This window comes from Choloepus didactylus, chromosome 18 (assembly GCF_015220235.1).
Source record: "Choloepus didactylus isolate mChoDid1 chromosome 18, mChoDid1.pri, whole genome shotgun sequence".
NCBI classification, from domain to species: Eukaryota; Metazoa; Chordata; class Mammalia; order Pilosa; family Megalonychidae; genus Choloepus; species Choloepus didactylus.
The window spans coordinates 3,792,639-3,861,702 of NC_051324.1; the positions used below are offsets into that span (position 1 = coordinate 3,792,639).

Consider the following 69,064-nt stretch of genomic DNA (forward strand, 5'->3'; position numbering starts at 1 on the left):
AAAGAAGCTCAGAGTCGAATGTTTCTTAGATCAGATGTAGAAAAAGCCAGTGGGGAGTTTCTGGTAAGGAACACAGGAAAACAAAAGGATGGGTTGGCAGTGACCCCTTTCACCTCCGGACTCAGCAGTTCTCTCCCGGGGGCCGCGGTTACTAAGCGCGAGAGCGTCCCTAGCAACAGCCGCCTTCCGGGCCCGGCAGCGCCCACCGCCCGCCTCTCCTCGGGCTGGCCAATCGGCTTACGGGGAGCCGGCCTGGGCGGCCGTTGAGTGGTTCGCGGGCCTTGACGTCACAGAGGGGAAGGCGGGGCGAGGGCGGGGTCGGCCTGGGTCCGAGCCTCCGCCGGCAGCAGGTGGGGCTGCGACCCTCCCTCTCTCCTCGTCATCCGACCCCTCCCCTTCCCCTCGCCCCGCAGCCTCTGACAGGTGAGTGGTCCCCTTGGCTCCTGCCTGCCCGCGGGGACGACCCCCTGCAGAGCCCCCCTTCCACAATCGGAAAAGGGGGGTCTCCAACGTCTGGCTTCAGAATCTGGGGTGAGGTCGCCCACCCCCTGGAATTCCTCTCACCGTCTTCACGTCTCTACCCTTACCCCACTACCCCCCAAAATAAAACCACAGAAACCCCAGCCCCTTGTGCTCCTGTCATGTACGTTTCTGATACTTTTCGGTGATGGAGAGGTCATTTCTAAATGCGGGACCAGGAGAGGGGCGTCCCAACGCCCACCCCCACCCCAGCTGCCTTGTACAGTTTCTTCCACCAGTTAGCAGTGCTGTGCCTTCCCAGCCTGCTGCTTATCCTTCCACTCTCTGCTCCAATTGTGCTCCCCGTTTCAGAGGAGGGGAATACACTTACCTGGTGATTCAAAGACGGCAGCGTTCCTTGAAATTCAGATAAGGGCAGGGGATGGCTCACCGCCCAAGGCCTTTTCTCTTTAGCTCCGGCTGTGAAGCTGTCACTTCTATTTTGATGGGTTGTCCCAGCCTGTTTCTATTTTCTCCCTGGAGACTTAGGGTATTGCAGATAAACTTACTCATCTGGTCCTTGTGAAAAAAAGCAAGCAAATAGTTTTACTAATAAAGGGTTTTGAGGTATCTGGTAAAATATTCTTCTCTTTAAAAATAAAATATTTCACAGAATAAGAGTGAATACGATTCCATATACTCACTCCTAACTAAAAAAAAAAAAAGATTAAAGGGACAATTGAAGTTTCCTACATACCTCTCAGGAATCCCATTCTCCTCTCTTCTTCCACATGGTTACCCATTTACCAGAATTTAGTCTACATATTTTTATATTTTTCTATGTATTTATCCAAAACCACTACATAGAGTTATTTTTTTAAGTTTATATAATGGTATCATGCTATACATAATCTAAGTCATTCTTCTTAATTGCTGTGTAGTATTTTTTAATGAATTTACCAGAAATTATTAATGCATTCTCCTGTCAGTGGATTATGAGGTTGCTCCCTTTTTAAAAATAATAGAAACATTGCTGTATTGAATATTCTCACACATTCTCATTGTATGCTTATTTACGTTTCTCTAGATATATGTTTCAAGGAGTTGAAATGCTAGGTCACAAGGAATGTGCTTTTCAGCTTTACTAGATATTGCTACACAGCCCTCTAATGTGTTGTAATTTGTACTTCCACCATCAAAGAATTGATTTCCTTTCCAAACATTTTTTTTTGGGGGAAGAGATTCTTCAACTTTTCCTGCATTCTTATTTAATATATGCATAAGAAGAAATAAACATTAAAACCTCATGTCATTTCTTCTAATTTGGGTATTTATTAATGTATCGGGCAGCATGTTATTTTGGCTCTGATTTGAAATTGTGGTTAATTAAGTGGATGTGACAAAAAGAACTAAGGGTTTCCATGCAAGCATTTCAAGTCTCTGCTTGCCACTGATATGAGGCAAGGTGCAGAACAAGTAATGTAACGTTTCTGTACTTATGTCTTCTGCAGAATAAAGATCTATAGGTTTATATACCTTAAAATATTTATGATCATGAAGCCTGCTGAATTTTCTAATAAAACGTGTTTATCCAAGTTGTGACCTCTTTTGGACTGGATCCCTTTAAAAATGGATCTTTCCAACACCTAAAATCTCTGTGAGATTCATTATGTTTTTAGCATGTTGATATTTACACAGGTCTCTTACAACATTTTTTTTCTGGTTTGTGAATAACTATTGACTGCACATTAAATGGACATAGCCAAATATTGTATTTGATGCTGTGACATGTTTTCTCATTTCTTAAAATGCCTTTTGGTCATGACTGAAAGTACAATAAAAAGCAACTGCATGCCTTAAGGGATGGATATTTCCATAGTTATTTTTAGTCATTTTCCCAAAGAATTTGTTCAGTTTACTTGTAAAAATGAGATATTCATAGCATCAGTTAATGATCTCAGTATGTGTTCCATGTGGCTAGTAAGGAAGTCAATGAGTTAGAATATAGAGAATAACTCAAACACTGTAAGAGGCAGATCACCAAGGCAAGCCACAGGCTTTTAAAACCCAAGGTATTTATTCCTCGAAAGTCTGCTAGAATTAACCAGTGAACCCATCTGGGTCTGAAGATTTCTCTGAGGGAAGGTTTTAAATTATAGATTAAATTTCTTTAATTTCTATAGGACTTTTATGTTACCTGTTTTTTCTTGAGTCAGTTTTGATCATCTGTATATTTCAAGGGTTTTGTCCATGTCATCTATGTTGCCAAATTTCTTGACGTAAACTTGTTAATATTGCTTTATTATCTTTCTAATGTTTGCAGTGACTTTAGTAATATCTCCTCTTTCAGTCTTAATATTAGAAACTGTCTTCTCTTTTTGTTGATAAGTTTGGCAAGAAGTTTGTCAGTTTCATTGCTAAGGTTTCATTGATATTTTTCTATTGTTTGTCCATTTTATACTTCATTCATTTCCTCTCTTATCTTTGCCATTTCCTTCCTTCTACTTACTTTGGGTTTACATTGCTGTTTTTCTAGCCTCTTATGGTGAGAGCTTAAATCACTGATTCTTAGCTCATTTTTTTTTGTTTTGTTTTCTAATATGAGCATTTAAAGCTAAGACTTCTCTCTAAACGCTATTTTAACAGCATTTCACAAAGTTTGATAGGTTGGGTTTTCATTCTCATTCAGTTAAAAATATTTTCTAATTTCCCATGTGATTTCTTCTTTGACCCATGGGTTATTTAGAAGTTTGTTGTTTAATTTCCTAATATTGGGAGATTTTCCAGATATCTTTTTAATTTAATTCTGATATGATCAGAGAACATACTCTGTATGATTTTATTATTTTAAACTTACTGAGACTGTTTTATGGTTCAGAATATGGTCCACTTTGTCAAATGTTCTTTGTGCAATTGAAAATAGTGTGCAATTTGCTGTTTTGGATGGATTCCTCCATAAATATAAATTAGGTCCAGTTGGTTGTAGTATTGTGCAAAATATTCTATGTATGAACTGCTTTTCTTTCTATTCTATGAATTACTGACAGTGCTGAAATATCCAACTATAACTGTGGGTTTGTCTATTTCTCATTTTAGTTCTGTCAATTTTTGCTTCATATGTTTAAGATTCTGTTAATGGGTAACTAGACTTTCTTGATTATTTGATCCCTTTATCCTTATATCTCTGTATCCCTGATAACCTTTCTTGTTCTGAAGTCTAATTGATCTGATACTAATATAGTTGCTTCAGTTTTCTTTTGGTCAATGTCTTTACGGCATATCTTTTTCCATTCTTTTATTTATTTTATTTATTTATTTATATTTTTTATTAAATTCAGTTTTATTGAAATATATTCACACACCATACAATCATCCATGATATACAATCCACTGTCCACAGTATGATAACATAGTTATGTGTTCATCACCGCAATCTATCTCTGAACATCTTCCTTACATCAGAAAGAACCAGAACCAGAATAAAAAATAAAAGTGAAAAAAGAACACCCAAATCATCCCCCCATCCCACCCCATTTATCCTTTAGTTTTTATCCCCATTCCTCCACTCATCCATACACTAGATAAAGGGGGTGTGATCCACAAGGTCTTCACAGTCACACTGTCACCCCTTGTAATCTACATTATTATATAATTGTCTTCAGGAGTCCAGACTGCTGGGTTGGAGTTTGGTAGTTTCAGGTATTTACTTCTAGCTATTCCAATACATTAAAGCCTAAGAGGTGTTATCTATATAGTGCATAAGAATGTCCACCAGAGTGACCTCTCGACTCCATTTGGAATCTCTCAGCCACTGAAACTATTTTGTCTCATTTTGCATCCCCCTTTTGGTCAAGAAGATACTCTCAGTCCCACGATGCCGAGTCCACATTCATCCCTGGGAGTCATACTCTGCGTTGCCAGAGAGATTTACACCCCTGGGAGTTGGGTCCCACGTAGAGGGGAGGGCAGTGAGTTCACCTGTCAAGATGGCTCAGTTAGAGAGAGAGAGGGCCACATTTGAGCAACAAAGAGGTACTCAGGGGAAGACTCTTAGGCACCATTACATACAAGTTTAGACTCTCCTTTGTGGTAATGAAGCTCATTAATCTTAATCTTTACTTCTGCAGTGTCTAATCTTCTATTAATTCACTGTAGTGATATTTTAAAAGTATATATTGTATGCTTCATCCCTAGAGTTCTATATGGTTCTTTTTTTAAAAAATAATCATCCTTTCCTCTCATTTTTCCTTTTTTCCCTTTTTTCCCTTTAAATGCACAGTCAGAATTTGCTGGTTCCATCATCTCTGTCATTTATAGGCTTGTTTCTACTGACTGATTTTCCTCCTAATTATGGGTCACCTATTCCTGCTTCTTGGCTTATCTGGTAATTTTTGGTTGGTTGTTGGACATTGTGATGTTACATATTTAAGTGCCTGGATGTTGTCAGGCAGTTAAGTTGCTTGTGGATTAGTTTGGTCCATTTGAGGCTTGTTTCTGAGCTTTGCTAGAGTGACTCTTCAGCATCTTCTCTCCAGGGATAGTTCAGGCCAGGCTCTAGGGTGTTGACCCCTCTGGGGTCTCCACCGAATGCTCGAGGTGATCACTGGTGACTCCCCACGCTGGCTGGCTTGAGTTCATCATGTCCTCCACCCTCTGTGAACTCTAGAAATTCTTTTGCTAATCACATCTTTCTTTGGGGAGTGTCCCTTGATGCATTTTTCAGCCCAGTACTCAGCAAAGATGCAGGTGGACCCCTATGCAGGTTTCAGGAGCTCTTTTTCTATGCAGCTCTCTTTATTCCAGAATCTTGCTTCACAACTTCCAATTGTCTCAGCCTCCCTGGATTTCAGTCTCTTCCTCAACAGGCTGCCGGGCTCTGTTGGGTTTTCATCTCTTTGCCCATGGTTTGGTAATTTCCTCTAGGCAGAATGCTGGCATTAGCAGAGAGCTCACCCAACTTGTTTCTCTTCTCTCAGGGATCAGAGTCCTGTGCTACCTATTGTACGATGTCAGAAAACAGTTGTTTCATATGTTTTGTTCAGTTTTTTAGATGTTTACATTAAGAGGCTAAATCCAGTTCTTATTACTCTATCATGGTTAGGAGAAGAAATAGTAATTTTGAGTTTTTAAGACTTCTTAGGCCATAGCACTTTCGGTTTCCTTGATCTGTAATGACCAAGAATACTCAATGGTGGAGTACTTTGGTGAAACATTGTCACGTTACTGTCTTTATTCAGTCTACATGAATGATTTATCCAATGGTTAACCGGAGCTAGAACTTCAGTTGTGTCTGTAGAACATTTTCTCTCCATATAAAATCTACTGCCATACACGAGTAGTTCTACTTTTGTGAGCTTTAAACAACTGAGCTTTATGCTTCAAACTCCGGATTCTAAAACACATCCCACCCCTAATTTAGAAGAGTCACTAGGGTGCTTGTGTAAACTACACTGATTTTAATTAGTGTACATTTCTCATCTGGGTTATGAACATTTTCACATATGGTCATCCATTGGGGTAGATGATTCATGTTACAATATTTGACAAACATGGGTTCAAGATGCCGATTTAACAGGTGTTGGGAAAGAGCATGGGATAATTCTATACTTGGAATTCCAGGGTTGAAGGACCAATTGAGTCATTAGTTTTCAGATTCTTTATTGTCAATTATTAAGCAAAGGCTAGTAGGAGTGGCCCAACCCCACTTGAAACATTTTGCTGGAAGAAAACCAACTGGATTATTTCTAGATTTGACATGGGGAAATTGTTAGAATTAAAGGCAGCCAGAAGGACCTTATGGCTTCAAATTACTTTGCACTTCCTTTTTCAAGAGCAGTGTTTAAGTTTCACATGGCAAGTGGTGATTAAGGCATTTTATTTTCCACCCTTGTTCTCTAAGCTTGGCCAGTGTAAGGGGTTTGGGGTATATGGGAAGGAAGAATTTGAGAAAAATCAGGGAGCTGTGGTGGTGTGGGCTGCCACCACTGGCAGTGGATCACTATTTCATCACACATGGTCTGAGTGGCTTTTGACTTGACCACAATTCTACAAATAGATTATTTTGTGGTTTGAGTACCCAAGGCCTCAAGATACAGCTATTTATACAATGATTGAAGGATTTTTTTCCTGAGCAGACTATATAATTGGACCTGATTTTTTTTTCTGTTTTGTAAACAGTTCCATAGGCATTAACCCCAAAGCAGAATGATATTTAGATGCTGAAATATATGTCATAGTGTGTGGCATTCTTGAATTTCTGGACAAATAATGACTTAAAGTTCCAGACAATGGAATATTTTGCAGCTAGTAAAAAGGATGAAGTGGAGCTATATTTTCTATCAGGGGGATAGGTCCAAAATATATATTTAAGTAAAAAAAAAAAACCGAAAACATGTTGGCATATGAATAGAAAAAAACCTGGAAAGAATAACTATTAATGGCCTCTTCAGGGTCTACTTCTGAGGCGTTCCCTTTTGGTAGGGGATAAAATATATTTATCTTATACTATGTGCCCGGGACGGTGCTAAGCATTCCAAGTACTTAGCATCGTTGTATTCAGTCCTTATACCCTCCCTGGCTGCCCTAGAATTTCTGTATTGGAGGTGGTTAGAGGTGTCAAGCTGCCAAGAAAAGGGGGCCTAGGTGCTTGTCTTAGCTGTGTTCACCTACCAGGGACACTGACTGCTGTTCCCAAGATTGTTTATTTGGGATGGTTTGGTGAGGGGTGTGGGGTGCTGAAGGAGATGGGAGGGGGTGATTACTCCTCCAAGCAGCCCCTTACTGCTGATACTGCTCACAGTAATCCAAAGCAGTAAGTATTATTGTTATCACCAAGTTATAGGTGGGGAAACTGAGGCACAGGGAGGTTAAGTGATGTGTCAAGTGTCATACAGTTATTAAAACATAGACCCAAGATTTCAATCCCTATCTGTTAAAATGCCAAGTTTGGGCTTTTACTTTGCATTTGTTTCAAGGAGACAATTTTACTCTCATAATTAAAAAAAAGAAAATTCTAAAATTCCAATGGCCTGTCTAAAAAATGTGAGGAGCAGAGATGAAAAGAATATACATATGCAGGGATGTTTTAGCACTGGGAAAGCTGGGGGTCAAAGTAGAACAAATATCTAATGTGTTAGGGGACAATGCTACCGATACCCAGTCCGATGTGGCCTTTTATTTGTAGGTTTTCCATCAGAGATGAATTCATGTGCCTATCTGTTTTTACTTTTTTTTTTTTCTCTTAACAGGAGAGATTTGCAAACAGTATTTGAGCATCATGGAGCTTTTAGGTTCTACTTTAACGGCAACTTATGCCCACCCTCAACCAATGCCGACCAGCTGTCTACCCGCCATCAGCACTGTGACATCAAGCTACAGGGACCGCTTCCCCCACTACAACTTGACCCATAGCTTGAGCCTTCCCTGGAGACTGAACACGTACTACAGAGTGGCCTCCAACCTGCCGGGCTTGGCCCCGTACTGCACCAGAGCCCAGAGGGAGTCCAACAGCACCATGCTTCCTTTCGTGTCCAACAGAACCACCCTCTTCACCAGGTACACTCCCGACGATTGGTACCGATCCAATCTAACCAACTACCAAGAGTCCACCACGTCCCGACACAACGCAGAGAGGCTGAGGGTAGATACATCTCGTCTGATTCAAGACAAGTACCAACAAACAAGGAAAACCCAGGCAGACTGCACCCAAAACTTGGGAGAACGAGTCAATGACATCGGGTTTTGGAAATCTGAAATCATTCATGAGTTGGACGAAATGATTGGAGAGACAAATGCCCTCACTGATATTAAGAAAAGGCTGGAGAGGGCTTTGGTGGAGACAGAAGCCTCACTTCAGGTAGATACGAGCACTTATGATAAAAGACACTGCATTTTCGTGATTGCAATCCACTGGCTGAATCTCTGAGGCTATTTATACGTTGAGTCGTTTCACATCACCTGCAGGAGCCAACCCCTGATCAATAAATCTGTAGCTGGTTTCAGCAATGGTAAAGCCATTGCCATTTTACATGTTATATAGAGCAACCACCTAATTAGAATTCTGATTGCAAAACAAAGAAGGCTCATTAAAGAGATATGATTAAGATGCATGAAATTGTATGGTGAAAATCGCATCTTCTCATCTCTTAAATGGGCTGCTAGATCACTCTTGTCCCTGGGTTAATGGAAACATTACTTGAGGTTTATTTTTTTACTATCCTTTTCTATTGTTATTTTGTTCTTTTTGTTCTTCTAGTCTGTGCCATGAAATACCTCCTGTGCATACTTTGTGGTTCTGTTTCAGGGCACAGTGAAAATACCAAATGAGACCATTCCAGGAGGTGGGATGAGTTTGATTAAGTGGGGAAATGGGACAGAGGGTAGGTCGGTGACCTTGGTAATGGGGTGGGGGCAAGCTGGTTGCCTCTGACCCAGCTTCTGAGTGGGCTCAAATCCCCTCTAACCCTCTGAGCACATCACGGGCTCTTCAACCCCATGGTGCCCACCACCACCAAAAGAAGACATTCTGTTTTTGAACAGGTATAGATGAGAAATTATTTTGGAAGTTGTAAATATTTTGATGTGGAAAGCTAGCCATGTTTCGTGGTGGATGATGATGCTTGTCTGACTTGTTTGCCATGTGAGAAGCATCTGCGAAGGTCTATGCCATGGCAAAGGGTAGCTGGAAGCTAGTGGTGTGAAGGGTTTGTTGGTCAAACCCACACACTTTTTACTGCACCCCCTTCCCATTTACAAACACACACAAATACACACACTTCCAGAAATCTTGAGATATCTTTTTAAATGAACTCGTCATGATGTTTAGGTTCAAAAGCCCTTGATGTCCTTCCCCAATCCCAATCCCACCTCATTTTGAGGATTGCTAGTCCATTCTACACCCCATCCTGCCCCCCACTGAATCTTCCTTTAAATGATAGCCACTTAACCTTTATGTAATGTCTAGGAGAGATTCTGTTTCTTCCCTTAGCACTTCTTTCAGTGATGACTGCTCCCCTGATTGGGGTGGGTCTCATTGAAATTTTTTCCTGCTGTATTTGTCCAGATGTCCTTCTGTGTTTGCACGTTTACTATCACCCCAGTATTAGGAGGTCTTGATAAAAATTGGAAAGAGTTAAACACATAAAAGGATGAATGTCAAAAGGGCAAATACAGATGATCAACTAATATAAGGAAAAATGTTAAACTTAATATTGAAAATGCAAATTAAATCAATGAAGTAGCCATCTTTGGCTTATCGAATTTATAAAAATGACAATCACATCTAGAGTTGGCAAAAGTGCAAGAAAAGGGCACTTTGTGTATTGCTGGTGGGATTGGCAATTGGTAGCAACTTCCTGGAAAGCAATTTAGTTATGTGTATATATATATATAATAATAACACACTATATTATTCAAAATATATTTATAATAATCAGAATTCCCCTCAACTCAGTAATCCCTCATTTAGTAAATATAAAGTATATTATAAAAAAACTAGAGGTTTGTTCAAAGATTTTGTTCAGTGATATTATAACCAGAGTATAGTGAATATACTATTATATTTTAAGTTATTAAAAAATTAACACTATACAGTTTTCCCATGTCATGAATACTCTTTGAAAAAGCATTTTAACAGCTGCATAATGTCCTTTCATACATAATTTATTGTTAGCAATCTAAGCTGTTTTCCATTGGAGTCCTTAACATATTTTGTCTCAAAGAATATTTCTTGGCTTGGACCTACTCTTTAATGCTAATCCTAAAAAGCATAATATAAAATTGTAAGGACATTATAACCTAAATTTTGTTAAAAAAACCAACAAATGAAACAGTGATGGGATCATGGCTAAGTCATATTTTCATTTTTCTTTTCTATATATTTTCTCTTCAGTGGGTAAGGATATTGTTTTATGATTAGGAAAACAATAAATAGTACTTTAAAAATAATCACCTGGTAATGGAGAATCTATTGATTTGTTTCAGAAACGAGTCGTTACAACTGCTGTCGCTGATGGTAGTGTGTGTTATGTGCGTTTCTCTAGGTGGCCCGAGAATGTCTGTTTCATCGAGAGAAGAGAATGGGCATCGACCTGGTTCATGACGAAGTGGAAACACAACTACTGATGGTAAATACGGAGGCAAAACTCCAATAGCAAGCAGCCTAGCTGCAAGATTGTGCTTCGTATGTAGAGAAAAAAATGATGCTACCTAAAGCCACTTAGAAGTAAGGAGTTATCATATCAGACATCCGTAACTTTTAGAAAGATACATTTTTCTTGGTTGTAAAGATAATATATGTTTACTGAAAGAATTTGAAAAAATACAGAAAGGGATAAAGAAAGATCAAAATCACCTGAACTGCTATTAGACAGAAAATCCCTGTTAAATTTGGAGTGTTTCAGTCTCTTTTAAAATCATGCTTAGATAGATACCACCCAACTCGCATGAATACACACAGACATGTCTTTAAGATTAGAATCATACTTCATATGCAACAGAGTGTCCTGCTTTATTTGTTGAATATTATGTTGGGGTAATTTTCCCATATCATTATTCTTTTAAGACATTTTTGAATGGCTGCATAGTGTTTCACAATGTTCAATCTTTTTCTAAAAAAAACATCATCCTTTCTTGTTGAATAGTTACGTGGTTTCCCTGTCTCCCTCTTTTACTTAATTATATCTATTTTAATAAAAACGCAGTATATAAAATGTTATTATTGATAACTGTATGATTATTTTCTTAGAATACATTTCAGGAAATGGAATTGATGGGTCAAAGGGTAAATGCATTTGGAAAATCTTTGATCTATCACCATCCAGAAGTTTGTGATCACAAACGCTCTGCTCGGCTGATTCTCCTTCTAGGCTCTCCTCGCCTTCCACCAAGTAAATATGATTTAGTTCTGAGTTTTCTGTCTTTTGCTTCCTAAACTTGCTCCCGCCAGATGTCCTGCATTCCTGAGGTTTCAGCCACCATGTGCCGGGGCCTTCCCAATCTCAGGACACATCAGTTCTGCATCTCTAACAGCCTGGCAAACATTTTTACTTTGGTCACACATCTGTTGGGCATCGTCGTGAAGTGACCATCATCTCCTCCACTACCTATGATCCATTTCCAGCTCTCATAAATTATTCCTCTGATTGCTTCTTGCCCCTTTCTCTTCCCTTCCATCCCATGATTGTTCTAATTCTTTTCCTGCTTCATTGCTGGTTAATGTGAAATCCATAAACATTTTCCCTTCCCCCAGCTTCACTTGGATCTATCCTATACATCATCCCCACTTTCTCCCTTGTGACCTTATGTTTAAAACCGTTCTTCAACTCCCTGGTTCCTTCAGGAGCAAATCCACCGAGGCCCTCCATTGGTAGCTCCCCACTAACTTCTCGGCACAATCGTCTTCCGCCCCAAATCCATCTTTATCCTGAACCAGCTTGGTAGGGCCCTGCCTCTTTGTCTTTGTTTGATTGTTAAGACCCAGTGAGTCCTTGGTGAGAAATTAAATAAGATGAGCTGGCAACCTGGACATCGGAGTTCTTTATTCCCACAATGGTCCCTTTTAACATTGCATTAAATTTTTTCAGTGGCCCATCACATCGAGGGTGAGAAGCAGAAGTATTTTCTTTGCTCTTTCCACTCTTCCACTTATCTGGTCCCCTGAGAGAGGTCTGAGTTGCAGTGGTGTGCTCGGTGGGGCTTTCGCCACTGCGGAGAGGCTGTGTAATTCTACTGTGCTGGTGGGCCCGGGTGATTCGGGCTAGAAGAGCCTCATGAAATAGCTTTGCCAGGAGGGTTCCGTGCTCTGCAGTTTCTTCTCTCCCAGCCTCCGATGAATCTCGCAAGTCTTAAAATTATCGTCTTTGACTTTGTCATCGTAAACAGATAACAATTGACCAGCACTTCTCCCTCGGCCTCTTGCTCTCACTAATTCCAAGCTGCTCTGCCTGAAGTCAATTATAAGTCACTTCTGACAGCTTCACCTCGTGAGCTTGCCCTCACACCAACACACTATGGCATTTCCAAGAGAGGTCTTGAATCTGGACCACTGTTAGTGTCCCATTGGTTTAGTACTGGCTCTCAGACCTGGCTGCACATTAGAATCACCTGGAGGCTTGAAAAATAATCACTGTCTGGGTGCCATCCCCGGAGAGCTTGATGCAAATCTGGAGTGGGCCCCAGGCACTGGTATTTTGAAAATATTCCCCAGATAATTTTAATGAACAGCTGGGGTTAATAACCACTGCTTGAGAGGTTTAGGCTCTCTTAGGGCCGCTTTACCTAAAAGCAACTGGATCTGTAATGAAAGGAATGGGTCAAGAACTGAGGCAAGCTTTCCTTGAGACTAAGCGATTCAAGCAGTGACCATATCCTGCATGGCTAACTTACTCGAGGTAGGGATATTAACAAAATGGACATCAAGTTTTAGAAAAGCTAAATGAAGAAAATAGGTAGCTTTCAAAGGCTTATTTGTGAAAAAGAAAAAAAATATCCACACACGCGGGTGCAATGAAATATTTTCTCATGAATTCTGTTGGCCAAAGCTCTTTGGTTTCTGCTCTCCTTATTCCCACGAACCCTTCTGCCCCCAAACATCTGACATTCACCATCTGACGTTATTTAGATTCACAGACCAACCATTAAGCATTGTTGAAGGATTTTTTTAAACACTAAGAGTCTCATTAAATGTAACTTTTTTTTCCATTCCAGTAAAAGTGCCAGGAATTTGCACTCTGGCAGATTGTACACTCAGTGTATCTGCACAGTAGGGTTTGGGGTTTTAGATGTTGTTTTCTAAGCAGCATTCCATGACTCTTTTGCCAACAACTCACTAAAATAGTAAAAATAAATAAATAAACAAAAATTTAAAAATGGGAGGAGAACCATAGAAAAAGACGAAAATCTGGCAACACTAAAAACTAAGACTAATGCACAACCTACTCTCAGAATGTGTGAGACATCTCCACTCTGCGTCAGGTGGGGGAGCTTTGGGAACAATTTGTGATGGAAATTTAGGTTTTCATTTACTCCATTATTTCAGAGTATCAAAAAATCGGACATTAGGGGTATCACCTAAATAAACTCTAAGCATATATTTTACATTAAGCAATTAAATGATAAAAGAATGAGAGGGTTATATAGCTAAATAATATTAGTGCAAACAAAGCCTTTATGAGTAAAATAACATAGGCAGAACCCATTAAGGGGAAATTCGATAGATTTGATGTCATAGAAACTATAAAAATCTATATATCAAAAATGCCATGCACAAAATATAGAGGCAAGGGCCCAACTGGTAAAAAAAAAAAAAAAAAGAGAGAGAGAGAGAGAAAGGTTTTTAACACAAATGGTGTAAAAGGGTTGCTATTATAAATATATTAGGAATCCTTATAAATTGATTAAAAAACAAACAGAAAATGGGTGAGCACATGAACAGGCAGTTCATAAAAGAAGAATGTCACAAGATTCACAAATACATAGAAGTATGCACCCTAATAATAATAATTATTATTATAATATTATTATGCACCCTAATAATAAGATGCAAATTCAAGCAGGTTTACTGTTTTGAGGGTCTTGTCACATTGATAGGGTGCAAGGTGAGGAAACGGCACCCTCATTTCATTCCTGTAAATGGCACTACTTTTTATTGCTCTTACTATTAGAGAAGTTGTGGTTTTTCAGAAAAATCATGCATGAAATACAGGGCTTCCGTATACCACCCTATTATGAAAGCCTTGCATTGGTGTAGTACACTTGTTACGATTAATGAAGGCACATTTTTCTAATTGTGTTATTATCTATAGTCCATGGTTTAACTTAGGGCTCACGGTGTTATAAGGTTTTATAGATTTTTGTTTTTAATTTTTATTTTAATTTCCCTTTTACCCACATTCAAATATATAATTCAGTGCTGTTAATTAGGTTCACATTGTTGTGCTACCATCACCACTATCCATTACCCAGAATTTTCTATCATCCCCGATAGAAACTGTACATTTTCAGCATTAGTTTCCTAATTTCCTACCTACACCCTGTCTCCTGGTAACCTGTATTCTTGATTCTGACTCTGTGAGTTGGCTTATTCTAATTATTTCATATCATTGAGATCATCTACTATTTGCCCTTTTGTGTCAGTCTTGTTTTCATTCAACATGATGTCTTCAAGGTTAATCCATGGTGTCGCATGTATCAGAACTTCATTCTTTTTTTTTTTTTTTAAATTAAATTCAGTTTTATTGAAATACATTCACACACCATACAATCATCCATGATATACAATCCACTGTCCACAGTATGATAACATAGTTATGCGTTCATCACCACAATCTATCTCTGAACATTTTCCTTACATCAGAAAGAACCAGAACAAGAATAAAAAATAAAAGTGAAAAAAGAACACCCAAATCATTCCCCCATCCCACCCCATTTGTCCTTTAGTTTTTATCCCCATTCCTCCATTCATCCATACACTAGATAAAGGGGGTGTGATCCACAAGGACTTCACAATCACACTGTCACCCCTTGTAATCTACATTATTATATAATCGTCTTCAGGAGTCCAGACTGCTGGGTTGGAGTTTGGTAGTTTCAGGTATTTACTTCTAGCTATTCCAATACATTAAAGCCTAAGAGGTGTTATCTATATAGTGCATAAGAATGTCCACCAGAGTGACCTCTCGACTCCATTTGGAATCTCTCAGCCACTGAAACTACTTCGTCTCATTTTGCATCCCCCTTTTGGTCAAGAAGATACTCTCAGTCCTACGATGCTGGGTCCGCATTCATCCTCGGGAGTCATACTCTGCGTTGCCAGGGAGATTTACACCCCTGGGGGTCGGGTCCCACGTAGGGGGGAGGGCAGCGAGTTCACCTGTTGAGATGGCTCAGTTAGAGAGAGAGAAGGCCACATCTGAGCAACAAAGAGGTACTCAGGGGGAGACTCTTAGGCACCATTACATACAAGTTTAGACTCTCCTTTGTGGTAATGAGCTTCATAAGGGCAAGTCCCATGCTCAAGGGCTCAGCACATCAAACCGCCAGTCCCAATGTCTGTGACAACATCAACACCAGTCCAGGTGAGGATGCCCAACACATCCACACCTTCCCCCAGATCCTCGGGGCTGGGGAGGGGGAGGCTGAAAATATATTTTTTATTATCTGCCCAAATTAGTCTAGGATGTGTCACTATTTCACTCCAGCCTATACTAACCTACCGTATCTCACTTCCTGTTCAAAAGAACTTCATTCTTTTTATGGCTGAATACTCTTCCATTGTATGGATATACTGCATGGTGTTTATCCATTCACCAGTTGATAGACATTTGAGTTGCTTCCATCTTTGGGCCATTGTGAATAATACTGTTATGAATATCGGTGTGCAAATGTCCAAGTCCCTGCTTTCAATTCTTTTGGATATATACCTAGGTGGGATAGCTGAGTCATATGGAAGTTCTGTACTTAACTTTCGGAGGAACTATCAAACTGTCTTCCACAATGGCTGCACCATTTCACATTCCTGCCAGCGGTGGATAAGTGTTTCTATTTTTTTTACATCCTATCCAACGCTTGTAATTTTCCGTTTTTAAAGTAGTAGCCATTCTAATGGGTGTGAAATTGTATCTCACTGTGGTTCTGATTTGCATTTCACTGATGGCTAATGATATTGACCATTTTTTCATGTGCTTTCTGGCCATTTGCATATCTTCTTTGGAGAAATGTCTATTCAAGTCTTTTTCCCATTTATAAATTTGAGTTGTCTTTTTGCTGTTGAGTTGATGGATTTCTTTATATATTCTGGATATTAAGCCCTTATTAGATATGCAGTTTCCAAATATTTTCTCCCATTGTGTAGGTTATTGGTTTACTTTCCTGGTAAAGTCCTTTGAGGCACATAAGTTTTTACTTTCAGGTCCCATTTATCTATTTCTCCTTTGGCTGCTTGTGGTTGGGTAAATATTTACCCTCTCCCAGCTTTTCCACTGCTGGACTTAGAGCAGCTAAGCCCTTGCTCCAGGCCACCCACCTCAGTTGTTTCTTACATTACTTTCCTTGTTTCAAGCTGCTTTTGCCGGAGGGCAAATTCTGGGAGGGGGCTTGCCGGAGAGGAGTTTCCCAAGTCAGTCGTTCCCAGCTGGAACAAAACCAGGGAATCATAAAGGGAGCACTGGCTGGCCCCAAACTGCCCTGGGGAAGGCAGGAGGGAAGAGCCAAGAAGGGCTCCGGGAGCTTCTTTCATGGCTCCCCAGAGCTGCACTTTCTTAACTCAGCACCTGCCCCGCCAGTGCAGCCCCTCCACTGTCCTCTGCATCTCTGAGGAAGAGACCGTCTTGTAAGTCTCCTCCTCTGCCTTTGGGTGGGATGGAACAGGGGCCACACTTACAGCTGGACCCCAGCAGTCTGGAGTGGTTAATCGAAAGCAGCGACTAGCGACTGGGCTGCACCCTTCCCCTCCCCCAGATCTTGGGGAACTAGCTTTTTATGTCCCTCTCTGGCACCTGCTATGCCAAGGGCTGGACCCCCCTGCTGCCTGCATGAGAGTGGGGCATGGGTGATGGTAACCCCTAAGCAGAAAGAACGATTCGCTGGTATTTTCCACAATTTACCAGCCTCTTCCTCCTGCTCTTTCTTGGATGCTGCACAGCGTTTTCTGCTGGACTCCAGAGTTTCAAAATAGTTGATGCAGACGGTTCCTGCCTGTTTAATAGCTATTCTGTGGAGAGACTGATTCCCACAGCTTCCTACTTCACCATCTTCCCACTACTTTTCCGAAGGGCAATTTGGATGTGCTTGTCAAAAACTTTGAAAAAGAATACACCTTCTTTGGCAATGTCAAAATATTTTATTGAAGTTGTTCATTGTAGCATTGTTTAATGTCATTGGAAAATGTTTAGGCTTAAGATGAAAAAGTGGGTCACAAAAGAGTATATGCAGTATGATCACTTTTTGCTTTAAAAAAATGACAGTAATTATACACACTCCTAGTGCTATTTTGATTTCCCCAGATTTCTAATGGGGAATGAGTTTCAGAGGGAAACAAATATTATTTAAAAAACTCTGATACAGCATGTTTGTTAGCTAATAGTATATATATACACAGACAGCATCAAAATGCTACTTATATGGTCAAATATGGGGGCATAGCTAGACTGGAATTTGTACCTGTCAGAGAGCTGGCTACAGCACACAATGGGGACAATGGTGGGGCTGGCCGTGTGGAGGTCAAAGACCCAGATCTGTCTGGGGTGATGTGCACTGCCAGAGGGAAGTCTCTTCAACTGTCCTTTTTCGTTCTCTGATTTTGCTTTGTCTCAGAAGAGTAGTTATTGTAAAGAAGCCATGCATTTAAATTCAATCTTGCACATCACCAGGCTTTTGATTTTTTTCTTTGTGTTGGTTTAATAAAGGACCAGAGATGGAAAGAAAACCCCACATTTTTAACTGTGTCAAAATTTGTTCCACGACATAATTTTTCTCTAGCCCAATAAAGGGTGAATCTCAGTTTCGTAGTTAGATTACTATACCATGGAGGTGTATAAATAAATAAGGGGATGTAAAATCGGTCTCTTGTTTTACTCCACAATTTTTCCAGAGAAAAGGTCTTTTCCTCGATGTTTCGTTAGGTTGTTGACTTTGAATGTTGTATTCAATAACAAAAGCATTAATGTGGTTTTTTTTTTCCCAATTGACTAGGAAGTTGATGTTATTCTGTGTTGTCAAGAAAGAATGAAGCTACATTTGGATAAGGCTATTGCCCAACTTGCGTAAGAGCTTTTTCTGTCTATGCAACTTAAAATCTATCATTAAATGATACTCTTCAAGTGTGCCATTCAGACTTCTCTTAGCTTTTATAAGGATGCACACACACACACACACACACACACACACACACGTCTTATCCAAAGGTTAAGATGAGTACTTGCATAAATTCACTTTAAATTTTTATTTAAAGAAATAATTTTGAGATGCCATGGAAAGGATTTGGAGTTTGGCCAAGATGTCTTTTAACTCCAGAGACTTTTCATTCTTTGATAAGAGACTGACTTCTTGTATATGTTCAATCCTAACAGTTGGTAATGTGTGTTTCAAGGAAGGGCAGTGGGAAAAGGAGTGAATCGTGGTTCACTTGTGGGTTTCTTTTCCATCCCTCCTTGAAGACTCAGCCTCTCCTGCCTCAGCAGCAGACCCAGGCTCACTCACGTTCATTCTTTGGTTACACCATTGCAAAGTTCATCTCATCCCATCCCACAATAATCATTTGCCCATCCCACTCCCCGCCAGGATACAAATTCCTCAAGTGCAGTGACTATCTTGGCATTAGTAGGTACTGAATATTTATGGGGGTGGGGAGTGGGGGGAGAATAGCAATCAAGGGGAGATCTTAAGCAAGGAGAGCAGTTGTCAGCATAGAAAAGTGTTGGCTGAGCCTGCTACCCAACATTAATAGAAAGATCACTTCACCGTTCGGTTGCTTATGGCCATGGAATGCTGTTGAATATGTCATGCCAAAAAAAAAGACAATTATGCTGATACTGACGTTGTCAAGGATAACGTATGTTATACACAAAGAACTTGCTCAGTTTGCCCACCCTGCACATCAGGATCGACGCTTGTAAAGGTCAGAGAAGTTTACCTGGCTGAGATCTCTCTTGAGCTGTGGTTGGAAGGATTTTTTTTTTTTTTTTTAATTCAGAACGTTATAAAGACAGGCACAAGACTAGTTAACAATGACTGCCCATTCTTGGTTTGGTTAACTGTAAAGTGTCCTTTAGTAACTGTAAATATACAACAGTGTGATCCTGATAGTAATTTTTGGTTTCTGCTTCCCAGGAATTGCAGGAACACTTAGCTTGGCGTAGTGCAAAGAGTTGATTCTGTTCTGTTTCCTTCTGATCCAGTTCCTAATCTTCTTTTTCTTTTATAAACTAAAACCTAAGGCCCATATTTTGGGTTCTTTGCTTTTCTCATTCCTCCCTGGAATAGTTATGTCTCCATCTCACTCCCCATCACAAGGTGCCTCGTTTTTGGCCTTATCACAGTCCTTTGTAAAAGTTCTGTCTCTGCCTGTGAACTTGTTTGGAAATGGCTTCTCCAGGGTGAGTGGGGCCTGGAATCTCTAACTGTGGCCACCTTGCTCTGTCTAGGGAGGGTGACGAGAAGACGGTTTTGCAACTCCACATTTTAGAAGGGTCAATGGAGCCCTTGGTTTGAAATTTAGCTGACAATGGATTCTCATTAGGTAGCATCATGCAGCCACAAATCTTCCCATCCATGGGGTTCTGTCTTGAGCACCTTCCAGAGGAGACTCGAGAGGAAGCCTGCAGGATATCTTGGTTCTAGACCACATGTGAAAAAGACCTTGTAATGGCAGCCTCCCAACAGTTAGTAGAAGAGTTTCAATGTAATAACCTGAGGCTAGAGACTGACAACAGAAGTAGCGAGGTAGATAGCTTTCTAATCTTCCATCTTTTGTACCTTCTTTAGAATTCACAAAATGCGGATCACTCACATTCTGCTACCCTCCATTCTACTTTACAGAGAAAGAAATTAGCTTTGATGGTCAAGTGACTTGCCCAGAGGCCCAGGCTAAGTTGGAGGGAAGCCACAGCTAGAATTGCTTCAGTTAACTCAGTGCAATCTTTACAGAGTGGCTCCTGTATACCTAGACCACTTTGGGGTGCTGGGAATGTAGAAATGACCAGTTGCCCTACATTTTAAATACTACCCGTATGCCAGTGACTACCTAATTTTTATTTCCAGCCCAGACCTCTCCCCAAATTCCAGCAACCTACTTGGCACCTCCACTTGGACATTTATTGGACACCCCAAGACAAACGTGCCAACTGAACTTCTGTCCTTATCCTTGGCCTGGCCACATTAACTGATGGAACGCTGTCCTTCCGATTACTCAACTTTAGCTCTTCTCTTTTCTCACCGACATGCAATCTTGTAGGAGATTCTCTTGGTTGTATCATTAAAACATGCTCAGAATCTGAACATGTTTCATCCCATTGGTTCAAGCCACTATCATCTCTTGCTTGGATGACCACAATGGTCTCCTGATGGCTCTCCCTGCACCCTATAGTCTGTTCTCAACCCAGCCCTGGGATGATCCTTTTAAATTGTGTATCAGATCATGTCACTGCTACAAAGCCTACAGTGGCCCCTGTTTCACTTGGAGTAAAACAAGAATCTGTATAGTGGTCAGGAAAGCCCTGCATGATCTGCTCCCCTACTCCCTTAAGTCTTTGCTTAAATGTCACCTCCTCCAGGAGACCTCCTATCCTATTTAAAATCCCAGCTCTCTATAACCCATACTCCTGGTTCCCTTTGCCCCTGCTTTCTTTTTTGCATTGTCTTTCTAACAAATTGCATGCTTTGCTTATTCATTCTGTGCACTGTTTGTCTCCTAGTAGAATGCAAGCTTCTGTGGGCAAGAGATGGTTATTTTGTCCAATGATGTGTCTCAGGCTCTTAGAACACAGTAGGAGCTTAATAATGAATTGTTGCATGAAATGTTCCATAATGAGTGTCTCACCTTGCACCTATTCTTGCCACCTAGGCCTTTCCTTTTGGTAGTGGGTTCTCAGGCCTTTTCTCTCCTGGGCATGGCAGGGAGGACTGTGCATCTTAGAGCACACCAAGTTCTCCTTCTTCCCAGCAGGGTGGCTGTGTGGGCCACCAATCCCTCGTGCTGTTTCCCAAACACTCTCCAGCTCCTGCACTGGACTGCACTGGAGGTTGATTTTGACCCTCCTGGCAAACCCCTCAGGCCTCCCTTAGTGTGACAACACACTGAGGTCACTCTGCATGGGTAAGGGAAGCTCGGCCGTATACACCTTAATTTCTTGGGGGATTACACTTGAAGAATAGAGGGAAAGGAGTTAGGATGTAGAAGAGGAAAAGCAAGAGGGAAGGGACGGTGCAGAGATGGACAGATTACTTTAAGCCAGTGTCCTGTCTGGAACAGTCCATGTGTTGGGAAGTTGGGGCCTCAGCCCCTGGGTTCCAGATACCTGACTCCTGCTTCCCTGCACCCCTTCTCCCCACCCCAGCCCCTGCCACAAGGAGGGGGAAGTGAGAAGGGCAGGAGTGAGGGGTCTAATTACTTATGTGCTTGGGCATCTCTGGAGAAGCTCATTTCCATTGAGAAATTGGGTGTTGGATGAAGGAGAGATCGGGAGAGCAGTCAGGAGAGAGCCCCAACCCAGAAGGGCAGTTGTGCTTCCCCATATTCAATTGTCACCCAAACTCTAAGCTTCGCTTCCCCCACTGTGTTGCAGAACCAACAGAGCTTCCCAGCACGAGCTGGAGAAGGACCTGAGTGATAAGCAGGCGGCTTACCGCATCGACGACAAGTGCCACCACCTGCGAAACACTTCAGACGGCGTCAGCTTCTTCCGAGGGGTGGAGAAGGTCGATGTGACATAAGTCAGACCCACGGCTTTCATGACTCAGCTTCCGTCTAATTCATCCTTCTGCCTTTCAAAATGACTTGACCCATGAGAGGTCACTCTGGAGGTGATTCTTATGCATTACACAGATATCCTGTTTAGTTTTTAGTGTATTGGAACAGCTAGAAGGAAATACCTGAAACTGTTGAACTGCAACCCAGTAGCCTTGATTCTTGAAGATGATAGTATGACTATGTAGCTTGTAGGGTATGATGTGAAAACCTTGTGGCTCCTGCTCCCTTTATATGGTGCCTGGACAGATGAGTAGAAAAATGGGGACAAAAAGCAGATGAATAATAGGGGATATGGGATGTTCCAGGTGTTCTTTTTTACTTTTACTTTTATTCTTATTTTAATTTTTTTTTTTTTTTGGAGTAATGAATGTGTTCAAGTGCTGATTATGGTGATGAATGCACAACTGTATGGTGATACTGTGAACAATTGATTGTACACTGTGGATGATTGTATGGTATGTGAATGTATCTCAGTAAAATGACATAAAAAAGTGACTTGATCCAGCTTACAGATTGTCAGGTGTTGAATCACATCCCCCACAAACAACACAGCCACGCCATAATCCGTGCTCCTGTGGGTGTGAACCCATTTGTAACTGGGACCTCGGAAGGCGTTATCAGTTGAGCTTTGGACTCGTTTGTGAATGGGACCCTCAAGAATCCTATTTAGATGAGGCCAAGCTGAATTGCAGTGGGCCTTCATCTGCACGACTGGAGGCCTTAGAAAGAGAGGAAAAAGACAGAAACCAGTAGACAACAGAAGTAGAAGCCTGGGAAGAGAGAGAGAGATGGCCATGTGATGGAGAAGTACCATCACCCAAACTCCACCAACTCCGGGAGGAAGCAGGGTCTAGCCGACTTCCTGCGTTTGGACATCTGGTCACCAGGCTGTGAGCCCATACGTTCTCGGTGCCTAAGCCGACCCATTGTATGGTATTTGTTACAGCAGCTCTGGCAAACTGAGGCACAGGTGTAAAGGAAAAACGGGGTAAGACGTTGAAGGGTAATGGACTACATACTTCTTTCAACAAGTCTTCAGTAAGCCTGCACTTTCTACATCCCGCATTCTCTTTTAGAAGAATATTTATTGTTTATTTTTCTAACTATGGAAATAATGCCTGCTTGGTGCAGAAAAATCTAGAAAACACAGAAGAGCATAAAGCAAAACATATTTTGCCAGTTTATTGAATGAGTTGGACCCCATGGGGTATAGGCTGAAAAGCAGCTTAATTTTTTTTCTTACTACTGCTTTGACCTCTGCTCTGTCATTGGTTTATTTGCTGTCCCTTGTTGCAATTTTGGGCAGATTTCATGGTCTTTTCTGGCCACTTCCCCTTCACCAAAGTGAAATTCACATATAATAAAATGCACTTAGTGTCAGTATACATTTTCATGCATGTTGGCAAATTTGTATGTGATGCAACTACCACCGCAATTAAGATACAGCATTTTTTCATCACCCCACAGGTTCCTTTGTGCTCCTTCCAAGTCGACACCCCAGTACCACCCCCAAGTAACCACTCACAACCCCCTCCTTTTAAAGTGATTCCCCCAAGTGGATTCTCTCTTGTGGGGCTGCTCAGTCCCAGAGCCGCCTCTCCTGCCCAGCTGTGAGAAGGACAGCACAGTCGTCAAAGTTAACGTTTATATTCTCCAATTATGAATGAGATGCAGACCCTGCGCCTAAGTGGTCCCCATGAGATGCCTCTCACTTGGCTTGAGGTGAGAGGGAAGCATGTTCCTCTCCTCCTTGGACAGGATCAGATCACGCAGTTGGGACACTTAACCCTCCGTAAAGATCCTTGTGCTGGTTTGGATGTATTATGTTCCCCCAAAATGCCATTATCTTTGATGCACACTTGTGTGGGCAGGAAACATATTGGTGTTGATTGGGTTGGAGCCTTGATTGGATGTTTCTGTGGAGATGTGATCACTCAGCTGTGGGAAAGATCTTTCATTGGATAATTTCCATGGAGGTGTGGTCCTGCCCATTCAGCGCGGGCCTTGATTAGTTTACTGGAGCCCTATATAAGCTCAGACAGAAGGAGCGAGCTTGCTACAGCCAAGAGGGACACTTTGAAGAATGCACAGGAGCTGAGAGAGGAACTGCAGTTTACAGAGACATTTTGGAGATGGCCTTTGAAAGCAGACTTTTGCTCCGGAGAAGCTAAGAGAGGACAAATGCCCTAAGAGCAACTGAGAGTGACATTTTGGAGAGAAGTTGAAGCCTAGAGAGGAACATCCTGGGAGAAAGCCATTTTGAAACCAGAACTTTGGAGCAGATGGCAACCACGTGCCTTTCCAGCTAACAGAGGTTTTCTGGACACCATTGGCCATCCTCCAGTGAAGGTACCCGATTGTTGATGTGTTACCTTGGACACTTTATGGCCTTAAGACTGTAACTGTGGAACCAAATAAACCCCCTTTATAAAAGTCAGTCCATTTCTGGTGTTTTGCATTTGGCAGAATTAGCAAACTAGAACAGTCCTCTTCTAATTCCAATGTGAATTCTTCACCATCTCTTGCAGCTCCTCGAGTGATAGCCTAGGTAAGTGCCACCTTTCTTCCAAGAGATGCTTCGCTTTAGAATGTGGGAGGATGGAGCATCTATGGAAATCTGGGTCACTGGGCCTGAACTAAAGCCCCTAGTTAACCGTTAAGAGTCATTTAATATCTGATTACACCAACCAACAAACAAATGTCACCTGGGATCCTGGAGATTCCCCAATGTTAACTATTTACTCTGAGTCCTTCCAATATTTTTCCATCCAAATAGAGTTTTGCATCTTTAAATAATGGCGTTACACTTAAACTCTGTCTTGCCTCTCTGATTTTTCACTTAGCAGTATATAAAAAAAAGTCTATAAAAATAAATAGTCTTTGACAACACAAGTTTGCATGCTGTATAGATCACTTTTTTTTTTTAATGGACCCATAACTTACTTTACCTGTTTCCTACTTTTGGACATTTAGGTTGTTTCCAATTTTTCAGGGATTGGCATAAATATTGCTGAAAATTATTTCCTTAAAAAAATTCCTAGAGGTGGAATTTCTGGGTTATATACATTTTAAAGACTCTTGATTTATGTTGTTTTTTTTTACCCTCCAGTGTGGATGTACCAATTCAACATTCAAACCTTCAGGCTATAAGAGTATCTTTTTCTAAACAAGCTCACCAGGACTGAAAATTATTCTCTTTAGTATTTACTATTCTGATAAAGGATTCTTAGTATGGTGTTGTTTGCATTGAGATTTGTTTGATGACTCATCAGAGTGAATGCTTTTTCTTGTGTTCCCTGAGCTGGCATGACACGTTTTCAATAGATCTACATACCCACACTCATCATCAAACATTTTTCTCCCAGACTGATAGAGGACTTAGTTTATACTTCAGATATATAGAAATTGGTGAGAGTAAAACAAAGATCAATTAGGACAAGTTTAAAATAAACTTTGCTCAGGTGTTTACATTTTATGCAATAAAAAGTAGGATTGGCAATCTTGAGTTCTCTTTCATAGGATGAATGGTTACCTACAGACTGTCTGTTCTGATTTCCTCATTGTCACCATTGTCAGGTTCTACTTCCTTTGTTTTTCAGGATCTCAGTGCCTGAGTCCTGGGCCAAATTTACCGATGACAATATTCTGCGCTCCCAGAGCGAACGAGCCGCCTCTGCCAAGCTGAGAGACGACATTCAAAACCTCTTGGTTGTGACTGCCAATGAAAGGTGGAATCAGTTCAACAAAGTGAACTTGTCTTTCACCAATCGCACTGCCGAGACTGCAGATGCTAAAAATAAGATCCAGATTCACCTCGCAAAGGTAAATCCATCACTGGTAGTGCACCCCGTAGCTGACGTGGACAGAGGTGGGTACATTGAGGACACAAATCTCTCACCCCTCACAGAGAGACACACTAAAGCACATGACTTCCCGGCTTATTCAGAGTAAGAAAAGTTAAAAACAGTATAAAGTGTACCATTTATTGTAGCCTTGTATCCAGGTGTCAACATGAAATTGGAATCCGTTGGGTTTTGGAACACAAAGATTGTACTATGTAATGAAAGGTTCTTAGTATTTAATAGAAACAAAAGTGTTATTGTTAGGGTTTAACGAGTCACCATATGTAACTAGAAGGTGAATTTATTATTAGAACACATGGTAGGAATGCTTTCTGTTAAACTATTTCAGGCCGTTTTTTTTCTAGAATGCAAATCCAAAGACAGGACACCATTTGGTCATTTCAAAGTGTTTCTGATACTAGAATGTTTTAAGTGCTCTAAGGATAAGAGTTTGACAATGACATTCAAATGAAGTATTCAATCAGAATGCAAATATTTCAAGATTGTTAAACAAAGAGCTCTTCCTTAGCATCAGTCTTGGAGCTCTGGTTATTTCTGTGTATTGTGCTGTACCTAGTTTATCATTTTTGTTTTAAACATCTTACATGGATGGCCATGTGGCTCTAAGGCCCAAATGAAGGGTCAATGTTTTCCGAGGCAGTAGTAATTTTCCTTTCTCTCGTATGATGTCTTCTTTGGCTGTCCTCATCCCTAACTCTAGACAACAAATATTTATTGAGCAAGACAGGGTACTTTATACTGAAAAGGGTAGAGAGAAGTGCAGAATGTCATGTTTGTTCCCAGGAAGCTTATGCATTTGGAGTGGAGCTGCATATACAGAGCTCATGAACAATGAATAACAATGCAAATGTACAAACTGTGGTTGCCCATAACAAATGCAGAACATGTTATTGGGTTTTGGAGGAAGACATGCACTTTCCAGTTGGGGTAACATCTTGAACAAAGCCACAGAGGTAGCAAATCAGAGTTGAATTCAGGTCTGGGAAGAGACTGGTTTGGCTGGGATAGAAGGCTAGTGTCCTGGGAGAGAAGGCAGGTTGGAGCCAGGTTACAAGTGACATTGATGGGAAGGTTAAAGAGAGAAGATTCTATCTCGTGGGAAGTAAGACGCCATTTTAGAGGTCTTTTAGAAGACTGATGTGATAGGATTCCTTTGTCCAACAAAATTTTGTGTACTACACTCAAGGCATTGCACTAAGCATTTTGGGGCTGTCTCAGTTTGCCAGGGCTGCTATAGCAAACACCGCAGATGAGTTGCCTTGCAGTTTTGGAGGCTAGAGGTCCCAAATCAAGGTGTCAGCAAGACCATGCTTTCTCTGAAGTCTGTAGCATTCTGGGGTGGCTTGGCAATGATCCATAACTCAATCTCTGCCTCTATCACATAGCTGTCTGTCTTCTTCTCTCTTGCAATGACTCTATACCTAAATTTCCTTTGCTTTAAGGAGTCCAGACATATTGGATTATGGCCCACCCTGATTCAGTTTGGCCTCACCTTCAGTAACAGGATCTCTGAAGATCCTACCTACAAATGGGTTCACACCCACAGGACTTGCACATCTTGTGTAGGACATGAGTCAGTCAATGACAGGGGTATACACACATGAACTTCACATTGACCCTGCCAACTCATATCTAAAACGAGACCAGACGTGAAGATAGAACTACAAGACATAGAAAACGACAAATTCCATGAGAGGTGCAGAGAGAACCCCTTGGAGATGCAGATGGAGTGGGAGAACTGCTTAGCAGAAGGGGAACTTGTTTGCAGAGGTGAGAGGTAGGTGTGACTTCAAGGAGTACGTCATGGATGAAGTGGGTGACGGACATAAGCATCGTTGTAATGACTGTTAGCGGGTTGTTGAGCTTTTGGGAGAAAAGTCACAGCTTCCATGGCAGATTTAAGAATTCCTGGCTCATCTGAGTGCTGAATCTGGGTGATTCTATGAAATCTGCTTAGGGGAGAAAAGATACAGCACAGAAGTAGCTCCAGGAGAAAAACTTGCACAGGAAGCAAGTGAGAAGTTAGAGAGAAAGACAAAGAGTCGGAGAGCAGTTGGCCAGAGGAAAGGGGACAGGGGAGAGTTTCAAGGAGACGGGGTCATCACAGAGGCCTTGACTTTGGCTTTGATGGTGCAGTTTCATTATTCCACCTGGAGCCAGAGACAGAATAGAGGGGCTGCAGCAGATTGGGTGAGTGGTAAGCGGAGGGATGAACATAGTTGATACAGGAGAGGGACTGGAGAGTATCCCTACGAGAGGGTATTCATAAAGGCATGAGGTTAAAAATAAAAAATTGGTGCTGTTTGGGCATGTCTCCAAACCACAAGAAAGGAGCCAAGGAAGAGAGAGAGTAACGCGGAGGACACGGAGAAATGGGATTTCAGAGATCAGGCCCCACAGTAGGTGGGAGAAGGGGGCGGTTTCCAGAGCGTATGAGGGAGGCTCAACTTTGCAAAGGAGAAAGAGGAGGAACCAGAGAAGGATCCCGATTCAGTGGGGCCTGAAGCATAGGACATTTATGGGACCCTCTTTATGAAAAAAAAAAAAATACAAAATTAGGAATACAAAACTGCCAGCGCCTCTTTCTTGCAAGTGAGGGATGCCAAAGAAGCTAAACTCAATTAGCATCAAGGCAAACCCTCCGCTAGAAGGAACACATCTCCTTGAGGGTGGCAGGAAGAGAGGGCCGGGAGGGAGAGAGGCAAGGACATAAGTTAGGGCTGCTCAAACTCCCCCTCTCACTTGAGTCAGTTATCCACAAATTTGTGCTGCTAAGTATCTGACAACCAGCTCCATGGAACAAAGGCCCTGATTTGTGACAGTGGCCAATTTCTGTGGTGTAAATACTCCCAACATGACACCACGGAACCCCGAGTGGAGAACAATGTCCACACCCAGTTGTCCAGGCGGGTGTGAGCCGGCTCTGGCACTGGGGACAGGGCTGGCAAGGAACAAGCTCTCGACAAATGGACCTCCTCATCAGAGAGGGTGGGGCAGGGGCAAGGGCTCCCCACCGACAGCCAAGAGGGAAAGCAGGGTGGTGAGGGGGCAGCGCCTCAGGCATTGGCTTCTCTTGGTTGCAGACCCTGCAGGAGATTTTCCAGACCTAAATGACCATAGAATCCATCAAGGCCATCAGGGAGAAGTCTGCCTTCCTGAAGGTGGCTCAAACCAGACTGGATGAGCGCACAAGGAGACCCAACATAGAGCTCTGCCGAGACATGGCTCAGCTGCGGTAAGGCGGGAGGCCTGGCTGGTTCTGGGCCCTTGGCAGATGCTCTTTCTGCCAACACACGGCCCTCCGGGCGGGGGAGCATAGGAAAGCTCGACGTGTCTGAGCCTTCTGTGAAAGTGTCAATAAACATCTCGCGTCATTCAGAGAGGTCAGGGCGGTATTTGGGTTTCTTTGCACTTCCCTGGAGTCTCTGAATGTTTCCAGTTTCCAGAACACCTTTTTTTTTTTTTAAACACATGGCAGAGTCCATGGGCTTTGTGTATATTTCTCAGTGCTGGGGACCCGTCAGAAAAGGGACTCGTGGTACAAATCCCACTGACCCCCTAACCTCCTGTTTGCTCTCATTGCCCTCTTTTGGCCCTTAATATCTGCTCTTGCTGTCAAAACATCCTCGTGCCCCACCACCCCTCAAACCTCTAATGCCTCATTTGGGCTCATTTCAGCTCGTTCTGCTCTTGGGAGAGGAGGAGAGCATCTGGCTCATCAAGCCCAGCTCCCACGTGGACATGGAAGGAGGGCTCTGAAGCTGCAGTTTATCTATTAAACACTAGTAGATGGATTTTATTATTGTTATTTTAACTTTGAAGGCTCCTTTTAGGATGGGCTTATGAGAAATTGGCCAAGATTTTATACTTCCCCACCCCCTATTCTGGCTTCATTTCCAATTTCCCAGACCTGTGAGTCTGCGTTTTCTTTCTGGATTTTGTCATTGCCGTTCTTGGGTCATCAAAGGCTCCTTGCAGAAGTTAATCCAATTTATGACAACTGGAAGAACAGAGGGGCAGCACCTGAATTTTAAAATCCTTTCTGGTGCAATGGGGAGACGCCACCAGCCTTGTCTTTCACTTGGGCTGTGAAAGACTTTCCTTATCATCACAAAGGATTTATCCTAAGGATAAAACTACTTTGAACTTTACCAAAGATACAAGTGGTGGGTTGAGGCAGTGGATTTTCTGGAGGGGAAGGAAAGGGAGAGCGTTGTGACCCAAAGAGGAGGATGATAATGAAAATAATGGTGATGATGAGAACAATGATCATCAGATCTACTACCGTTTGTTGATCTTACTCCTAAGCGCTTTACTGCAGCACAGACACTCCACCAGGGAGGAAACCGAGGCAAACGTGGGTTGAGTGAGGTGGTCCAGGGTACAGCTGGTGGTAAAAAGGAGAGCCACAAGTTGAACCCTCATCTGCTCTATTCAACAGAAGCAACCATTTGCTTCTGCCCCACTGGGTCTGTCCCACTGTTCGATGCTTTACCATCACCCCAAGCTGTACCTGCTCTTGGTTGACCTTCTCATTGCCCATATGGAATGAGTCAACCAAGCAGGTACCATATCATCGTCTCCGATGCACAGAGGACAAAACTGGAAAACTCTCCTCGTGGATATGCTTTAGAATATATGCAAATGGATGCAAATGGATGCAAATTGCCTTCATGTCCTGGACAAACTGCATTTCTCCTAGCAGAGCGGTTGTCTAGGAGGACACGTCACCCCAGCTTCAGTGTTTCTCAAAGTGGGTTCCACAGCACCCCTGCTGTGGCCCACCCATTCTTTACGATAAGCTGCTCTCCTCCTCAGAAGCCAGGTGCACTGTGACAGCTCACCTGAGGGGTTTATTGCTTCAGAGGAATCTGGCAGTGAGATTGCAGTTAGCAACAAAGTGTGACTTCGTGCGGACATTTTTAGGAGAAGCGGAGCTCTAAGTTTCCTTCTCTGGAAATTTTGGCAGGAGTTAAAAGTGGAGATGGAAATAAATGAATCATTCAGATCGCCATCGGGCAAAAACACAGGGTCGCTTTTTTAGAAGTGTTTGGAGTAGTGGTCGAGATGGCTTTGGAGTTACCAAACAATGAGGCATTCACAGCGTCCTTGGAGAAGTGGAATGCTTTTTCACTCTTTTTCCCCCCGTCACAGTTAAACAGAATTTGATTTTCCTTTACTTCCTGCCGACTCCACAGTATGCCTGTTTCCTCAGTTTATTGACTTTAGGACAAAACCTAGTTTTGTTCCAGTAAAGATTTCTAGTTAAAATATCCTTGCCAAAAATATGGCCCTAGGGTAACAACGGGGGAATTTAGGATTATTATTGGGGGAGGGGATTATTTTCCTTATTAAGCTGATAGTTCTGAAAGCGACCCTTTGGCTGCCCAGATTTAAGAAAAAAATAAAGATCATAAACTCAAGGGAGTGGGAACTGAGAAAAATTGCTCTTTTCAGTTTGAAACTTTTATTTTCACTTAAAATTTTCTAAACAGTTTCTTTCAAAAGTGATTCTAAATATCCTTGGCATCTTTGGTGAAGGGCCAGCCCAGGATTTGCTTTACATAAATAATTGTGATAGTCTTTTTTTTTTTTTTTTAAAGCAAAAACTACAGTGGCTTTATTTGTATTTGAATGCCAAATATTTTATAGTTTTGTAATTTCTGAAAAATGAGTGGCTTCAGCAGTACAGCTCTGCCAAGAACAAGGAAACTGAGAGTCAAAATGTGGCCTTGAAAGAAAACACAATGTGTTTTCTTAAATTATTAATTTAAGGTGATGATGATGAAAAATGTATTTCTAAAGCTGAGGCAAGTGCAGTATCCCCTGCTCATGCAGGGGTGGGAAAACATGTTCGTTAACTGTTTGCGTCTTATTTATCTTTAATTCCTCTTTATTTTAACATTGACGTTTTAGCGTGTATGCTTTGAACAGTTCCTTCACAGATAAATTTTCCACTAAGAGTAGAATTTGGCCGCAAGGAGTGACAACTCATGTATCATCCTGCCCCTTTACCTCCGTTTCGGATCGGGGTTCCTTTTGAAGCCTGGGGAAGTGTGACAGAGCAGGCTGGAGACAGAGGCAGGCCAAGGGTGGTTATAAACAACCCATCCTCGTCATAAATCTCATTAGCAGCCATCTGCAGCAGCCTCCCCAAAGATTTGTTCCTTTGCTGGTGAAACTTTACAGCCCGGGATTTTATTTAATTTTTTTCAAGGCTGTCTTGTTAATCCAAGTTGACCTCAGCAACACAAAAATGTGCTTTTAGTTTAGTTCTCAAGTTTTGTGTTTACCATCCCTAGACCAAAAGAAACTCAGGCACTTCGTCTTCATCCCACCCCCGAGGTAAGAAAATGGTCCAGTTTCTAAGCAAAAGGTGATACCTGGAGTGGACACGATCTCCCCGCTTTGGTGCTGCTCCAGGGAGCTGCTTGGAGGCCTTCCCAGCCCCTCTCATCTTGTGCTTGCTGCAGGTGCTTATAGATGAGGCCCTACACATCCCGGGACCCCCAATAGGCTCCTCCCCCCTGGGCTGGGTCCGGTTCATGATTCTGCAAGACCTATGGACTTGGACCTTGGGGTAACTCCCAGCTCCCAGGTCTGTCTCCTTAAACTGGGACAGAGAAGTTGGTCTTCATTCAACAGGTAATGTTTGCATGGCTGTCAGCAGCCTGGAGCATGGCAGACTCAGGCCCACTCTTGTGGGCAGATGGAGAGTTCAGGCGACGGCCAACGTCCCCAGTGTTGCACTGGGCAGTGTCCTGGTCCTGGGTCAGAAAGAGACCTCCCCAGGTAGCACAGCCTGAGAGTTGAAGATGGCGTAAGTTAGCTGGATGGAGAGCAGGCTAAGGGCTCTTGGGCTGAGGGGCAGCCAGAGTAAAAGTCCTGGGGTCTAACACAAGCTCATGGTCAGGGGACATGCTGGAGAACCAAGAGCGAAGGGTGCAGTGGCTCGTGATGAGGCTGTTTGGGAGACAGAAAAACAGGATTTTACGATTGAAGGGTGCAGGGGGGCATGAAGGAGAGGGAGGGACCAAGGATGAGGAGAAGGGTTCTGGCTTTGCCCGAGATGGGAAACACTGGCCGTCTGGGGTGCTGGGTGAAGGCTCCACTTCATCTTCCTTGTAAACCCACATCTGAGCCCGGGGTCAGCCATGGACAGGCGTGTCCACCAGGAAGGCTGTGCACAGGGGGCAGGGCTCGTCCAGCCAGCCAGGGAGCGTCCACAGTGGGTGTCCTCTCGGAGCGGAGAGGTGTCCCCCATCGCGGTGTCAGTGAGCTGGGTTGCTTCCGATAAACTCTCTAGGAGTCAAAGCGAGTTCAAGTTCCTCGAAATTACGTTACTTTCTGAAAAAATATTTGTTGTTTTCTTTCTGGCTCTGAGAGTAGCTGAATCTGATCATGGAAGAAAATTCAGACAATACAGAAAATAAAAAATACAAACCCATCCTCCCTTCTTTGTGCTATCTAGGGATAACGAGTTTTAGCATTTTGTTGTATTTGCCACAAGATACATTAACAAAACTATGACTGTGCCATGTGTAAAGTTTTGTGTCCTGAGTTTTTCAAGCAACCTTATATTGTATGTTTAGAATTTGTCTTTTAGAAAAAGGAATGCATACGGGGTTTGGAGTAGAAGAAGAAGAGGTTGCCTTGTACGCCATCTTAATAAAGTTCTGGGAGATCCCGTTTGGTGTAGATTTTGCTAATTTAAAAATAGGATGTCCAGTGTAATTTGGATTTCAGATAAACCACGAATAATTTTTTAGTTGAAGTGTTTTTGTTCAGTGTAAGTATATTTAGTATAATTAGTCTTTGCGAGATTTGGGATGCACTTATCTGAAATCCAAATTTAACCAGGTGTCTCGCGTGTTCTCCAGCAGTCCTGAGCAGGGGCCACTGCCCGCAGAAGAGAAAGGGGCCAACCCCAGGGAATGTCGAGTCCAGGACCCTGATGCCGATGTTCTGGGCTCTGCTTCTGCCCTTTTATCACAGAGAATTGAGGGTGGGAGCAGGACTTGGGGGCCAGTTTTTTAATGTGGCCACCGGGCCCCTTATTTCCTTCTTGGCTTCCTGGATACCTGGGCCCGGCGTATCCCCAGGTGGATCGGGGGCCTGCAGAGTGGCAGCTCCCCGACCCCGTAAACTCAGTTTCCTTGTCTGTTCAACAAGGAATTGGACTTGACCTCTCACGTTCATTTTCCAGCTGTGAAGTTCGGAGAAGTCATGAAATCACCTCGATAAATTGCTTCAGTGTGGCCTGGCTAATTTTGTATACTCATGAACTCTTTTCCATCTCTGGGGACACCCACATCCCTTTTTGTTCATTGTCACTGTTCTCTTTTTATTATTTATATTTTAATGATTGCACACATCCCAAGTCTGCTGATCAACAAATCCCAAAGTAAAGAAAACTTTGGCTTTGCATCACTGGTTAAAAGTTGGTGAACTTGGAGATGTGTTTCCAATTGACGGGAGTCAGGGGAACAGCAGATGTGTATGTAGCTCCATGCAAAATTGTGAGGAGTTTCCTAAACTCTGTGACCCTCAGTTTCCTCTTCTGTTAAATGGGGATGATTATAGTACATACTTCATAGTGGTGATGTGAGAATTCAGTTATCTGAATCATGTAAAGCACTTAGAATGATATGCATAGGATAAAATAGTCAATAAATATTTTCTTACTATCAGTGCTTTTTAATAACCTGTTCCCTATTTTCTCTGTTTGGGGACCTCAAGGTCCTATCCCTTGGATATTACTGGTACACAAATCAGTGGGGTACAGGGAGCCCTTGCTTAATGTTCCTCTGGAAGAGAAAGCCTTTCCAAGTGTAAATGCAAGAGAAGAAATCCGAAAAGAAAAGAGAGAGATTTGGTTTACTATAATTTGAAATCTTGTGTATAACAAAATCACATGAACAAAATCAAAAGGCACTTGATAAATGAGAGAAAGTATTTGCCATAAGCAAAAAAGACCCAAGAAAACAATATACGTAATATTTAAAGAGTTCTTTAAATAAAAATTTTATAAATACTAACACCACAGTAGAAAAATGAGCAAAATGACAGGGAGGGCACAATTCACAGAGGGAACATAAAACGACCAACAGACTTTTAAGAAAAGTTCACTAATAATCAAGGAAATGCAAATGAAAAATAATATTGATTAGACATCTGGGAAGGAACTGTTTTTCTGGGAAAGGGTGCCATTTTTCCTCTCTGGCTTGATGAAGACCTTGTAATGTTTCTCATCATCATAACACGATTAGAATTGTGGTTTGTTTCCAGCTTGTGTAGCTAATTCTGTGCATTATCATTTTATGTTCTATTAAGTTTTTGGCGATTGTACAAATAAATATGTTCAATCTGGGACACAGAATTGCCTTGAGACTTTGCAGGGAGGGAGGGGAGCACGTTGCAATTTGAGGAGGCCTTATTGGACTGACTTGCATGACCTTTGCCACTGAAAAATTAGTGTCCCCTCTGCCCGATACTGGCTTCAGAATAAAAACAATTTGCAATGATAAAATGAATGTAAGGGAGTCCAGCAAAGTTTTGACTTTTCCCATTTTTATCTGCTATTTGAAAAAATATCAAATGTTTAAAAGTTTTCCCTATTTCTTTTGTGGTAGGTATCTTTACTATACATACATGTGCATAAACATAGCTAATTTGCTGGTGCCCCAGGAGCATGCTCAGTTTGCCTGCAGGGTTATGGGGCACAGTTGGCAGGCGGGGCCCAGGCAGCCGTGGCCTGGGATCTGTGCTAGGACCATGCACAGTGATTGCTTTCTTTGCTTTAGGAACGTTCTTGCATGGGTAGAAGCCATGCTCTGCTGGGCACCTCCAACAGGCATTCGACAAACACGCCAGCCCTTAACTCCTCTGCTCTCCTAACCAGGTACCGATTCCTTCTTGCAGCCTGGTTAACGAGGTGTACGAGGTGGACGACACCCTGCAAACCCTGCAGCAGCGCCTGAGGGATGCCGAGGACACCCTGCAGTTGCTGGTCCACACCAAGGCCACCCTGGAGCACGACCTGGCCATCAAAGCCAACTCCCTGTGCATCAACCACGAGAAATGCATGGGCATGTGCAAAACCTTCCCCAGCACCCTGGGGCTGGTCGGCTGCTGTTAGGGGACCCCCACCCGGAGCCGGTCTCCATACGCCTGGTCAGAGACGGGCTCAGCACTTAAACTGAGGGCAATCTGTTCACTTATTAAAGGATCGTATTGATAGAAATGTACCCATTGCCTGTCTTGGGAGGCCTTTTGTTTGCGTCCAGACCTTGACTCTCCTATTTACTAGGCTTCTGGATTGTGTGAAGGACATAAAGAAATAGAATCACAGTACTAGAGAAAGTTAAAAAAAGATGATTCATATTACTCTTGTTATTTTATATGTGTAAAATGAATAGGCAGGAAAGGAGGAATGTATCACATTTGATTCTTGTTACTTGCAGCAGTTATGTTGTCACTGAATTAGAGAACAGCGAACCGTTGCTCCCAGAGAGATATGAGGTTAGGTTCCCGAGAGCCTCGGGTCACAATGTCTTCATCTACTGATCAACATGTAACCTTGCTTTACGTGAATTTCTGGCTAAAGGCATCTTATTAAATGCATGTTGTCGATTCATTAGCAGTGAATTCACAGCCAACAGCCTCTAACTCATGCCTGCACGAAGCTTCTCTAACACACATCACAGCCTTCCTGCCCTTAGGAACACTTCACGGCACTTCGGTGCTACACTTGGGGACCATCTGGACAAACTGCAAAATGTAAAAACATGTGGCACTAACTATGCCATAAAAAGGACACTGTTTGCAGTATGAGAGCTGAAAGAAGATGACGGGGCATCTCCTTGTTCGACCTTAGCTGGAAAGGTATGCAACAGGTGACCCAGATTTTTTGCCACCTTGAGAATGACGGCCCCCAGAAGTGCCTCAGGTGTTCATTTGGGGGTGACAGTAAACATCAGCAAGTATGCAAATTTGCAGATATGGAATCTGCAAATAACGAAGATTCCAGGGCAGGAATCATGGAGAGAGTGGGTTTTGGGCTCTGCCTTAGAGGGTGCAGAGAGAGAAGGGCCTTCAGGATAGGGGGTGGTTGGGGTTGTCTGAGCAAACACAAAGGTAGAAAATAGGGTGCACTTCCAGTTTGCTAAAGCAGCTGGGATGCAATACACCAAAAATGGGTTGGCTTTTACATGGGGGGTTTATTAACTTACAATTTACAGTTCTAAGGCCAAGAAAATGCCCCAATTAAGGTATCAACAGGATGATACCTGGACTCTGAAGACAGGCTGTGGGCATCCTGGGTTCCTCTGTCAGCTGGGAAGGCACGTGGCCAGTGTCTGCTGGTCCTTGTCTCCTGGGTTTTGTTGCTTTCAGCTCCTGGTTCCCGTGGCTCCTCTCTAAGCTTCTGGGGCCTTCTCTTAGCACATCCAGGGTTTTTCTCTCTCCAAGGGCTTTTTCCCTAAGCTCTCTCCAAACTTCTCTGGGTGTTTCTTTCTGAGCTCCCTGGGCTTTTTCTGTCTTTTATCTTCTCACAAAGGACTCCAGTAAAAAGGATGAAGACTCACCTTGAATTCACTGAGTCACATCTTAAGTTGAAATAACCCAACCAAAAGGTCCCACTCACAATAGGTCTACACCCACAGGAATGAATTAAAAGAACATGGCATTTTTGGGGGTTACATAACAGCTCCAAACCAGCACAAGCGCATTTGGAAAAATCCTAAGTAAACAGGTTTGACTATGATGCAGAATATATACAAACACACATGATGGGTGATACGGCTGGCAAAGCAGGTGCGGCCCTTGGGCGATAGGTGGAGGAGTTCAGGGGGCTGATGGGCGGAGGAATGGTTTTATGAAGGTGATGCTTGAGCAACAAAAGTCTGAATTAGAGAGATGGCGGTGGAAACAGAAGACATGAAAATATTATAACAAATCAACAGGGCTTGGTATTTTACATCTGGGGTCCTATGGGGTCCAAGATGTCACAGAGGCATGAAAGCTGGAGAGGTCACTGCTTAAATTGCAGGAGATCTTGTGGTAGCTCAGGCATTATCTTTTAAATTACTATTTTTTTTTACAAATGATAAAGTCTGTGTATGACATTTTGGAAAGTAGACAAAAGCACAAAGAAAGAACTGAAAATTGCTCATTATTACAACACCCAGGAATAATCACTATCTGTCTACATTTTGTTGTATATTCTTTCAGCCCTTTCTCTATAACCATGTTATAACTCTATAATATTTATTTACATAGAGAAATAAAAGGTAATATTTATATTTATTTACAGATATAAATAACAATGTTTGTATTTAAATATATTTTTAATAATATATTTGGGAGTGTACTGCTGATTTGTAACTTCCTTTTTCCCTATTCAAATATTATAAATGGATTCCCGCATTATTAGCTATTCAACCACAATATCATTTTTGAAAATCCTTCCTTTCTGTCTTTAAAAATAGTAAATATTGTTTGTGGAAATTTCAGTAAAAAACAGAGAAGCAGCAGAAGAAAATTAAAATATTCCTAACTAGATGTTTTGATAGACATTTATTTTGTTTCTATGTTTATATATGCATTTTCGTCTCAAAAAATGGGATCCTATTGAATAAAGAAGCTAATATTTATAATGCACTTATTTTTCAGGCACCATTCTCAGTGTCTTACATTAACTTGTTCATGCTTTTTCCATCTAATATATATGCTTTCCACATCATTAAACATTTGAACACAACTGCATTCATAATGGATTTTTAGTATTCCATTAGATCAAGGAACCAGAGGTTTGTTTTTTTTCAGAACCAATTTCCCATTATGGAATATTCATACTGTGCTTGAGTCTTTCATTTTATTTTTAAGAGCTCCCTCTATATCCATCGCATGAATCATTTGTCATACATATTGAACATACATTCTTTATGCCACTTGCCTTTAAATTTTGTGTCTGGTGTTTAATGTACAGCAGTTAAAATTTATAAGTGGTTCCTTTACGATTTGTGCCTTTAAAGTTACGCTTGGAAAGTGTTTCCTCACCCAAGTTTATTTATTTATAATTTTTTCTAATTCTTTTATGTTTTCATAAACTATATTTAATCCATCTGGGATTCATTTTGATAAGATGGAGGTGAGATGCTAGCTTTGAAGCCCTTTGTTCTAGGTGCTCTGAGATGGAAGGGGAAACTACTGGAAGGAAGGGTTTTCTCTCTTCTTTTCTCGCTTATTTATCACTGCCTCTCTCTCTCCCTCTCCCGCCCCCACACACAGTGTCAGCTTTTCTCTGCCTCTGGTTCTCTGCCTTAACCACTTGTCAGTCAACCCCAATCCCCATTTCTCTCCTGTGCTTATTAAATATTTTTAAAGATCTCATTTTGTCAATTTCACAAAACATCTCTAAATGCGAGTGGCGTTGACATAAAGCTGATAAGCTTGTACTCAGAGTTGTTTCTGTGGTCTCCATATATCACTTTAGAAATTAAATTGTAGGTTTGATCATTCTTTGTTCCTCATGGAAACAGAAACAAGTGTCACTAAAACACCTCACAGAGTAATCAAGTGTTGATATTCTTCATTTTTAGTCAACAGCAAGAATAAACAAATTCCACATGTTTTATCTGTTATATATTTGGGAGGGGGAGTCTTTCCAGCTTTCTTCCATAAATTTTGACTTTGCAGTCTGTTTTGAGGGACATATGCTTGTGTAGTCCTTTTACTTAAATATACATTCCCAGCATTATAAGACAGTGATGCAAAGAAAATGTAGTTCAGGCAAAGAAACAGGCTAGTCTCCTTGTTATTTTGGTAAACCGTGGGCAAGGTTAAATTCCACAAGTAAACTTCTGGTTTCTGGTCTAAAATATTGCAGCTACTTTGCAAGGGCAAATGTTCTAATACGAAGTCTGTGAACGGCCAAAAGTAAAGAGTGTGGTCCTGCTTCAGAATCACAAACTACAAATACCAACGCATGAGCTGGCTTCATATATTTAGGCCCAAACTATGTTCAGTATTCTGTGGGCTCCAGAAGGGCTTCTGGAATGTCCGAGGCTCCCACTTACCCAAGCATCGTTCCAGTTTAGAAATGCACGTAACTGCCCCTAAATAGCCGAGCCACCTATAATTTTAGTAATTTCCTTTTATGACTCTGGGCAGTGTTGTCACAAACATCTCACCGGGCTCTCTGGGGCCCTGAGTTCATGCTGTAAATAACTGAAGTGTGGGGTCTGGCTTTGGATATAATTTTTACTCTGCACTGAAGATGGGGTGGATTCCTCCCCTTTGTGTGCATGGCTGACCCGTAGTAGGAGGTGGAGAGGCTGCTCCTTGCTATGCTTGCAATCTTCCCTTCAACCGCCAATCCTCCAGCCCCAGCCCTCCAACCTCCCGGCAACTCTGGCTTCACCAGTGTCACCATAACTGAGGCCAGTCTTCCATGCAGAGGGCTCTCAGGATCTTCTCTGAGTCCTAGCTTAGGACACACGGTTTGATGAGTGTTCATGCACTCATGTGGAAAAGAGACAGCACTTAGACTCTTCACCAAGGCTGGCACCCAGGCCAGCTCTACACCATTGGAGTGCTGGGTTGAGAAGGATTCCGAGGCCACTTGTGACCTCAGGCAGGTAAGAACCTAGAGGTCCCTTTGTGGTATCTGCAGGAGGTCCAGGAGAGAGGGGACAGCACAGATGCTGTCATCTTCTGCCCTAAATGGTTCAGAATTCTTCCTCAGCTCAGATCCTTAGTGGTCAACATCAAAAGGCTTCTGTTTTGTGTTCCATGTCCCATTCCCCTGGCATCTTGGTCTCTGCTAATTTTGCTGGGAGCTAACAGGAGATCTTTCCTGCTGCCAACTTTTTCCTTTTAGCAAAGACCTTCCATAGACCATCCTATGACCCCAAACGCGACTCAGGGATCCTCACGGTAGAGAGTTGGGTGCTTGTTGGGGATCGAGAACCTGGTGTTCTGTGATGTCCCACAGCGCATGGGTAGGTACAAGTAACTGTTATTTCTCAACTACTTTGTCTTTCCTCCCTTCTAGTGAAGCAATGTCTTTGGACGAGGTTTCAAAGTTCTCATCTTTGGTATTTTAACCCTGGAGTAGCTCAGACATAGTGATGCTTTTCCTTCCTTCCACAGAAAAGACACCCTGCTTGCCTTAGAACTCATTCTTTAGGGAAACCTATGCATTTATAAATAGCAAAACTCTATCTTTTTTAGTTATTGAGGGTTATTTAGTTATATCGAGGATAATCTTAATGATATGGGAATGCTCAGGAATGACTACGGTTCGTTAATTTTCTTGGGGTATGGTAGGAGCATATTGGAAGCAATGTAGTTATTTTAGGATATTTGTTTTTCTTATTCCTTTGTTTCGTTTGAAATGTTTTTTAAGAATTTTTTGATAAATAAAGTAAAAAAAAAAAAAGTCTAACTATGTTTGGGGGCTAGTTATTTATTTGCAACAAGCTGGTTGTTTTCACCTCCTGACCTCAGCCTGCTACATGTGTGTAGCAAAGACAGAGGTTCTTGAGGAGAGAAAAGACCAGACAACCTGAGAGGAAAATAATGAAGCAGACAGGACCCAGGAGTAACCACACACACCAGACTTAAAGATTACAGGTTGGCATGTTAATGTAGAGCTGGCTGGGGCAACCAACTTTCCCGGTTCCCTAGGCTCTAGAGGGAAAGTAACCACATTTTTGAGGACTCGTGTTGTGTGCAGCTCCTCCCCTTGAATATGGGCCGACTCTCTGATCACTATAACCCACAGAATGTGGCGGAAATGATGCCATGTCAGCTCTGGGCCTAAGATGTAGGCCCTAAGAAGGCCCAGCCTTATGCCCCTGGAAGCTAGCAGCTGTTATCAGAAGCCTGACTTCCCTGAGACAGCCATGCTGAGAGGGAGCCCAAGCAGCCACATGGAGGGGCTCATGGGAAGGAGAACCGAGTCAGGCAGATGCCCTTTGCAACCCTCCACCTCTCCTGGTGCTTCCCTGACACTAGGTAAAGCAGAAGAACCAACTGGTCAACCCTCAGCATTGTGAGACATAATAAGTTATTTTAAACTCCCGAGTTTTAGGGGGGCAGTTTGTTACACAGCAAAGGCTAACCAGAACAAGTTTTCCCTGGATTTTCAGATGCCGTGTTCCTGGGGAGGAAGAGGGTCCGACATTTGTTGATTGCTCACCATGTTCCTGCCGTATGACGTGATGACATCATGAGATATTACTGATGCTCTGCAAATGGGGAAATACAGGCCCAGAGAGGTTAAGTTCACCAGAGAGGTTAAATTCACCTGCCTGGGGTTACTCACCTCATACAACAACAATGGTGGATTAAGAATTCAGCCCACTCCTCTGGCAACTGGAATCTGAGCTCTCAACCACAGTTCTGTGCTGTTCCCCTTCTCAACAATGACAACGACAAACGTATATGTGTAAACCAATTGTATTGACTGATTCAGCATTGAGCACGGAGGCACTCAAAGAGCTTTTAATTTTGGAAAATTTGTATAAAATTAAGGCAGGAGTGGGATCCTCCTTCTGGACCACTGAGCACATCTTGAGATTGGTACAGAGTATGATAATAGCTGACTTTTTCTGAGTATACACATACTATTTCATCGTCATGGTTATTTTCTAAGGTATGCATATTTAAATTACATTTGCATTTTTAAAATGAGTACATTGAGATTTGGAGAGGTAAGGTAACGCTTAGTCAAACCACTGTTATGTTTCAGTCAGGAGGGAAAATCAGGGTTGTTTCCGACACCCATTGCTACATTGCTATGTGACCACCAACTCAGCTGCTCAAAATGAATTAGATATTTTTAAAGGTTGTGATTTTTTAAAAGAAAATTCTCTTAAAACCAATGTGGCATTTCTCCCAACATATATTCACAAGGGTATAATATTCTTAAAACAATATTATCAGGATAATAAATTAATTTTGCTCTGCGAAGTCCTAGCTCTCAACCGCTATGACTCCGTCTTTAAGCAGAATTTAAGGATAACACCTAAGTGTTTATACTCTGTATTCATTTTGTTGAATGGGAAAAAAAATGATGGAACACTCTCAGTTCCAGAAATGAAATATTATTCCTCGCCCGACCTCTTCCAGCCCCCTCTGGAGGCTCGTAGACACTGATGGATTGTCGGCCACGTGTCTGGGTCTGGGCAGCATATTTCTCCCAAGGAGCGATCAGTCCCAAACGGGAAGTGATTGTTTGCTGATGACTTACACCAGCATTTTGGTTCCAGTTAACTAAAACAGGTTCTTTTCTGGATGGGTGCATCTTGAGTTGTCATCTGAGCTGGGGTTCTTGCTACAGAAATAACTAACTTACTCCAGACAGAAAAGGGATTTAAGAACTGGGTCCCTCTCTTTCTCACCTTCACCTGGGTTTTCTTCATCTCCTCTGGTTGAGTCTAAAAATCCTCAGCTCACAATATATTCCTGGCTCAAACTGAACTCAGGGCATACAGTCATGCATTAATAAGACGAGTACTAAGCATTGCGGCGTGACAGTGCAGGGACTATAGGAAGGAGACTAATTATGAAAAGCAGAGACCAAGAGTCAGTCTATGGACACAGAGCAATTTATGGAGAACTTCAAGAATCATTTGAGTTCTGGCTGGTTGGTATTCAGGATGAGTGAGTAGCTTCATGGAGGACAGAAGTTTTGAAATGTGCTTTGTAATCAGCTGTTCAAAGATTGAAGGATAAATGTTTTTCTCTTAGGGAGGGACAGTTTAAAGGCTCAGGGCTGGGAGAGAAAGATGCACCAGTGGAGAAATAATGAGCAGCTCCATGGTTCGTTTCAGTTGTAGAGAGCAGAATCTCCTCTAGCTAGTTTACACAGAAAGGATTTATTACAGGGTATTAAATGCCTTCTAGGGTCACTGGTAAAGCTAAAGAAACAGACTCTTGGCTGACCTTCCCAAATGACTCCCACAGCCTCACAGCTACATGAGGCTGTCAGGAAAGCTGCCGTCGAATTGCAAAGACACCACTTCAGCCCCCAGATCCAGAGCCACGGCCACCCCTGCTGGGACCAGAAAGCCACCTCCCCTAAGCCAGGAAGCTGCAAGACACAACTCTCGACTCCAGAAACAAGACCACTGTCATGGCAGCAGCAAGAGTCACACACCATACTCTTCCTCTCTTCCCGTATAGCTCAGTTCCCAATTCAAGCCTCACACAAGCCTGGCTCATGAGTGCAACCTAAGTCACATGCAGAACCCAAGTTGCAAGACAGTTTGCAAAGTGTAGTTTTCGCTTTTAAGCCTCTGTCGTCCAGGAGGACATCCTTTCAGAAGGTTTGAGCAGATATTGAGGGAGCCAAGCCACACCCTCCCAGCTGGAATTGTGCAGACAGCACGTTGGGTGGAGATGGTTTGGTTTGAACCATTTGATCATGGTTTGGAGATTGGAATTATTTTGGAAAAGAGCACTGGAAATTTATCATGGTTTTGAGTGAATGCGATTGTTAAAGAAATAGATTATCAATCTGATTACTTACAGAGGAAAACACTATTGCTGAAAGCATGGACAGATATATAGGAGAACGTATCTTGCAGTATTTTTTGCTTAAAACCTTCATATAATACTCATTTTGGGGTCTCAAAATCATGAAGTGATTATTGGTAGGAGATCTGTACCTGCTTTACAGAGAAAAAGCTCAGGGAAAGTCACCCATCAGGGGTATGCCACTGGGCTACAGGTAAAATAAGTATTTGATTTGTTCTACATTCCATTTATACGAGAAGTATTTTTAAAACAGACAAATGACTGGTTTCCATCAAAAGAAATTACAGCATGAATCAGTCTGACAGATCTATCTGCAAAATACAACACTAGTTTGAGGTGAAGGAACCCATTGGGCACAATGCAGAAATGAGATGGCCACGTGATGGTTTGTTCTGACTTTGGGGCAAAAGCTGTGACCAAGAAAAGAACAAAGGAGAGGGTTGCTCTATTAGTTAAGCTTCATTATTGGGAACCAATGATGGTGGCCATTAGTGCTGCACATTGAGTCGTTTTCAGCATTCCACCCCCCTGGTCCCCTGGTGGATGAACTGATCCTTGTGACCAGTTCTAGCCAGTGAGGTATGAGTAGAAGGGATGTGAGCCTCTTCAGGCTTGAGTATTTGATTGCCATGTGTGACACTCTGGAATTCTCTTCCCTTTCACATGACAACAGCATCATTTGTGATGTTCCTTGAGTGATTATTATAAGCAGAACTTACCTGCTGGCCCATGGTGGCTGAGTAGCATGAGTCAGAAATAGAGTTCTGTTGTTTCAAGCTATTGACCCTTTGGGGGTGTTTGTTACTGCAGCATAACCTATCCTATCCTTACTGATACACCAGCCACCAGAAAAAAAGAAACAGCTGAAGACAGGGACTAAGTGGAGAATGGGCATTTTCTACTCTGAAATTTGGCCTCCTTATTTTCCCAGAATGTAAGCAGTAAGCAACTGGATTAAGTAACCAATCCATCCCTAGAAGTAGCAGGCTGGAAATAGGACACGACATGGCCTTCCAAGCACAGAAGCAGCCAGCCCAGAGAAACAGGTGTTCCCAAGTCTGTAAGAGTCCAAACAACCCACAGAAATTTATTGTCAAAATTCCCAAGGGCTGCAGGGCTGGAATGGCAAACACAAATGTCTACCAGGTTAGCTGGAAGATGTAAATAAAAAATTTTTAACTTTCCTGGTTTTATTCTGCTATAAGAAAGACCATGCAATCAGGAGAATAAATGGCATCTGAAATTCAGCTTCTGTGTTGGAGAAACAACAGAGAGTGTTGGAGGCTGATGAGCAGGTCTTGAACAGAATGAAGAGTGTGTGCCCAGTCTGAAAGAGGGAGCTGCTATTCTGCTGTGGCCACAGACTGCTGCACAGGAAAGTCACACTTCCACGCACTATTGCTGGGGTATTTAAACCCTAGTGAGAGAGTCAGGGAGGTCCAACTTGAGGAGATGAGAGAGGGCAATGAATTGCAATGTGTAGCCCATATCAAAGAAAGAACCTGGAAAAAAAGATAGAAACAATTCCATGATATTTATGAGACAGTAGGAAATCTGAACACTGACTGAATACATAAGAAATTTTTATAAATGTTTCTATGATGGATAACGGTATTGGGATTCTTTGAAAAGGGAGAACTTATCTCTTAGAGATATTTGCTTAAACATTTATGCACGAAATGATATGATTTGTTGTATTTTCTGCAATGGGAGGGGTGGGGTGTAGATGAAATGTAATTTGAGTTGAAGGTTGCTGAAGATGGGTCATGAGTGCATGGGGTTCACTGTACCGTTCTGACTGCTTTAGAATATGTCTGAAGTTTCCCATGACAAAAAGAATTAAAAACACAGGGAACTGCCCCGATCCCCTTCGAAACAGGGCACCCCACACTGATAGCTGAAAACTCTCCCAGCTTTGCCTGCTACAGAAGCCCACTCCCCTGTTCTATTCCGCCACCCCCAAAAAAGATACCAAGACACAGTGATGTCTTTCTTTCCAGACGTCTTCAGGCCTCGGACACCTGCTTCCTGTCTCCTTCATCATCGCTGCATTTGCTTCACCTGGAGAGACCCCTCAGCAGAATCCAGAACTGAAACTGCTATTGATGTTCACATCACACGTGTACCGCCAGGGCCCAGCGAACATCAGTATATACTGTCAGCCTGTATCCTCGAAACCCTCTTTTCCTCCTCTTTGGAATTTTGTCAGGCCTCATGTCACTGGCCCAAAAAGAGCAGCAGAAATATTCATTTCTGCCAATCTGTGTCTCCGATGGGAAGATGTGCCCTTTGGATCCGTTTCTCCATGTGGTTCTATTCCTTTCAGGCAGGCTCAGGGAGTTGTTAGCATTTTAGTCTGACTCTTTAGAAAGCTGAACTTGTCCTCCGTCCACCAGGTGTTGGGCTGGCACATTTCCTTTCTTTCTTTCTTTTTTGTTTTTTAATTTTCCCTTTCCTTTCCTTTTGTGCTCTCTTGGGCCTAGACCTTGGTTTGCCTCGTATGCTCTTCTGGGTTCTGCCTTGGGATTTTCCCAGAGTGAGAGATGTAAAGTCACCGGGTTCTCCACCTGCCAAAGCATCCATAAGTCTTGTCCACTGTCCTTTCTAGAGTGGAGTCATTGTACCCAGGATACCTGCTTCTGCCGTCCAACATCTGGGTCCCTCTAAAATGGAACCACGTCATAAGTGCATTGAACATAGGTGAATTTATCTATTAGTATTTGGTGGGGTGGGGGTGGGGGATATAGAAGAAAGAGAGGAAAGATGGACGGAGAACACTCTGTGCGCTCAGCAGTTTGCCCACCAGTCCACTGACAAGCACGTGCACTTAGCAGCTGTGTGTGTCGGGAGATGTGATTGTTGTTCCCTTATTCTCAGCCCCATGTACTTTTCAAAATGTGAGCACGACCACACCAGAAACCGTCAATGCATGTCTGAGAAATCCATGAAAAGGAATGATTTTAAGGATTTCCTGATCAACTGATTAAAAAAGGTGACCACCGTTCCTGGGCCAGCTAAGTAGGGAATAACAACTTTCCACCCCAAATCCCACCCCTGGGAAGCAATTGAAGCATTGAGGATCCTGGAGACACAGTGTACAGAGGAACGAATAAAATAGTCTACAGAAGACAAACAGGATGAAGACAACCGCGAAGGAGCAAGTTGGAATCTTCATTTATGTCACTGAAGTCATCCAATTAGACGCATAAAACAATTGAATGATTTGGTTTTATGACTCTGTGCTTGGAGGGCAATTTAAGAAGTTCATGAGGGTAACTTCGAGCAGCTTCACCATTTGCCCTCTGAGTTGGCTTCAGAACTGATCCCCGAGGAGGAGGAGACTCTGCGGAGTCGAGTCCTTCCTGGGTCCTGTTCCGTGTGTCCCTTCTCGTGACGTCCTCGAGCCTCCTTCCCAGCCACACCTGCATCCCATCAACCAAGACCAGTTTTCCTTGAAATTCACCTAGTAATGATTGAAGATATTTGTGTGGATTTTCTTAATCTTCCTCCACAAATCTGTGCAAATACTCTGGAGCTGCCGACTGTAGTGATCTCACTATTTAAGCAGCAGTTGACTAATTTTCCTTATTCACCCCCCGTCTGAAGCTTTAACTGGATACTGGTGAAGAGATTCCGGGACTTCAGGCTCCTTCTGGGAATGTCCCAGTTTGTTTACTGTGATCTCACCTCTTGTCTTCTAGTAAATCACGTTGAGTGCCAGTCACCCTCCCTGTCTAGTAATTACTATGCCCTCATCCAATCTTTAAGTGAAATTCATTTTTCTCTTTGCTATTTTATCTAGTTTAGCCTCCTTTCATTTAAGGAAATCCTTCTTTTATTTCAGGTTTACCAGCATGGTTTTCTTTATTCTGCTTTTAATTTTCCATTGCTCCTGTTGTGTCTACAAGCACAAAACCTCCTTTTTTCTTTTTGAATGAATCTATTCTTCCTTCAGACTATGAACAAACCTGATCCCTAGAGGCAGAGTTTTTCAGGAATGTCTTCTAAAACTCGTTTTTACCATTTTGAGCTTGTAAAAATTTCATTGAGTTTATTCTTAACCTCAACCCAAAGGGATGACTTATCCTTCATACAATAAGGATCCCCAGGCCCTGTTAATTTGTTCATTAACAGAATTCTACCAGCCTTTTAAAAACATGCTAAAAATCTGGTTAGAAATTTTATGCAGGTCTCTATTGGTTAGGTACAGCATTCGGCTGCAGATTAAACAACAGAGAGAGAAGCTGATTTCTCTGTCATATAAAAGGGGTCTAGACAGGCAGTGCAGGCAGCTGATCCCACAGTGTCACCAGAGACCCAGGTTCTTGTCTTTGTGCTTTACCTTCCCAGCTTTCCTTTTCTAAGGCCGTCTCCTGGTTGAGACGGCTGCTGGAGCTCCAGCCATTGCATAGAAGTGGCCAACTACAAGAGATGGAAAAGGCAGAGGGACAAAAGGCGTTATCTCCCAGTGGAGTCTCCCTTTAACAGCCTTTCTGGAGGTTTCGTATATGTATTTCTATGTTACTTAAGGTATCTGTATGTGCTTTTTTAGCACTTAAGCACCCAACTCTCAAAGGCTTAACACTATAGTGATTTATTTCTCACTCACATCAAGTAAAAAACACATTTTCCTGCCCAGTGATTGGTTTTTCCCTCAGAGATGATTTAGGGGCCCAGCTTCTCCTTCCTGTGGCTCTGCCTTCTTCCCCCCGTGACCTGCAAGGTTGCTGCATCACCTGCACCAGGCAGCCTCATGGATTGGAGGAAAGCGCAGGGAGGACCCACACAGGAAACTTTTACAGACAGGTCAGGAAGAGGCACCTGTTTCTGCTCACATTCCACTGACCAGACCTCAGGCCCACGGCCATGTCTAGCTGCAAGGGAGGCTGGAAAACACAGTCTACCTGTGTCCTGAGGAAGAAAAGGAAATGCTTTTGTTGAACAGTCTCTGCCACATTGCCACTGCAAGGCACCTGGGGCACAGAGTCACATATCCTGGGGAACAACCTTCCCCCATGAGTCAGAGAGGAAATGGAAGTTGGGGTGAGCCACTAGCCTTCTGCCATAAGAGCCAACTTGAAGTGATGTGGTGATACCTGCAAGTTAGGGTGTTTGGTGCAAACAAAAGAAACTGGTGTTAGAAAACTTATATAGCCAGGAGATTTTTTGGGGGGCTATCAGGCAACCCAGAGAGTCAAAGAGATTTCTGGGTAACCAGGCTTGGAACAGAGGGTAAACTTCAGAAACACTCAGTCCAGGTTCCATTTCAGACCATCTACAACTTGGCACCCAATGCCAACATTGCAGATCCTTGGCACCAACAACACTTGAGCAGTATTGAGAGATCCTTGGTGATTGTGGGGCTTGGGACCCAGGGGTGGGAGCATCAGCTGACAAGGGCTGTACTTCAGCTTTCTGGGGTGGGAGGAAGGAATCTCTGTCCCCCTTCATCTTCAGTGTGAGAAACTCCACACTCTGGGGGAAGCCCAGAGCTCTGGTTCTCTCTTCCTCACTTCTCAGGGCAGGGCCTTGGACAAGTTCAAGCTTTACGGGAAGCCTCACATTTAGCCAGAGCACAGAACGGCATCTGTCTGGGGGTCACGGGGAGAGCCTCGTGGACCTTGCAGACTCCCACATGGTGCAAAGCCAGCAGCTGGGTGTCCCTAGTGTCAAGGGGAAGGGGAAGCACCAAAAGCCCTGCACAGGCTGCTGGTCTCTGTGATGAAGAGGAGGAAGCTGCGGGGTTCAGGCACCTGTAGGTGGAGACTGCAGCAGGGACCGTCACTGAGCCGCGGCATCTGACATGGGTGGGACCTGCCACACCTCAGAAGGGAGCAGCACAGGACGCTGGGTCGTGGGGAGGGACGGAGGACATCACCATGGAGGCCAGCGAGGACCAGAAGCACATTGGCCACCCCTCCCCGGCACCAGGGTTGGGTGATCTTTCTCCCCTTCTCTCCCCCCATCTTGAGGAAGGGCAGGAGAAGGGGGAGGAGAACAATCCAGAATTGCGTGAGCTGAAAAATGTCCAAAGACAGAGTATTTACTTAAAAGACTGCAGTGGTGTGAGTTACGGACACCAGAGTGAGAAACACAGAGGACCAGGCAGAGACGAGGAAAGATGGGGATCAGGGTGAAGCCTGGAAGGCAGCCGCGGGGGGAGACTGGGCATCGGCCCGTGGCCTGGGGGTGCTCCGCAGAGAGGCCTGGGACAGGGTGATGTGCTCACCTTCTGCTGGGACTCAAGCTTGCCCTGAACAACTCTTTGAAGGCACCACACAAACTCGGCCTTCCCTCCTCCCCCCGTCCCAAGAGGCACCATTTTTAAAAATCTAAAGAGCAGCTCTGATGAACATGTCTCGGTGTCATTCATATGAAAGCACAACTGAGAGCCACGGCCCGTGGTAGCACCTCCCGGGGATGGGCACGGGTTACTGCGGAAAGATCCGCATGTTCTGGTTTGTTTAAAAGAATATCCTTCTGCCGAGATGCTGTATGTGCCCTGAAGAATGTGACAGAAACGGTCCTCTTGTGTTTTTTTCCCACTTCCTGTCCTGGTACACACCTCTCAAGTCTCATTTGGTTTGCTCTCCTTGGTGTATAGTGTTTCAAAGACAAACAAACAAACATACTAAAGCAGGGTTGGTCTGCCAGGGCTGCTGTAACAAAACGCCGCAGACCAGTTGGCTAAACAACAAGAAGTTACCGTCTCACAGTTTGGGAGGCTGGAAGTCTGCAGTCAAGGCGTTGACAGGCCACACTTTCCCAAAGTCTGTAGGGTTCTGGGGGTGGCTGAACAAGCTTTGTGGGGGACACAAGTCACAGAACCGTTTTTCCCTCTTGACGGAACTGTAGTAATTTTCTAAATCGAACTCTGGGGCCCTCGCCGCTGCTCTCCTTGTGTAGACACAGATCTGAGCTCTGAGCATCTGGGTGAGTAAATGGAGCGGTGGTGTGGGCAGAGGGGAATGGCGGGGTCCACGGAGCTGTCCCGGCAGGGTCCATGGGAGAGACAGTGTGGTGGGCTGGGGGCTGAGCCGCGGACGGGGAACCCAGGGCCCTGGGATTGCTCTGGAGAGCTCGGGGTGGGGGTGGGGGTGGGGAATCCCCCCTGCCAAGCAACCCGGGTGTTCCAAGTGATGTCTACACCTGTAGCCTCAGAGCTTTCACAACATTATCTCACTGCACCCTGACAACACCCTGTGAGGTGGGCTGCACCTTTACCCTCAGCTCCACATTAATAGTTAAGGGCAATGAAGCTCAGCAAGGGTAATTAAGTTCCTCCATGTCACACAGCTATGAAAGGAGAAATCCGGATTTAACCTGTCTTCTTCTTCTCAATGATCTTTCCTCTACACTATGATCGAGAGGTCTCCTACATTCATTTATTTGCAGTTTTGTTGAGCACCTAATAAGTGTAACAGGTATTTTGTAGATGCCAATAAATAAAATGTCTCCTTCTGTCAATGGGGGGCTGGCAATTAGAAAATAAAAAAGGAGAATCCCTTTGTTCACCTCCCAAAGCCTTAAGGAGGGTGGGGAGGGTCCCTGTGTTCTCCTAGAGCTCCAAGGAAAGAAGAGAGAGCCCTTCTGTTCACCTCTGAACACAGAGAAAGGTAGAGCAGGCTCCTGTGTTTGTCTCCACGAGGCACTGTGGAAGGAACAGAGTTTCCAAGTTCACCTCTAGAGCACGGAGGAATGAGGCCAGGGTTGCTTTGTCCCCTCCTGAGCCCAGTGACCACGACTGCTGCCACCAGGCCAGTGACCTGCTGCCTCTCTCGTCCCCACGCAGGACTCACGAGCCTTCAAGGTCATTCAGTGTTTGGCACGTGGCTGCGTAAGCCAAACCCCGTGGGTGACACAACCCCAGCTCCCGTGGGGAGAGCGAGGCTGAGTAATACGCCAAGTCCACCAGCTACTCAGAGATGCAGCCATGACTGAAATCCAGGTCTCGCTGGCCTGAGTGGTATTTAGGGCTTCGGTGGGTGCAGATGCTGAAGACAGGATGTGTGCCCTGTCTGAGAGATTTGGATTTGATGCAGTCGGCCGCAGGAGGCTCCAGAAGCCTTGGACGGGGCTGTAGGAAGAGCAAGCCGGTGGTGGCCTCCGAGTGGAAGTGCAGGGGGCTCAGGAGGAGCTAGGAGGTGAGGCCCTGTAACCTAGGGGCTCCTTCCTCTCCCGGCCAGCAGACACCGTGGAGCTGCTGGGAATGATGCAGGCATTGATGTCCGACACAGAAAAATCCGAGAGACGGACCGCCCCGGAGGCCACGGACAGGTGAGCAGTGCATCTGCAGAGCAGGGGACGTTAACTGCCAGCAGGGCAGGCTGCGGAAACGTCCAGCAGTGCCTGACACACGCCCACAGTCTGCGTGAGCTAAACTGCACAGGCTGAGCAACAACGTGCTCTTTGGATTTGGGGGAGACTGAGGTCAAGGACGTTGCACAAGGCTGTGCGGCCCACCTGGAAGAGAAGTGCGTGAGAAAGCAGCCAGGGAGAGCCAGGGGCAGAGAGCACCCCCAGAAAGGTCCGAAGAGGTCAAGGGTCGGAAAGCAAACACCAGGGCCAAAGGTAGGGCCAGGCTCCGCAGCCACTGGCGGAAAAGGTTGTGGGAGGTCAAGGACCCAAAACAGGTGTGAAGGACACGGAGGTCACAGGTACCTTATAATAGTTCTCTTTGGGGGGTGTGGTGTAGCCAGATAACACAGGAATTAAAGGAATGAGGCTTATGCAGAAGAACAGAGCAGGGGTTGGCTGCAGTGACAGAAAGGCGAGGAACGCAACAACCAGAAACACACGATGAAGTCAACACGAGTTTCTTCAAGATAGAGAAAATGTGTTCCTGCTGTAGACACAGGCAAAGAAACAGTGAGAGAGAGAACTTCAACATACGGGAAGAATCACACACACGTTATGTTCTATGATGGGTGAAGTTCTTGATAACGATTTTCACGTTATGCTAAGGTAAGACTTCTCTCACTGTCCTTCACAATAATCTTCTGGGCCATCCTTGTTTATTATTCCAGAAGCAGCATTTTAAAACTATAGTAAGTAAAACTATTGTACTAGCACAGGGATGGGCAGACAGATCAAGGGAAGAGAAAGACCAAAAATGAGCCCATGTACGTATGTGGAGCTAATGAAAACAACACATTGTAACTGTGAGAGGAAATGGGTTATTCAGCAGTAGTCTAATCGAAAAAAATACATTTAGGTAGTCATTTTTTGGTAATATATTAGCATAAATCCTAGATGATTGCCGATGACAAAAACCATGACATGTCCTCAAAGGAAATACAGGTAAATTTTTAAAAAATCTAAGCATGATATCAAAAGCATAAATTCTAAGACTCACAATTACAGCCACTGAGGAGAGAAGCAATTGCTGGGTGTCAGAAAGCATCTGATGAAATAACCTGTACTGAGAAACACTTCCGTGCTCTCTGCATCCACTCAAACATCCAGAACTATGACAAGAGCACGGTAAACTCAAATGCTGGGAAATAGCAGTGAATGGCTCCTAATGCACTTTTTGGTTGAATTGACTTTGGAATTTTTCAAATCCTGTTACAGTTTTAAACAGCTGTACATGTGATGACATGGCTCCTATCTCTTTCCCAGTGATAGAAAAAAAATCATCAAATATCAGGAAGGAGTCAAATTCTTAATGACTAAGTAATTTGCACCATGAGTCCATCTCCTCAAGAATCCTCGCAAGTTGTCAAATAAATAGCTAAGATGTTCCCCATGTCACCTGGGCAAGCCACTTGACATCACAGAAGGGTCCTTAATTGGTGTTATCAGTGCTGCAAACAAAGGCTTAAAAAAATAAAACTTTGTCTCTGATTTCAAATACTCATGTGAGTGGCTTTTTACCTTATAGAGCCCATGTGGAAAAATAAAGTCTTGTACTCTCTGACAATTGCTTCCTTCCATGGGTTGAAAAGACTTATATTGAATGGGCACCACTTGATTTTACCTTCCAGTTTGAGCATATTTCCTTTATTACTGGGTCACGATCAGGATGCACGTTGGTGAAAACCAATGGTTCTCTGGAAAGAGAGTGGCGAGAAGACTCACATTTAGAAGTAAATTCTTTGAAAGATTTTCGTGGCAACTCCCTTCCTCCATGCCCGCTTAGCTAGTGCTCCAGATATCCCAACCCCAGAACATATTTTCCAGTCCTCACCATGACTCACACAATAATTATTGGCTAAAGCAAACATGTCTTCACCTAAGCGATAAGTTTCCAACAGAAGGTCATTGGCCACTTCTTCCTTGCTCTTAAGTCGTCCAAACAGCAAGAACAATTTCCAAGCGTTTGTACACAGTGGTGGAATCCAACCATTAACCAAAAACAAACAAAAGCCCTTCTACCACCTCCGCGGGATGTCACTCTTCTGCATGAAATGCCGTAATTCTCCACTTGTGCCCACTGGCTAATGAATTCCATCGGTGACTGTATCGCTCAGGAAGGGCTGAGTTATGCTGCAATCACAAGTGACCCCCGAACCTCACAGAGCCGCCTCACGTCCACGGCCCATCAGCTGCGGGCTCTGCTGCGTGGACCCCTCCCTTTGGGCGCTAGGCTGGTGGAACAGCCCCCACTGCCACACTGCTAAGTGGTCGTGGCGGCAGCGGAGGAGGCAGCACGCTGCACTGCACACGGGGTCTTAGAAGCTGTTGTCCATTCTCATTTCATTGACTGAAACAGGCCACATGGCCATGTCCAACTTCACAGGCAGCAGAGAACTGCGGTCTTATCACACACAGAAGGCAGAGAGTTGCAAGGAAGTGGTGCATGGTGCTATTGACCTCCACAAGCTTATTTGGCAAACCCTCTGAGCCCACGGTGCCCAAAACATTGCAATTAGTTTTACCAATTTTGGGGAAATATTTCGGCTCAAACCTGCAAATGCTTTGGCGAAGGCTTTGATCATTGCCTTGGATGGTTTAGACGCCAATAAAAAAATTATTCAATTCAAAACCGGAAAGCAACATTTTGTGTTTGTTCTAGAAAGAAAAACCACATCAAAATCTCAATGGCTTATTAAAAAGGTCACCGTTGGAAAATGATGAAAAATCTTCATACCCCTATTTAGCAAAGTTTCTAAACAGACAACGCATTGGGGATTAGAAGCAAATAAATTCCTTTGTCCTGTGAAATCAGATTTAAAAATTCATTGTCAGACTTCCCATTTAACTCTTCAATTGGAATTGTTTGTAGGAAATATATTTGTCTATCACTTGTTTCTGGTACACGCAGATCAGATACTACATTAGAACTAGACTGGAGTTCTCCTTCCTATTTATATTTTGATGTTATTTTGATCTGTAGTATTTAAGTTACTCTTTTCAGTATATTTTTATTCTTTAACAAACCACTTGTGAGTCATTGATTCATTTTTGTAACTGGGGATTTAATACAACACAATAGTGACAACAAAAAGAGGATACATTTTTTAAAACATAGAATAACTTTCAAAGAAAATAAAAATAAGTGTTAAATGAATTAGGGAGACCTCACTGTGCAGAACAGATACGTTTAATAAAAGTTGACTTAAAGGAATATCCTGTTTTCTACAATCTTCAACGGGAAATATCTTCTCACTGAGTGGGTTGGTCAGGAAGGTAACTTACCAGCAAATTAAGTTTATCATATTTCTGAGTAAACAACTTTGATGGGGTAGCTCATATGCTCAGGAGAGGCTGTATTTAGGCGATTTGTGAAAAGATATCAGCAGAACTCTCTCTCTCTAACTGAGCCATCTCGACAGGTGAACTCGCTGCCCTCCCCCCTACGTGGGACCCGACTCCCAGGGGTGTAAATCTCCCTGGCAACGCAGAGTATGACTCCCGGGGATGAATGTGGACCCGGCATCGTGGGACTGAGAGTATCTTCTTGACCAAAAGGGGGATGCAAAATGAGACGAAATAGTTTCAGTGGCTGAGAGATTCCAAATGGAGTCGAGAGGTCACTCTGGTGGACATTCTTATGCACTATGTAGATAACACCTCTTAGGCTTTAATGTATTGGAATAGCTAGAAGTAAATACCTGAAACTACCAAACTCCAACCCAGCAGTCTGGACTCCTGAAGACAATTATATAATAATGTAGATTACAAGGGGTGACAGTGTGATTGTGAAGACCTTGTGGATCACACCCCCTTTATCTAGTGTATGGATGAGTGGAGGAATGGGGATAAAAACTAAAGGACAAATGGGGTGGGATGGGGGGATGATTTGGGTGTTCTTTTTTCACTTTTATTTTTTATTCTTGTTCTGGTTCTTTCTGATGTAAGGAAAATATTCAGAGATAGATTGTGGTGATGAACGCATAACTATGTTATCATACTGTGGACAGTGGATTGTATATCATGGATGATTGTATGGTGTGTGAATGTATTTCAATAAAACTGAATTTAATAAAAAAAAAAGATATCAGCAGAACTCTGTACGCCTAGAGGCAGATAATTCGAGAACCTTACCTCTGTGGTTCTCAGAAAATGAGAATCAAATTGAAAGGGTGAAAGCTTGAGATGTCCAGAGGAACTGGGCATGTTTTTCTCCAGGTTATCAGACAATGTTCCTCTCACTACCCCCAACCCTTTATAAATTTTTTACCCTCTGTACGCTGGCTGCCCCGGTTATTACGTGAGCTCTCCTTTCCTCTTCTGACCAATCGCCAAGGCCCAAATGGAGATGTGGAGGGACAGTCTTTGTCCTCCTGGTGGGGTGCATCTCCCCAAGCAACCGGGAACCCAGCCCTGCTCCTGGTCTTCAGGGTAGCAGGTGTCCCCATGAAGACCCCAGAACCTCAAGCAAAGTTCTGGAAATATCTGGATTGGAGGCAAGTTCTCAGGCTTGGGATAAAATGGGGGTCCCTTCCTTCCTGACTCTTACCCCAGAGTAGAAACCTGGGGACCCACAGTCTCAGGTGCCAGTGGAGAGAGGGGACGTTTGGCCTCCAGAGGACTCCGGGCTCAGCTGGTGACTCTCCCACGGGACTGATGGTGACCGGCCGCTGTAGGAAGCAGCTGAAGCCCCCAGAGGGACCAGGTGGCCCACGGCGCTGGCTTTCACCCAGCCCACTGGTAGACATCATCAACTTCAAGTTGTGGTGAATCAGATAATCACTTCTCCTCTCTGGAAGGATGTATATAGAGAAAGGCTGGACGTGCTCTCTTCAACACTCCCCTAGAGGGGCAGAGAACAAAATCTATTCCTTCCATGGGTCAAAATCTGAAAAGAGAGAGAAAAATATTCCTTCTGGCAGACTGAGTGTTCATTGACTCAGAAGGGGGTGGTAGCAATAAAGAACTTGGAAGGGGCAGCAGGGCACATGGAGCTGGGGCAGCAGCTCTGTCCAACTCAACATTTCTTGGAGACTTATGAACCAGGTGCTGCATCACGCACGTCACTGCACTGTGGAGAGGAAATAGAGCTGCCCTTGTGCTCAGGGTGTCATGAGAGATATTTCACAAAAGAAAAAGTAGGATAAGTGTCATTCAAGTAATGCAGAACGAGTGCTATCTGAAGGCTGGAAGGGAGGAGAGAGATGGAAACAGTGAGCGAGGGGTGGGGGTTGCGCTTGCTTCTGGAATCAAGGAGAGCTAAATAGAGGAGGTGGAATTTAAAGGTGGGCACAGAAAAATGGGATGAATTGTGGAATTGTGATGGGCAGAAAGAGTGTAGAGAATTTTACGAATAAAGGCAGCCCAGAAAGGGGTGTAAGATTTCCAGTTGGTTGGAGCAAAGGGGTCAGGGATGAGTGTAGCAGAGGATATGCCTGGGAAGGGATCCTGGGACCATCTGGTGCAGCAATTTGAACTTTATTGAGCAGGCCCTGAGCCAGCAGGAAGGGAGTGAGCTGTATTTGGGGAAGATGGATTTCACCGTGGTGTGTGGGGTCTATGGAAGGAGGGAAGGTTAGGGGCTGTAGTATAAGTGCTGGGTGGGATAAAGTTTGCCAGAAAGAGAGTTTGGCTAGGGGATGGACTGCAAAGAAATATAATCTCCATTAATAAAGAGGAAACCTGGAGACTCCAAGGCTGACTCTGGAAGGGGAATAACTTTTCGGGGCGGGGAGAACAGACTTGCAGCTGCAGTTCTCAGCCCCTCGGAGAAACCTCATGAGTTGCCCAAGCCCCACCACACCGTTCCGGGAAGAGGTGCGTGGAAAATGACCCTTCCTCCAATTTGACCTGGCACAGCCAAGAGCGGACATTTAAAGTAAGGTTTCATAAAGGTTAAGAGACGGTACAAGGGAACCAAACACACAAACCAAGATAAACCTGGGTCATCGGGCCTGTAAGAAATGGCTTGCTGTTCAAGACTCTAAAGGCCCATCCCATTCACAGAAGCAAGTGCCCAAGGACGGGTGCCCAACTCTAAGACAGTGGATCGCTTTGCCACGGAGTCACGCACTCAGATGTACTGGGCCCGTGGTTGGGACCCAGCACCACAAGTGGTCCGTGGCTGGAGTCTGTGGCTAAGAAGGGAGCACTAGAACCCAGGCGTCAGAGCCGCGGGCCTGGCCACAAGCCAGCGTGGCCATCTCAGGATTTGGCCACAGTTTCCCCACGCACGTGTTTGGAGCTCTGTGAAATGAACAAGGTGTTTATAAGCATTTGGATGGAAACTGTGCATTCCAGCGCTCCTTGACCCTGCCTGGGATTGCAAGAGAACTGGCAGCTGCCATCTGTCCCGTCATCTGCACGTACCGAGTGGGGCTGGTGCGTCCCTCCAACTGCAGAGAAACTCTATATGCACATTCTCTGGCAAAGACTAACCCCTCCAGAGTGCTTCAGGAAAATAGTTTAGGACGGAGGCTTTGCCAGGTCTGGATAAACATAGTTCGGTCTCTCAGATGTTTTGAACATGATTCAATGTTCATTGGCTCAGCCCTTCATCAGAAGCCTTCAAATAGTTTGCAGAAAATCCCCATCCTGTTCCAGGCGGTGGCTGGATGGTCAAGAGTTGTCAGACTCAAGTGTCCAAACACCTGAGATAAAGTGAACTGGTGAGGAAGTTACTGTTTTAGGTTGAGCTACTGGCAGCCCCGCACCCACTCAAGGTCAAAGTCTCTGGTCTTCTTGCTAATGGACTGTGGGGAGTTTCTTTTTCTTTTCTTTTTTTTTTTTTTTTAATCATTTTTTATTGTAGAATATAACATATAAAATAAAAGTGATAACTTTCCAAGTGCAATTTAACAAGTAGCTAGAGAGCAAACTTCAAGGACTATTATAGGTTACAATTCTGCAGCTTCAGTTATTTCCTTGTTATGAAATATAACATATATACAAAAAGGTAATATCTTTCAAAGGATGATTTAAGTAGTAGATATATAGGAAATTTCCAAAGTTATTTTGAGTTATAGTACCATAGTTTCAGTCATTTCTTTATTGTAAAATACAACATATATACAAAAAGGTATAGCTTCCAAATTACAATTTAACACGTAGCCATATAACAAATTTCAAAGGATGTTATGGGTCACAACTCCACCATTTCAATTCTTTCTTTCTAACTATTCTAATACCCCAGCAACTAAGGAAAAGAAAATTATATAAAGATTCAGTATTCATAATCCTTTGTTAAATTCCTTCTTGTCTGTTGCTACCCCTTCCTCTAGTTTACTCACTTCCTTGATCTTCAGAGATGTCTAGGCAGTGACCACCCTAATCTGTACATGTTGAAAAGGGGTGTCAACATTATGGGAAAAGGGGACACATCTAGTTGATGTTCTTGAAGAGGCTATTGCCTCTGGGTTTCGGGACTTAGCTGGCATAGGGGCACTCTGAAGGATTTAAGTTTATAACAAATAAACTTAAAGAGTGAAACTTTATTATAGAGTATGGTATTCCTATTAATTACAGTCCCTAGTATGCAATGTGTAGGTTTTCCCCATGTGCCCTTCTACTGCCAACTCTCTGTGTCAGTGTCATACCTTAGAAGTATATCATGTAAGCCTCTATCTATATTTATGATGCTAAACTGTGGGAAAAATGCCTTTAACCAACCCCTTTCATTCCTATTCACCTTCAATATTGCTCTGATACTTATAATCCCATTAACAAACAATCATCACCCCATCCCTTACCACACTTCTGAGTTCACCATTATTAACATATCTGAACATAATACACTATCATTCCCCCTGTAGGTTTCTTTTATACTCTTGGAACCTCCTTTCCTGCATCTGTAAAATGGGAATAATAATAAAAGTGTGTCTTCATAAGCATGGCCTCTAAGTTCTCAAGGAGATGGGAAAGCAAAAAGAACTTGACTTTGCCATAGGAAAACTCAGCATGTTACCTGCTCACCAGAGGTATTTGAGGAGTGTCACAGGGGATGGTGGTGAAATTATAATAACTGAGATGGCCCTTCAAAGAGGTGTCATAACTGCACCATGCATTCTTGAGATTCTATGATACGATGTGCTTGCATTTTTTCTTTTCTTTGTACCAGTCTTGAAGGCTGACAGAATGGATGCTGGGTGAGCTATTTAAGTTGTTCCTCCAGATGGAAAATGGAAATGTTTGGAGGTAATATAAATAAACGAGTGGTCAAGCAGTCCAAAGGAATGTTTAGCAGCCAAAATGTGAGGCAAATAAACACGGAGTCCCCACAGTGCAGGCATTCCAGTGGTAAAAGGAGGTTTGGAGATTTGTATGTTTTTCTACCTACAGTTTCACTCATGTATTCAACAAAATATTAATAAAATGCTTATTTTTTTCCAGGGATTGTAATTAGGTGTCTGAATTAGAAAACAGCAAGACAAGTCCCAGCCTTCCAGAAGCTTATAGGAATCGAAAAAAGAAGCAGCAGAATATATAATATTATACTATCTGTATAAGAAAGAATGCAATAAATGCAATAAAGCATGCATTAGATCCTTAATTACTGAATTTGGTGTTCATGGTGTCAGTAATTGGTGAGTGTCACACAGGTCTGTGATGTGCACTAATTTTAATTTTGCTGAGCACGGTATGAGCTGGTCGGCTGAGGCACCAAGCGAGTGGGACACCAGGTGGCTGGCTGCCCATCCTCCATGCCTCAGAGGTGCTTGGTTCTCCGTGAGTGGTCACTAGCAAAGCCATCTCCACCAGGTGACAAAACACTATCTATTGTTGTGAAAAACCACCTTGAGACAATAACCAGCTGCTAATAACAGTGAGGAAAGGAAGAAAAGTGGAAGACCTCTAAGGGAAAAATTTTTCTTATACAGAAACCAGAAACATTTGAAGAAAAAGGGCTTACTGTACTGGTGGACACCAATGTGGGCATCATGTAGGGCTCAGAAGGCACCATTTGTGAATAAAACAGCAGAATTCTCTGTAGAGTGTGCAGTGGCAGGGGAAGGTATCACGAAGCTTCACACAGGAGGAGAACTTGGAGAAGATTCTTGGAAGATAAGTCATGTGCAGACCATGTGATGAAGGTCAAGAGGGGCGAACGACCCTAGATTGTTTGTAAAATACAGGATAAAAACCAAACAAAAGGACTTTGATTTCTGGACAAGTTGGAGTGATAGGGCCTGGATTTAGCCTCTGACTGGAAACAACCAAAAAAAAGGAAAAACAAATACCAGATAAAATATATGGAACAATAGTTTTCAAGATACTGGACATCAAGCAACAGAGAACAGTGATCCCTAAGTGATGGAGACAAACGAGGTGAACTGAGCAATAACTCTGGTTTGCTACAGTGAGAGAGTTTCCCGGCCACAGAGCAAGATGGAGGCCCAGGGAACTCCCTGAGGTGAGAGTCTGGATAACCTGGGAGCTACACGTAACAGCTACAGGTAACTTCTAGAGTGCCAGAGAAGAGAGAGCTGCAGAGCTCATGTGTGTGAGAAACTACCTGAGACACACGTAAAGAACCACCCAAAGGGATTCAAGGGAAGAGTACTCACTGCTCACACAGGACTGGGAACAGAGCCTGTTTCCCACCTTCCAAACTGGAAAAACCCACAGTTCATGGGGCTTTGAGTATAGCAGTTAGAAGGGTTTTGCCACAGGAGTGGGCAATAACCATCATAAGACTAAACACTGTTCTGGGCCCATTTAACAAATCTTAAAAAGCAAGAACAAGAAGGGATCAAACTGCTGCCAAGTAACTTAACTACATCCTAGAACAAAGCTCAAGAAGATTTAAAGGAAGACAAAAATATCCAGCACCCAATAAGGTTATAGTCACAATGTCTGGCATCCACTCAATATCACCAGGCATGCAGAGAAATGGGAAAAATGGCCCAAAATGAGAGGAAAATAAATCCATTGAAACAAACCCAGAATTGACACAGATAAAATTGGCAGACAAGGACAATAAAACAGTTCTTACAACTATATACCAAATGTTGGAGAAGTTGAGTAGAGACATGAAAAGCACAAAAAATAAAATAAAAAAAACCACTACAGCATCTGAGATTAAAGAAAACAAAAGGATGGAATTAATGACAGGTAAGACCTGGCATCAGAAAATATTAGTGAACTAGAAGATATAGCAATAGAAACACTCCCAAACAAAACACACAGAGAATAACATAATTATAAGAAATGAAAAGTACATCAGTGAGCTATGCGACAACTTCAAGTTTTGTAGTATCTATGTATTTGCAGTCTGTAAAGAAGAGAAAAGGATGAAGGGGGAGGGATAACAGAAAAAATATTTGAAGAAATAATGGCTGAAAAAATTTCAAATTTGTTAAAAACAATAAATCCACAGATCTAAGAAATGCAATGAATGAAACTGAAGCATGAGAAACATGATGCAAACTACACCAAGTGTTTCAGTTTACTGAAGTTGACAAATGGGTTGGATTTTACAATGGGGATTTATTAACTTACAAGTTAATAAATCTAAGGCCATGGAAATGCCCAAATCAAGGCATCATCAGGGCGATACCTGGACTCTGAAGACAGGCTCCAGTGATCCTAGGCTCCTCTGCCACGTGGCCAGACACGTGGCGTGTCTGCTGGCTCTCCTTTCTCTCCCGGGTTTCACTGACTTCGGCTTCTGGCTGCTCCATCTGCGTCCTTCTCTCTCAGCTTCTCTGTCTTTCTCTCTGTTTCTCATCCTCTTATAAAGGTCTCCAGTAAGAGGATTGAGACCCATCTGGGGCAGTTTCAGCTGACATAACCTCATCAGAAGGTCCCACCCACAATAGGTCCCAAGGGATGGATTAGCTTTAAGAACATGATGTTTTCTGGGTTCATAAAGCCTCCAAACCATCACACCAAGATATATCCTGTTCAAATGGCTCAAAGCCAGGGGTAAATAGAAATATCTTTAAAAAAAACCAGAGAAGAAAAGACAAGTTATAGACAGAGGTAGAAAGATGGGGATGATGGGCCCAGTGTCATGGACACGTGGCCTGTGCAGCTGCACAGCGCCCCGACTTCAAAGAACCCCCAGCACCTGGTTTAATGCTATGTTGTTGTCATCTTGAAATTATTAGTAATTTTTGAGCAAGGGCTCCATATTTTCATTTATAGCTGGTCTTGGGTGACAGCATATTTTTCATCAGAAACAATGCAAGCAAGAAGACAGTGGAGCAACATCTTAGAAATCTTGAAAGAAAAAACACTGTCAATCTATAATTCCATACACCACAAAAATATCTTTCAATAAGTGAAGGCAAAAAGCAAGATTTTTCAAATATGCATAAGCTGAAGGAATTTATAACCAGCACATCCATACTATGAGAAAAGTTAACGGAAGTCCTTCAGACAGAAGGAAAATGATACTACATGAAAATATGGATCTACAAAAGGAATGAAAAGCATTCGATATGGTAAATACCTGGGCAAATCTGTCAGCATTTTTTTGTCATTTAAATTTCTTTAAAACATAATTGCCTGTTTAAACAAAAACACCATGTGTTGTTGGTTTTATAATATATGTACATACAAAATGTGTGACAAAACAGTATATAGTCTGGGTGGGAAGGAATGGACGCATAATCAAGACAGTGAAGTGTTGGCAGAAAGGCAGACAGATAGATCAATGGCACAGAATAGAGAGTGCCCAAAATAGATTCATGCATATATGGGTAACCGATTTTTGGCAATGATGCAGAGGCAATTCCTTGGAGAAAGGATAACCCTTTCAATAAATGGCTCCAAGAAATATCCATATGCAAAGAAAATATCCATTCCTCACACCACATAGCAAAGTGTATTCAAAATGGATCAAAGACCTAAATATAAAACTGAAAGCTATAAAAACTTTGGAAAAAGAAACACGGAAGAAAATCTTTGTGATCTTGGGTTAAGCAAAAATTTCTTAGATAAGACATCAAAAGCACAATCCATCAAAGAATAAATAGATAAATTGGACTTCAACAAAATTAAAACCTTCTGCTCTTCACAGAAGATACATGAGAATTATATATGCAATAAAGGACTTGTATCCAGAATATGTCAAGATCTCTCAAAACTAAACAAGAAAGCAAAACAAAAAAATTAAAATATGCACAAGATTTGAACAGAAATTTCACCAAAGAAGATATACAGATGGCAAATAAGCACATGGAAAGATGATTAACATCATTAGCTATTAGGAAAGTGTAAATTTAAGATAAGATGTGATACTACAACACACCTGTTAGAATGACTAAAAACACTGACTATACTAACTGTGGATGAGGATATGAAGGAAGCTGAACTTTCACACACTGCTAATGGGAAATAACATGATACAATGACTTTGGAAGACAATTTGGAAATTTACTAAAGTGGTAAACGAACACCCACTACATACTCCCACCACTCTACTCTTAGGTATTCAACCAAGAGAATATATGTTTATACAAACACTTGAACACAAATATTTATAGCAGCCTTATTTATAATAGCCCCCAAACTGGAAATAATCAAAATGCCCATCAACAGGTGGATAAACAAACTGTGGTATCTCCACACAATAGAATACTATGCAACCATAAAAAGGAATGAACTATTGATAATGCTACAATATGGCTGAATCTCAAATTAATTATGCTGAGTGAAAGAAGCTAGGCAAAAAGCGTACTGAGGAATGAGAATCAGTGGATAGATATCTCAGAGGAGGAAAATAAGGCTTGGAGAGTATAAACTATCTTCCCTCCAAAGCCCATTAGGAAGCACACTGAGATCGAATACTCCCACATCAGCATAATGCTCTTCTTCTAGCTCACTCTAAAATGCCAGGTAGACCATCCAAGGTGTGTCCTACCTGGTCTATAAACAGTCCCCAGCAGGACTGAGCCCAGTTGTCCACTGTGGTCATCCACTCATACAAGAATCCCTTAGTGGCTTTTCTCCCTTCCTTGTCTCACTTTCCCAATTCTCTGACTTGCGCCTCCTGGAATCACCTTTCAGGTTAACAGCCTGCACCACGCCCTTGCCCCGGGGTTGGCTTTTGCAGGAATCCAAACCAAGCCAGCCTCCTTGTGCTGGTTTGAATGTATTATGACCCCCAGAAAAAGCCATATTCTTTGATGTAATCTTGTGGGGCAGACATATTAGTGGGGATTAAGTTGGAACCTTTGGATTAGGTTGTTTCCAAGGATATGCACCCCACCCAACTGTGGGTGATAACTCTGATTGGATCATTTCCATGGAGGCGTGGCCCCGTCTATTCAGCGTGGGCCTTGATTGGTTTACTAGAACACTATATAAGCTCAGACAGAGGAAGCAAATTTACTACAGCCAAGAGAGACACTTTGAAGAATGCACAGAAAGCTGAGAGAGTAGCTGCAGATGAGAGACAGTTTGAAGACGGCCGTTGAAAGCAGACTCTTGCTCCGGAGAAGCTAGGAGAGGACAAACACTCCAAGAGCAACTGAGAGTGACATTTTGAGCAGGAGCTGCAGCCTAGAGAGGAACGTCCTGGGAGAAAGCCATTTTGAGACCAGAACTTGGAGCAGATGCCAGCCACGTGCCTTCCTAGCTAACAGAGGTTTTCCAGATGCCATTGAAGTGAAGGTACCCAGTTGTTGATGCATTACCTTGGACACTTTATGGCCTTAAGACTATAACTGTTTAACCAAATAAACCCCCTTTATAAAAGCCAATCCATTCCTGATGTGTTGTATTCTGGCAGCATTAAATAGAACACTCCTCCTTGCCCATCTTCCACTGCCTTCTTGCTCTCAGAATTCCCTTTCTCTTCCAACTTAACAATCTCTTGCTCGTTCACCTTTACAAGAGATGCCCATCTTTAGTAAATCATATTGAATTACTGTTTGCTTTGTTTCCTTCATTCCTTTTTAATAGTTAATCATTTGTGTTGAGACTGTTCTAAGTTCTACTCTAATTTGCCTTCCAGAGATCTGAGAGCTCAACACAGTTGCCTCTAGCCACAAGGCCACCGAGCATTTGCAATGTGGCTGCTCCAAATTAAGATGTGTGGTGAGCGTAAAATGCACACTGGATTAGTCTGATGACTGAGCACACAAAAAATAATAGAATAGCTCTATATTTTGACATTGATCACATGCTGGAATTATAATCTTCTGGACATACTGGGTTAAATAACATTTGCCATTTAACTTCACCTACTTTATTTTACTTTTTATAATGTGATCTTGAGAAATTTTAATTGTACAGCCATGACTCATGTTATATTTCTATTGGGCAGACAGATCTAGGGGAATTTTTGCAAATGTAGAAAATAATGAATGGCATACCTGTCTTTGATTGATATTAAGTAGCTATCAGTGGCTTCTGCCATCCTGAGAGTAAAAGGAGTTTGAAATATAATTTTAACACAGACACCAGGGGATAAAATGAGCTGTGAACAATCAGATTGTTCAATTGTTCACGGTATCTGCTGGAGCAAGAAGGAAACTAACACAGCCCTCTCATTTAATTTTCCTGAGCCTTAGTTAGCTGGGGAGTCCTTGTGAGGAATACAAGAAACAGCGAATGTTACCTGCTTAAGACCTGGGTGGGTGCCTTTTTGTGCTCACTAAACATCTTGGCATCTTCCTTCTGTATGTTCCCGCCACCGCTCAGCCGAGCACCAGCTGCACTCCCCCGAGCAGGCTCATCCCCTTAGGGAGGTGCTTCCACCAGTCATCCCTGGGAAGCTTCTGATCGAATGCAAGCACGCCTGCCACTGCGTTCCTAACCCAAAGGAATGTCTCTCCAACAATGAAATCGAGAAATGGTAAACACCTGGGTGTGCCAATTAGGCTCTGTGGTTGTAAGAAATAGAGACCCAGGAGGGAAAAGAAGGTTTCTTGGAAGGACTCATATGAACTGGAGCTGGGATCCTCTCTCCTTCTTGCTCAGTATGAGTCCTTTGGGCTCAGCAATGACATAGGTGCCCACTCTGCACAGTCGGTGATACTTCTGTACAAAGAATGGAGGCCTGGCACAGCCTCCCCGATCTGGGTCTAGAGCTAGAAAAGCACACGGTGCATCAGGCAAGAGGGCTGTGATGTTCCCAGTTGTGTGGGACAAGAATACTTTGACCCAGGAGCCATCTCGGTGGCATGCCGGACCACTTACCATCAGGGTTAACCCTGCTCAACACCATAAGCTTAAAATTATTTCATTTTCATTATTACAGAGCACCTTCCATGAGTCAGGCACTGTGCCCAATTTAGAGATCAGTACCGTAAGAAGGCAGACACATAAAAAGACAACACAAAAGCAATCGACAGTGCCATATGTGGGGCTGTGTAGGGTGCTCGGGGAACCCAGGGGATGGATATGGAGCCAGTACTTTCAGGGAGGTTGGGAACTTCCCAAAGAATACCAAGCTGAGGACCCAAAGACACATACAAGTCAGGGTGGTAAAGAGCAGATGGAGCTCATCAGAGAATTCCAGGCACCAGCCACTGCCAAGATGTGGAAGACGCACAGCACACACCCATGGGGAACCCATCCATTCCAAGGAAGGAACATATATTGAGTGATATTTCAGAGCACCCTTCAGGCCACATGTTGCGTGGCAAGAAACGAACATTTTTGTCTAATCACAGGCTATAAGCAGGCTTATTGTTTGGTTCTGCTTTGCTGTTTTGTGTTGCAAGACTTCTCAGATCCTTTAGAATTCTTTTATATGTTCATGCCCATTTTCTCAAGAAATATCTTGAGTGTTCCATGGAGCATGTGTAAAAGCACTTGGGTTACGTGCAGACAGTGGGGCAGGGGGTGAGAACACCAGTGCCAGAGTCAGAAAGACCCAGGTTTTGCAACTTTGCTACTTTGAGCAAGTTATTTAATTTTTCAAAGCTTGGCTTTCCTTGTTGGTTAAAAAATAAAAATAAGAGTTCCTCAAGATAATTGTTGTCAACAGTGGTTGCCCCTGGATTTTGGGGATGGGGAGTGACTGGGGAGGGCCTTGCAGGAACTTTCTGGGGTGATGACAACATCCTGTATCTTGATGGAAGTTTGGGTTTCATGAGTGAATACGATTGTCTAAACTCTTCAATGGTACTTAAGATGTGTGCATTTTACTGCATGTATGTTTTACCTCCAAAAAGAGGTAAACAAATATGGAGCTCTTGTTAATGATTTGCATGCTGAAACGTTTTAAGAGTGAAATCTGCTGATGTCTGCAACTACCTTTGAAATGAATAAAAAATTAAGATGGATTGATGGATGGATTGATAGGGGATAATGCAAACATTGGAAAAGGGTAGCAACTGTAGACTCTAGGTGGTAGATATGCGAGTGTTCACTTCAATTCTTTCGATTTTCCTGTGTGTTTGAAATTATTTCATAATAAAATGAG

At 43.0% G+C, this 69,064-nt stretch overlaps 1 protein-coding gene across 1 annotated transcript; it reads left to right on the forward strand.

Moving 5' to 3' along the window:
* The first annotated feature begins 7,735 nt into the window (after window positions 1-7,735).
* On the forward strand, window positions 7,736-35,992 carry TEKT3 (tektin 3). The gene is given in 7 exon segments (XM_037809326.1): window positions 7,736-8,314; window positions 10,500-10,583; window positions 18,148-18,218; window positions 21,738-21,876; window positions 25,499-25,744; window positions 28,869-29,020; window positions 35,707-35,992. Coding segments are annotated over 7 exon segments (1,488 nt in total). The 3' UTR covers window positions 35,924-35,992.
* Window positions 35,993-69,064: the final 33,072 nt, after the last annotated feature.